The 52,105-nt window shown below is 30.4% G+C and overlaps 5 protein-coding genes, 2 long non-coding RNA genes and 1 pseudogene across 9 annotated transcripts in view; 4 read left to right on the forward strand and 4 right to left on the reverse strand.

The window, feature by feature from the left end:
* Positions 1 to 12,244: 12,244 nt before the first annotated feature.
* LOC149516639 (uncharacterized) lies at positions 12,245 to 14,321 on the reverse strand. The gene is made up of 2 exons (XR_016345925.1): positions 13,961 to 14,321; positions 12,245 to 13,209 (listed from the first exon to the last, which is right to left on the reverse strand). It is a non-coding gene; the product is annotated as an uncharacterized LOC149516639 (long non-coding RNA).
* Positions 14,322 to 15,570: 1,249 nt separating this feature from the next.
* On the forward strand, positions 15,571 to 17,770 carry LOC111293451 (uncharacterized; annotated as a pseudogene).
* Positions 17,771 to 26,803: 9,033 nt separating this feature from the next.
* Positions 26,804 to 31,175, forward strand: LOC111292337 (lysine histidine transporter 1). The gene is made up of 8 exons (XM_022884662.2): positions 26,804 to 27,099; positions 28,747 to 28,904; positions 29,070 to 29,453; positions 29,570 to 29,963; positions 30,065 to 30,170; positions 30,283 to 30,374; positions 30,484 to 30,552; positions 30,652 to 31,175. Exons 1-8 carry the CDS (start codon positions 27,052 to 27,054, stop codon positions 30,748 to 30,750), a joined length of 1,350 nt encoding a protein of 449 aa, XP_022740397.1. The 5' UTR covers positions 26,804 to 27,051; the 3' UTR covers positions 30,751 to 31,175.
* Positions 29,315 to 32,652, reverse strand: LOC149516640 (uncharacterized). The gene is made up of 2 exons (XR_016345926.1): positions 31,289 to 32,652; positions 29,315 to 29,498 (listed from the first exon to the last, which is right to left on the reverse strand). It is a non-coding gene; the product is annotated as an uncharacterized LOC149516640 (long non-coding RNA).
* A 209-nt stretch (positions 32,653 to 32,861) lies between these two features.
* On the forward strand, positions 32,862 to 35,585 carry LOC111292339 (lysine histidine transporter 1-like). Its single transcript, XM_022884665.2, has 8 exons — positions 32,862 to 33,218; positions 33,400 to 33,560; positions 33,805 to 34,191; positions 34,405 to 34,798; positions 34,891 to 34,996; positions 35,096 to 35,187; positions 35,287 to 35,355; positions 35,456 to 35,585. Exons 1-8 carry the CDS (start codon positions 33,165 to 33,167, stop codon positions 35,552 to 35,554), a joined length of 1,362 nt encoding a protein of 453 aa, XP_022740400.2. The 5' UTR covers positions 32,862 to 33,164; the 3' UTR covers positions 35,555 to 35,585.
* An 857-nt stretch (positions 35,586 to 36,442) lies between these two features.
* LOC111292338 (TLC domain-containing protein At5g14285-like) lies at positions 36,443 to 38,579 on the reverse strand. The gene has a single exon (XM_022884664.2). The coding sequence runs from the start codon at positions 38,134 to 38,136 to the stop codon at positions 37,393 to 37,395; it is 744 nt and encodes a 247-aa protein (XP_022740399.1). The 5' UTR covers positions 38,137 to 38,579; the 3' UTR covers positions 36,443 to 37,392.
* A 140-nt stretch (positions 38,580 to 38,719) lies between these two features.
* Positions 38,720 to 43,938, reverse strand: GTE8 (global transcription factor group E8). The gene is made up of 11 exons (XM_022884661.2): positions 43,652 to 43,938; positions 41,375 to 42,669; positions 41,186 to 41,234; positions 40,959 to 41,090; positions 40,386 to 40,456; positions 40,155 to 40,227; positions 39,928 to 40,008; positions 39,722 to 39,840; positions 39,580 to 39,646; positions 39,313 to 39,443; positions 38,720 to 39,223 (listed from the first exon to the last, which is right to left on the reverse strand). Exons 2-11 carry the CDS (start codon positions 42,596 to 42,598, stop codon positions 38,954 to 38,956), a joined length of 2,217 nt encoding a protein of 738 aa, XP_022740396.1. The 5' UTR covers positions 42,599 to 42,669; positions 43,652 to 43,938; the 3' UTR covers positions 38,720 to 38,953.
* Positions 43,939 to 46,626: 2,688 nt separating this feature from the next.
* The window catches only part of LOC111292758 (uncharacterized), an 11,863-nt gene continuing 6,384 nt past the window's right edge, over positions 46,627 to 52,105 (forward strand). For all 3 annotated transcript variants that reach the window (XR_016345927.1, XR_016345928.1, XM_022885305.2), the window contains exon 1: positions 46,627 to 48,147. Coding sequence is in view for 1 of the 3 variants with exons in the window: in XM_022885305.2 (XP_022741040.2) it covers positions 46,904 to 48,103 (1,200 nt within the window). In the remaining 2 variants the exon portion in view is untranslated. The remainder of the gene's footprint in view (positions 48,148 to 52,105) is intronic.

Consider the following 52,105-nt stretch of genomic DNA (forward strand, 5'->3'; position numbering starts at 1 on the left):
AGGAGAGACAAACAAAGCAAAAAAAGGTAAAACCCCAAAAAAAAAAGAATGAAGCTCAAGCAATAAACTATGTGGGAGAACAATTCAAAGGTTTCACTTCATACCCCAATCCAGTGTATTAAACCCATTATCCTTTCATAAACAATGTTACATCCATCCATCATCTTTGTCAACCATTTTAGCCATTACAGCAACCAGCTTATCCACCATATTTTTAGTCATTTTTTCGGATATCCAACTATTCATACAACCATTGTGTTACGCCTACCAGATCAGAACGAAGATCCAATCCAAGTAGTGGTCTGAAAGCCTTAAAAAAATACAAAAAAAAACCATTTTTTACCCTATTCTCACATTTTACATGGAATTATTATCCTAACTTATCTAGAATCAGCTTTTGAAACCTGTGCATCTAGAACCCCTTCAACTCTCTTACCTAAAATGGTATGATCCTAATGCAAAATACGATTACTATAATTGAAATTAGGGTCACTCAACAGAAAACTATCTTACACTGAAATACAAGGTTAGAGCTCTCATTAAAGCTAGAAAAATAAAATTTAAAACTAACAATGATCATCATATCTCTGGAAACTCTCTACATTGATACATTGGAAAAAAGGTGAGCTAAGGGTGTTAAAGTATTGATATGAATAATTTTGATGCAATGGATAAATGACAAATTAGAGAATGATTCTATGGCTTTGGGTACTTCATTTGGTGTTGCAAAAAGGTGGATTGATTCAAAATAAAAAGTGTGCCCCTTTTGTTTCCTTTGTCACTTCTGTATTAGACATGCATATGAATTTCATGACTTGTATGAAAGTGGAATTTGAATACTAAGAAATTTATTTTTTCATTTTTGTCTCAAGTTTTTTTTTAAAAAAATTTTTTTCCTCTTCATAAAAAAATGTCTCAAAAAAATTTAGAGGTCATTATTATGAACTTACCCAAATAAAATATTTTCATGCCCTTTTCATGTTCCAAAATCACTTGAAAAAACCTTAAGGCTCCAAATGATACAAGTTTGAACTTTATGATGTCCTCTCAAGGCAACAAACACTGAAATGATTAATCTGAAAAAAAAAACTTTTGAATTCATTGAAAATTAAGAAGATATGATGCTCTTTTATCTAAATGTTGGTGATTTGATGGGTGTCAAGACTATGCTTCAAACAAAAAGTCTTTTAAATAGCCATGAATACACAAACACACCATTTTTTTCGTCTAAGGGGAATACTAATTGAAATGCATAATTTTTAGTTGAATTTTTAGTTGCCTTAAGATTACCTAGTTTAGGGTACTAGGTAATTTCGTAATGATGTGAGCAATCAAGACCCAAATAAACCCTTTCAACATAACTTTCATTATCACATAAACCTTGTTGACTTATCAAAACAGGGTAAAGATTGGTTGTCATATGAGTTGTGAAAACAAAATAAAAAAGAAAAAATGTCATGGTTACATCGTGTGATCTAGATATTCAAACGATCCCAAAAAGAGAAAAAGCAAAAAAAAAGAGATAAAAAAAAAGATAGGTGATAAAAATAAAATTCTAAGTTTCTCAAGAAATTATTCTTCAGTATAAGTGATTAGGCTTGAAATGACAAATGGCCATATTTTTTTCATCCTTTCACAAATAAGAAATTATCCATTTGCTACCCCTTTGAGCCTAGTGAATTCTTTCTAAATGAACTTTGATCAAAGATCATCCCTTACATTAGGGAAAAAACATAAAAAAAGATCTGTTTGATGAAGTCATGCTTGACAACAAAGGAAAAATGCCTTAAGTTGTAGAAGAAAATGTCAAAGTTTTAAACATATTCTAGCAAATGTTAAAATGTGCAAGAAAAAGTAAAAGTGGAAGCAATATAAAAAAAAAAGAGAAAAAAGAAAAAGTGGGAAAAAATAAGAGATGATTGGATGTTACGACTGAAGAAATAAAAAGAATGAATGTACGAAAGAAAGTCCTTCACATGATATGAAATGATCTTTGGTCTAATCACCTTCAAACACATGTTTTGGGCCTATTTATCCATTCCTTCAGAACCTCGAACCATGGCCTATGTTACATACCTTAAAAAGTTCATTTTGATCAAGATAAACACTTAAATTAAAAAATTATTCCTTGCAGAATCCTCATGATCAACTTTGCTCTTGTCTATTTTCTTTGCAAGATTTTCAGTTTCATAATAGTACTTGAGTGCACGATGAAATCATAAAAACAAAAACAAAAAAATTGAAGAATAAAGCTCTAGGGTGAAAACCAAAAAAAAAAAAAGGGCAGTCTAAAGCAAGAATGAGATTGCAACATGAAAACTCATTGCAACCAATGATTGAGATAGAAAATATTGGCCTTTCCCAATATGATTTTGAATTTATTACAGCTAGTCTTGATATCTATTAAAATACCACATTGTGATACTAAAAAAAGTGTCAAATCTGATTTAACCGTAAAATTTAATTTTTCATACAGACTTTAAGCTATTTGAGAGTATGGAATTACCATTTTATTCAGACATGTCTGTACATATAATGATCACCATTTTTTTAGAGACTTAAGAGTCACATTGTTTTGTAAATGTTGACTAAGGTAAATTTTTTTTTTTGGTGAAAATTTTTTCATTATAATAAAATGTTTTTAGGGAAGGAAAATAAAATTTTAAAAAAAAAACTTTGATGAAAATAAAAGGCACTATAAGAAACAATTTTATGTTTAATCAATTAAGTTTTACCACAATTCGATGGTTCATTGTCTTCAATTCCTTTTCATCAAGTTTGAATTGGTTATATGCATATTTGATTTGAAGATAAAAAATGAAAAAAAAAAGTCAAGAAATCTAAATTATCAAGAAAAAAAGCAAAATTGGTGAAAAATGAGCAGCAAAGAAAGGATTTGAAATTGAGATGAAAGATTCGAGTTGAAAAAAAAGAACTTTGGAAAATTTAAGAAAAGAAGATTTTGGATAGTTGCATATCTTGAATTGGCTATTTTTTTTAAAGAAAATTTTGAGCATTTAAATCTTTTGACTTTGCATTTGCATTATTAGTATCATGCCCCGAGACCAAGACACAACATGATCGTATTACCTTGAAAAAAATCTCAAAGTAATACGAAACATTCTTTTTTAATCATTCTAAAATTTTTCAATAAAACAATCTACTAAGTAAAATTCATATTTTTAATCCAACTAATGATACATCTTTATATATCCAAATATAAACCATATAAAATATAAAACTGTCTCTTAAGATCTCATTGGCCAACATATTCTCCAACGACTATGTAATCTTTCCAATTGCATATTCTAGCTTCACACAAGACTAACCAAACTTATCACTTAGTCATCTGTAAAGAAAAAGTAAAAAAAAATAAGCAAATCACAGCTCAGTAAGTATAAGCTCATACACTTTACCAGATCAGGCATCATTTTCATACATATCATATAGATCATTCAAAAAATTTGTCAAATCATAATGTCAAAATATTTCAAAGATCATATTTCTGTCAAACATTTCGCACATTCATAAATCATTGTCAAAATATGTCAATTCATCAATTATAAATCACAAATCACTATCAAATATATATTTCATACAAATCATGGATCAATGTTTAAAATCATCATAAATAATCATTATCATTTGTTTATCGTTAGCTACGATCACTATTATAACCCGTGACATTGATCATATCGATAATTTCATCCTCATGATCATTGTTAACTATTATAACCCATTAGCCAAGGCCTTACACTAACTACTATAACCCGTTAGCAAAGTCGTATGATCATGTCTTTACTAACTACTATAACCCGTTAGCTAGGGTTGTAGAATTAGTTATGATATCGATGATCCCACTTTTCAGGGATATAAAAATGCAGCTATCATAAAATCATTCTTTAAACATAAATCATTTTCTCATTTCATTCATAAGCATGATCCATCATTTAAATAGAAAAACATAAAATAATCATATGATTGATTATATTTTCATACATAAAAAATAATGAAATAAAACATTTATTCATTTAGAAACACAGATATATAAACATAAATTTGAAGACAAGCAAAGTGTGTGAGATTTTACTTACCTCTTTTCGATTTCACCACTTAGTTTTTCCCAAAATAATTAATGGCCTATTCAAGATCATTTCAACACATCAGAATTTAATCAACCCTTTTTGAGACCATTTATATAAAAATCAACTAAGTTACATAAGGGTTAACTCAATTAATTAATACTGATAACCTGATCTCTTTTCATTAAAATAGTCATATCTCAATATATCAAAATCAGAATTAAGATCTCTTTAATGCGTTAATAACTAGACTTTATAATCTTTCTAACCATATCTAGCCCATCTCACAATTCTTTGTGAATTAATTATAACAATTTTTGCAATCCACATTAGATGCTGCTGCTAGATAGCCTCTATACCTTCTCATAAAAATTATGTATTTATTTATAGGAAACTCCAAATTCAATTTCCCTTATTTTGTTGAAAAGTAGACTTAATGAACTTTTCAAACATGTATGGCTCAGTACATAATTCCTTGTATAAAAATTAAGAAGAATTTTGTAATTTCTCACTGCTGCTAATACTAGGCAGCCTACACATCCTTAAGTAAATATTAAACTACTTTTCATAGAAAACTCAAAATAGACTCCCGTTTATTTCCTTGGAATGTAAATTCAGCAAGCTTTCCAACGATATATAATATCACAGTAAAAGCTATCCATTAATACCAAATTTTATTTTAATTTATTATTATAGACCACAATATCTCATCCAAAAATAGAATTTCTCTTTCAATCTTTAAAAAAACTCAAACCCCTACTTTCAACCTTTAAACTCTATTTAATAATCATTAATAAATCTTAAGTACATGAAATAAACAAAGCTCAATAATTTACCTAAATAGATCATGAAGATTAATGGAAGATTTCATAATTTTTCTTAATTTTGCTATCAAAACTTCAACTCCAAATAATAGCAATCAACTTGATTTTTTTTTCTTAAATAAAAAGAGCGCATATACTTACCTTTAGGGGATTAACTTGATTATAGGCTCTGATTTTAGATTGCTAACTTGATTTTTTATATTCTCTAACCCTAAAGAATATGAGAAAGAAGAACTCTAATTTTCTTTCAATTTTACGATTGCTAGGTTTTCTTTCATATAATACTTTAGCCCTTTTTTTTTTACTAATTAGTCTCTTAATAAATTGTTGGGCTTTGGTATTAGTCTAGCCCAATTATCATTTGGGTTGGGGTATTACAATTAGCTTGTCCAACATTGATAGGAAACTATGCATTATTATTTTTAAGAAAAGACATTTGCATTGCATGTACATCTTTTTAAGAAAAGACATTTGCATCTTATGATCATCATTGTAAGAAAAGACATTTGCATTTCATTTGCATCATCATTTTAAGAGAAAACATTTGCATCATAATGGTGTTCACCAATTTTGGAAGCATTAAGAAGAAAAAAGAAAAAAGAGGGCAAAAACATATTCAAAAGATTAAAAATTTGTAAGAATTTCAAATATAGCACAAGATGAAAGCTTTAAGCCCAATCTAGCTAGCAGAAAAGTTGTTGACCTAGTGAAATCGGCATCAATCAAGAAAAATTTTATGATAAATTATTTTCAAAGTTTTCGGTGGTGATATCCGAGTATTAAAGTATGAATTTTATTTTCTTGGTGGTGATATCCAAGGCATTTTCAAAATTACTTGGTGATGATATCCAAGTTTAAAGTTTGAATTTGCACTTGTATTTTTATGGTGGTGATATTCGAGCATTAAAAAATCATTTACATTTTCTCAATGGTGATATCCGAGTGTTAAGGCTTGAATTACACCATTTCGGTGGTGATATTCGAGTGTCAATGTTTGAATTGCATCTTCTTAGTGGTGATATATGGGTGTCAAAATCTGAATTACATTTTTTCTATGGTGATATCCAAGCATTTAAAAATCATTTACATTTTCTCGATGGTGATATTTGAGTTTTCTTTGATGGTGATATCCGAAATCATTTGCACCTTCTCGGTGGTGATATCCAATTGTTAAGATTTGACTTGCATCTTCTCGGTGGTGATATCTAAGTGTCGAGGTTTGAATTATATTTTTTCGACGGTCATATTCGAGCATTAAAAAATCATTTATATTTTCTCGATAGTGATATTCGAGTTTCCTTCAAAGATGATATCTGAAGTCATTTGCATATTCTCGATGGTGATATCCGAGTGTTAAAGGTAGATTTGCATTTTTTCAATGGTAATATTCAAGTTTCCTTCAGTGGTGATATCCGAAATCATTTGTATCTTCTCGGTGGTGATATCTAAGTGTCAATATTTGAATTGCATTTTTTCGGTGGTGATATTCGAGCATTAAAAAATTATTTGTATTTTTTCGATGGTGATATTCAAGTTTCTTTCGGTGGTGATATCCGAGTGTTAAGGTTTGAATTATATCTTTTTGGTGGTGATATCCGAGTGTCGACGTTTGAATTACATTTTCTCGGTGATGATATCTGAGCATTAAAAAATCATTTACATTTTCTCGATGGTGATATTCGAGTTTCCTTCGGTGGTGATATCCGAAGTCATTTGCATATTATCAATGGTGATATCCGAGTGTCAAAGGTTGATTTGCATTTTCTCAATGGTGATAATCGAGTTTCCTTCAGTGGCGATATCCAAAGTCATTTGCATATTCTCAGTGGTGATATCCGAGTATTAAAGCTTTAATTGTATTTTCTCGATAGTGATATTCGAGTTTCCTTTGATGGTGATATTTAAAGTTATTTTTTGATGGTTTAATTTATTTTCGTTGAACTTCTACCTAGATGAACCTTTTTCAAGACAGAATTTTAAAAGTTGTTGAACCTTTGCTAAGATGAGCCTTTTTCAAGATGAGAATTTCTTTAAAGTTATTGAACCTCTGTTGAAGGTAGCCTTTTTCAAGATAGAATTTTAAAAGTTGTTGAGCCTCTGCTAAGAGAAGCCTTTTTCAAGATTAGTATTTTAAAGTTGTTGAGCTTCTGCTTAGAGAAGCTTTTTTAAGATGAAAATTTCTTTAAAGTTATTGAACCTCTACCTAGAGAAGCCTTTTTCAAAATAAGAATTTTTAAAGTTGTTGAGTTTATGCTGAGAGGAGCCTTTTTCAGATTTTTAAGTTTCAAGTTGTCAAGCTTTAAGAAAGAGAAACATTTCAATTTGATCATTAAAGTTTTTGGATTAGTTTGTATCAATTAAAAAAAAAAAAACCTTTTAACTTAGGACAAATTTGATGTCTTTATTTTTGCATTATTCTTGATTCTCAGCAATGTGCAAAGAAGGATAATTGTAGACACAAAATTTGTTTGGGCTTTTGAATTGGATCTTAGTTTAAAATTTGTCGGATATATCAGATTCTAAGGCCTAAAGCCCAATTTCATTTCAATTGAACCCAAGACCCGATTTTGATTAGGCTCGAGGTCCAATTTCGTTTTTAAGCCCAAAGCCTATTTACCTTTTATTTTATTAATTTATTAATTAAACAAAAAAAACAAAACACAAAAAATACAAAAAAATAAAAATAAAAAACAAAAAGGGCTGATAACAATTGGTGCCATGCACGGCACCACTACCACTCCCTGTTCACCTTCTATTCACCAGAACTGTAACCCCATCACCACCATACCCTACCTTCTGATCCCCTGACTCCTGAAACCTACCCCAAACCAATCGCCACGTGCTTCCCCAACCAGTTTTATAAAATCCTTAATCCAAAAAGAGACCAAAGGGGATCCGTGCCTGAAACCAAGGTCTATACACTTAGTCACAACACTCCTTAACCTAGCCTACGCAAACAACTACACATCTATAACCCCAGATATCCCAGCGAAAACCCAACTACCCATCAAACCACAAGCACAAAAAAAGAGAAAATAAAAAATAAAATCACAGTCTTCGCCTAGGCAAAGAACCCAGCGCCAAAGCTTTCCTACAAAAAAAAAAATCAACTTAGCTTTAAAAAAAAAAGAGGGGTTGGAACAAACCTTCAAGGTCCAATCTAAGCCATTTCAGTGGGATTCAGGTGAAACTAGGCTTAGATTTGGGCTTAGGGGGCAAAGGGAAATTTTTTAGCAGTTTTGAAAATTTTTCAGTGATCAGTGACGGTGTCGACGATCGACAATAGGTGGTCGGAGCGACGGTTGGTGACCGATCGATCATCTTAGAGAGAAAGGCTTTGAGATAGGGAGAGCTGTAGAAAGAGAGAGGGATAAGAGAAAATAAGAGAAAAAAATTTTGGCTTTTATAAGAAGTTAAACGTCAAAACGACATCGTTTCATTAAAGGACTAAAACGACGTCGTTTTGCCTCAAAATCCCCGCATCAACCCACTGACCCAAAGACCCGACTCCCTTTTCTTTGGATCGGTCTAGTTGGACTGGTGCTGAACCAATCCGGACCGACCCCGAACCATTAAACGCAACCAGATTGCCAAACTGCTCGAACTGGTGTTGACCAGACCATTGACCGGTCCAATTCAAGTGTAAATTTTTTTTTATTTTTTTAAAATATTATTTTTGTTATTTTAAATTTTATTATTAATATTTATGCATGTTAAAATATTTAAATTTGTTAGAATAATTTTTTTATTTTATAATAATAATTAATAAAAATAAATAATGAAATATATAGTAAAATTTGTGATAATTGTGTTATTTTTAAAATAAACTTTATAATAATAATACAAAAATAATAAAAAAAAATATAAGAAAAAAAATTTTATTCGATGATGGGATTCATAGGTATTTCGAGTAATGATACCTACGAAATCTTTAGGTGAAAAAATTTTTTTAAAATACTACCAATGTATTGGAGTATTTATAAAAAATTTTGGTAGTATTTAAAAAAATTTTAATATAATAAATTTTTTTCCTTTTTTTGTTATAAAATAATAAACAAAAATTAACTAATAAATTAAGAATAGGTAATAAAAAAATAAGAAAAAAAATTTATCTGATGATGGGATTCTAAAAGTATTTCGAGTAGAGATGATTTGAGAAATTCCTATGTGAGAAGATTTTTTTAATATTACCAGTGTATTGAAATATTTGTAAAAATCTCCAATATAATAAAAATTTATTTTTTTCTTCAAAATTTTTCAAATGAAAATATTAATAAAAATTAATAAAATTTTAAAATAAAAAAATAAAATTTGTGCATTAACGTATCATCATAAAATGTGTGCATTAATGTATCATCACTTGCATTGCATGCATGGTATAGTTTTTTACAAAAAATAAATTTAAGCCTCCGAAGATGAGATCCTAAGGTATTTCAAGAAGCAATGCCTAAGAAATCTCTAGGTGAAAAAAATTCTTATAATGTTACCAACGTATTTGAACATTTTAAGAATTATTTCAATAAAAAATTTAATTTATTTTTCTCGAATAAAATTTGAGCACTAAATAAATTTTAAAAAATAATTTCCAATAAATGAAAAACTAAAAAAAAAAATATTTTTCAAACACTGAAAATGGGACTATTTTTTTATCAAAATTAAGAGATAACACGTAGTTAAGTGGTACCATTTTTAAACGGGCGTTGTGGGGGTGCTAATATTTTTTCACGCGTAAACGACTCTTAAACCCAGATTGTTTCACAGACCACAAAATTATTTTTTTAATAAATTTTAATTAATTTTAAAATCTTATTAGAATAATAAATTTTAATAAGTGACAAATCGTATCTAACCAAAAAAGATTTATGGCGACTCTGTTTTTCATTCTTTTATTTTCGTTTTCAAATTCGTCAGATAATCCCAAAACCGTTACAATAATCAGTATTAAAAATAAAATATTTTTTATTAAGTCAAAAATCTATTCAGGATTTTTTTTTTATTGAAACAACCATTTAAGTTCATGCAAAATCAGTTTCATTTTTCAGTTTTGGAGCAACAATTGAATCAAATTTGTTCCCTATTTAATGTAATTCAAGTAATGAAGCCAAATTATGCCTAATTTTTTTCGTTTAGCCATTTAAATAATATTTTAATAGATATTAAAAACCCACATTTATTTCTATAATTAACTAATTCCTGGTGGTCTTAAGGTTCGTGGAATTTTCTTCAAAGACCTTGCACCAGCTAATAATCCAATGAATAAAGATTGGTTAGTTGAATTTTCTAACATTTCTTTGTCGGCATAAAGACTTTTTGAATCAAACAAAACCACCGAAAACGTTAACTCTGGAAGCCACTTTTTTCTCCTTTTTTTTAAATATTGAACTGGGATTTTTCCTTTATAAATACTAACCAAACCAGTTGGAAATTTCCAAGTTTCAATTTCTTTTGGTTTTGATCTCCTTTCCCTCCTTGCTTTTTAGTTTTTGCTGTGTTTCAGACCTGGGAACTCAAGCTCCTTCTGACAAAAATTATGCCAAGAACAACAACAGTGTAAGTTAATTTCTCTAACTTCACTGGTTGTCACCGTTGTTTGTGATAAAAAATTTTAAAAGAAAATCAAAATTTTAAAAGCAAATTTGACTTGAAAGGTTCAATCCAAATTTTTTTGTGTTTATGTTTTTTTTTTTTTGTTTTTTTATTGACGCTAATATTCTCATTTTAAGAGGTTGAGTTTTTCTTGCTTAATTTATATTTGTTTAGTTTGTTTTGTCTTGAATTTTTTTGTTTGATAAAAAAAAAAATTTTTGAATCTGACTTTTTTTTAGCAAGATTTTTGAGTTTTTTTTTAGTTAATGGATCCCCTTTTTGTGTAGATAATGAACTCTGTTTATAGATTTTTTTGAGATTTAAATTTTAGATTTTTTAGGATTTAAATATCATATTATCAATCAATTTAAATTTTTAGTGACCGAAATTCATGTTGTGCAAAATATCGTACGACCGTCGTAGGTAGGGTCGATAATTCAATCCATCCCCGACTGGTTCTTACCCGACCCGATCTTATGGGATCAATTTTTTTTTTTTGAAATTCAAATTTCGAATCAGATCGAGTAAGATTAGAAAATAATTGAGGTTAAGTCGGATTCGAGTTTTAGGTAAACCCGACTCGATCCGACCCGATATTATATAAAAAATTATTTTTTAATTAATTATTTAATTTTTTATTTATATATATTTATATAATGATATTTTTAAATATTTATATTTAAAAAATAATATTTTATATTTTAAAAATAATATTTTATTAATTTCGAGTCGGATTGAATCAGGTACGATTTATATAATATCGGATTAAATTCAAGTATAAAAAAAAAAAAAATTTAGATAAGATCGAATTCAAATTTAATAACACATAAAATCGGATTAAGTTCGAAACGAATAAAATTCGTTATGAACCCGATCCAATGACAACTTTAGTAATAGATTACATGGTTGAAATTTTAGACTTTTAAAAAAATACATTTAATGTATCATATTTTTATCAAATTAAATCGAATAAAAAAATATAATAATAATAATAATAATAATTGTGTTTACACGGTACGGCAACGAGAAAATAAATCGGGTAACAATACTGTCAGGATCTTACATTCAAACGAATAAATAAATATATAAAACAGCCAAAAAATGAAAAAATCCATCGGACGTCATTTTATCGATCTATTTGTTTTTCTCATTCGTCTTACCGGAACCCTGGCCGCCACGGCACCGTTCGTTAGGGTGGCATCCTCTCTGGTAGGTGGAAGCAGGCGGTGGGCAGTTCTCGGGGTGACTAGGGCTGCATCCCGGAGCCATACTCTTTCCGATGGATCCATATCCGAGCGATGAAGCCTCTTGGGAACCCGCTGCAACGTGCGCCAAAAGCACCAAAAGCGCCAGGAGAGATATAAAGAAAAAAATTACTCCTTTAATCATAGACATTAAAGGCAGATCGTTCGTGAGAGGCAGGAGACGCTGGAGATAGATGAAATCAAATCAAATTAAGTATTTATAGATTGAAAATAATTAATCTAGAACAATATTACAATGATCTTAGCCTATCTAGAAGCATATGGTAGCCGTCTAAATTAGAGACTTCTATATAGATTTAGCTTTTTAAATATCATTTACTAAAAAAGATGGCATAAATTTATTTAATTAAATCTTAAATTTAAGTAACTAATCACTTTTTCCTCTATATAAAAAGTATTAAAATATCTTTAAAAAAAAGTATTAAACTAAAATATTTTTCTAGCTTGATGATATAATTTCCACATTTTTTCTTTAAATTTATTTTGATAAAAAAAAAAAAAAAAAAAAGGAATTTGATCACCACGCTTTCTATTGAGAGACTACAAAATAGCATTGGACTCTGATCACTATGATTACTCTATTTTTGGACTTTTATTTCAGGGATGAGATGACAGTATTGCTCTATCTTTTATTAATAAAATTTATTATTGGGTGAGAAAAAAAAATAAAGAGATTAAAAATTTTAAATTTTAAATTTATTAGATGTTATATTTTAAAAGTAATTGTATGTATTAATTAAATTAAATTATATATTTATTATGTTTTTTTTTTTTTTGCATTGATTAGATATTGCTTTGACAAAAATTTTCAACTATAATTGGTCCAACTTAACAGAATAATTTAAATAAATGAGAAATTAATAATAATGATTTGGGATCCGGTGGGTTGTGATTATTGATTCTTTGAGTTGTAAATCAATACTACATTTAATTTTCAAATACTTAATTATTTGCTTTTGAGTGATTTTTGGATCTTTAAGTTTAAACATACCATATGGCAGCCTGTCAAATTGTGAATAATGCACTTGCCTTTTCTTTTTAATTTTTTAAAAATTTCAAATATTTTAACATTTTTATTATTTATTTTTCAAAATAATATTTCAATTGGGGAACTTACATGTTTTATTTTATCTTGGAATACAGACAAAACCCTCTAATGTAAGAGTAATAAAAGTCAAATGCTTTTGGCTGGTCTGAAAGTATTAGTAACAACAAACCATGTGCTAACACGTGAATCCATTCCGTAAATCACTAAAGATTACTATAAACAGTAAACATGACTATACAGATAATTTTTTCTGAGATATTTGGTTACAGAATATATGTAAATGGTTTGATAATTACAAGGTTTGATTGTGACAAAAATTAAAGCACACGTTAAGCATTGACTTAAGACTTATTGACCAGCTGAAACCAATGGAAAAAGGTATCACTGTAAATTATCTGGAGTTCCTGAATAGAAAAATAATTTCAGTCAACAAAATTTAATATTCCTTCTTACAACTGGTTTCTTCAATAATCAAAGTTGAAAACATGGGATCATGAGAAGAAGGTTAAAAGATTAATAAATAAAATTTCTAAGGGAGGTGTTTCTTCAGCCAAGTATATGAAGTAAACTGTACAGTACTGGCTTGTGATGAAACCATAGCTATCAGGGACGTTGGAAAGAAGAACCCATTGAACCGGAATCAGGTCTTCAACTTAGGAAAAAGAACCCATTGAACCAGAATCATGTGTTCAACTTAGGAATCAGGAGGATTAAGTTAAACCTTCGTAAATCAAAGTTGCAGAGATGCAAAAATGGATGGAAATTCAAAATTATATATCACAGGTAGAGATTTGTGTTGAAAACTGGTTACATTTCCAAGTTCTTGTGATGAGTAAATGATTCAAGAGCTATCGTATGTTTTCATGAAAGTTAGAGGCTATTAAGCCATCAGGGTTGTTGAGGAAGCAGAATTACATAAAAGAAAAACAAAAACCTCACAGAAAACAATAAGAGCTAAAAACAAAAAATACATCATAGAGATACAAGAGAATAAAGCTGAAAGGACAAACTCCAATGAGTTTGGATAGCTTTTTATTAACTTTTTGTTTAACAAAAATTTTTTATTAACTTTTTGTTTTTTAAAAAGAAAAAGCAACACAAAACAAAAACACTGCAATTACATGCACAAAGGAGAGGTTAGAGAAATTAACTTACACTGTTGTTCTTGGCATAATCTTTGTGAGAAGGAGCTTGAGTTCCCATGTCTGAAACACAGCAAAAACTAAAAAGCAAGGAGGGAAAGGAGATCAAAACCAAAAGAAATTGAAACTTGGAAATTTCCAACTGGTTTGGTGTATTTATAAGGGAAAAATCCCAGTTCAATAGTTAAAAGAAGGAGAAAAAAGTGGCTTCAAGAGTTCTTGAAACTGACGTTTATGGCGGTTTTGTTTGATTCAAAAAGTCTTTATGCAGACAAAGAACTGTTAATAAGTTCAACTAACCAATCTTCATTCATTGGATTATTAACTGGTGCAAGGTCTTTGAAGAAAATTCCACGAACCTTGAGACCACCAGGAATTAGTTAATTATAGAAATAAATGTGGTTTTTTAATATGTATTAAAATATTATTTAAATGGCTAAACGAAAAAATTAGGCATAATTTGGCTTCATTACTTGAATTACTTTAAATAAGGAACAGATTTGATTCAATTGTTGCTCCAAAACTGAAAAATGAAACTGATTTTACACGAACTTAAATGGTTGTTTCAATAAAAAAAAAAAATCCTAGATAGATTTTTGACTTAATAAAAAATATTTCATTTTTAATACTAATAATAAAATTTTTTAATTTATTATCCAAATTAATTTCAAATATTTCTCGTATAAGAGTTGTTATTATTCTCTTTTTCTAAAATTTTTTTTTAAATCTTAAAACGTTGATTTTACGATATTGATATGATGATGATTGCATATTTAAAAAAAAAAAAATTCAACTAGTTTAAGTAATTTGCATTAAAAGAAATAATTCCATATTTAAGAGTTTTCATTCATTTAATTAATTGCTCGTATTCATTGAAACAAGCTTGGAATTCAACATTCTTATGGCTTTTCACATACCGTCGACATTACAGAAAAAAAATTTTGACTAGATTCTGTTGAATTCTCCACAAAATTGGCTACTTTTATAGCATGTTTTATATGTTACTGATGATTATTATTAGACTAATAAAAGGAGATCAGGGAAGGAAATTTGTTGAGTGGGTAGTTAAAACCCACTTAGAAAAAATCACATGTTCCACTTCACATTACACATAAAATCAAAATCTTTATTATTTTATATATATATATATATATATATTTTTGTGAATTAAGTTCCAATTTCTCTTACTATATCCAATTTGTTGAAAGCCCAAAAATATTGTAATTAGTAAGTTTAATTAATTCTTTATTTAAATTTGAGACTTAATTTGATTAATTTATGTAATCATTCTTAAAAAATATTATTTTTTAAATTTAAAATTTAAATCTAAAATATTTATAATCTTTTTATTATAATTTTTTTATAAAAAAATTAATTCTTTATTTAAAATATTAATTTGACAAAGATTGTTCTTAATTAGAAAATGGATATTATAGTGTAAAAATATGTATCTAATTTATAAAATATTATTTTTTTTAATTTAAAATTTTTATAATTTTATTTCATAAAAATATTAAATAAATTTATATTTATATATATACATATATATTATATCATATTTTTATATTTTTTTAATTGGGAGTGACGCATCAATCGTGGTTTCATGGAAGATTATAACGCTAAATGAGTTCCCCACTCCACTTTTTGAGAAAGTGAGAACATGGAAAGATTCAAGCAAATCTAAACACGACTTTGGCCATTTTGTGCCTCCATTGACCGCCCACATCAAAACCCTATCCTATCAATTAATTATTTAAAAAAAAATGAGATTCAAATTCTAGGAAGGAGGAAAGAATCTTAAAGTGTTTTCATATAAAGAAGGAAAAAAAAAAAGGAAGTCAACCTTCTCATCAAGTAGCTAGCTAGCTTTGTGGCTGTTATTGCTTTTTATGAAATAAATTTCGTACAGCTAGAGATTTAAAAATAAAAATGGCATCCTTTTTTCGTGATCAAATGTTCAAATTCTCCTTCCATGGAAATATTTTTTCTGCCTATGTTCTTGTTGCTTTGTTGGAAAAATTGCTTCTTTAATGTTTCTGTTCATGTATTCTTAACCATACACTGGCTCAGCACTGATCAATGCCTTGTGGTTAAGGTTGTCTGAGTGGCAAAATCCACTTCTTTAGCGTGACACATCTATATGTAATACCCATATATATATAGTTGATGGTTATGGAATTTTAGTAGGAAGATTTTAGCCGCATAAATCAGCACTCAGGGCAAATGGTTTGCCATCCTAGTAACTTGAAATAGAGGAATCTAATCTTTTCGGGTGACAGATTCTTTTACCTTACTAATACAAGCATTATTTCATTTCCATAGGTGGTCAAAAACCTTGTTGCATCTTTCGATATCATCGATTCCGTAGATGATCAAGGCAACACTGCGTTGCATATTGCAGCTTACAGGGGTCAAGCAAAAGTTGTTGAGGCCTTGATTCTTGCATCTTCCTCGCTGATCTCTATAAGAAACAAGGCTGGAGAAACATTTCTCCGTCTTGCGGTGTCTGGTTTCCAAACACCTGCTTTTCGGAGAGTGTATCGACAGATTAATCTTATGAAGCAAATAGTACATGCAAAAAACTTCAACATGGAAGACATTGTTAATGCTAAAAACAATGATGGAAGGACTGCACTTCACATGGCCATCATTGGGAATGTTCACACTGACCTAGTTGAACTCCTGATGTCTGCACAAGCAATTGATGTGAACATCCGTGATGCAAATGGAAGGACTCCTCTTGATCTTCTTAGACAAAGGCCTCGTTCTGCTTCATCAGATATACTTATTAGACATTTGATTTCAGCTGGGGGGATGTTTGGTTGTCAGGATTACACTGCAAGAAGAGCAATTGCCTCTCACATAAAAGATGCAAGGCCATGGAAGCAGTCCTGGAACTTCTTTCAGAATATCCGACACTGAAATCTTCTTGTATACAGGTGTTGAGACTACATCGGATGCCAGTGATATCGGTAGCGGAGGAAGGAGTCGTTCATCCTCAACAGATTTTGACTCAGCTGATGAAAAGAGAAAGTCATCAACTGATAAAAAACCAGGTTCTATGAATAATGCAGCGCAGAGATTGAAAAGTGTTCTCCATTGGCCTCGGCTGAGGGAGAAAAAGCCTAAAAGATTGAAGAAAACGACAAATGAGGACTGCTCAGAGGAGACTCCAATCCCACTTAGACAGAGATTTTCAAAGCCTTCATCACTTCCTAACAACAAGAGGACACTTTCAGTGAGGAGTAATCAATCCAGTCCAATTGCAAAGATAAAACTTGCTTCAGGGATAATGCATGGTGTTATGCAGGCCATGCCACAGTTAACTATCCCTCCAAGATCTCGTTCGAGTTCATTCTCAAAATCATCCATTTCTTCTCCTAGCTCATTGGATAAACAAAAGGGAGTTTTCATTCAGAGTGACATTGCTGGACCATCTTGTTCCAATCCAACTCTTGATGATGAAAATCCAAATACAGTTGAGAAGCAAGGGTCTACCAAAAAAGGGTTAAGAAGTCAGTATTTCTGTTTTGGAGGTTCAGGCCTGGCTGTGAAAATCCCAGTCAGCAGGCAGAGGCAGAACCAGAACCAGACTACTGTCAACGCTGCCATGGTCTCAATGGCTTGATTGTCTTTGACAGGAAGAGTTGGGTCCTGAAATAAGCTGAAGACCAACCACCTGAATCTATGTAAAAGGCAACTTACTGACATAGAAGAACCATTATCAAGATCTGTAACTTGCTGCCTGTTTTATATATATCTAGCTTCTGTACTTGGATAAAAACTGCATGTTTCGAAATAAACTTTTCATGTTTCACTGTAACAGTGTGCTTTATTTGTATCTACTGCCCTCTTATTTCTCTCAAGTCCGGGAGATATTGATGTGATGAATCCTGAACTTGTAGTGAAAGAAAAGTTCATTTTACATTGCAGATAAAAGCATATCTAACAAAGGTATAGAATTATCAATATGGATTATGGATAATCAAACCATTGGTCTATAATTAAACCAATTTTTTTGCATTTAAGGGTATAGTTTTTCGCATTTTGCCTGAAGAGACTAAAGAAGGTGAACGAAGCATAGTTGAAATGCTTCCATTTAATTGAAAGTATATGTTAGAAAATAACCATCCTTTCTGTGACACCTTCATGCCACTTCAAGATAGTTCAAAGATCCGATACTTTAAAAAGTTTTTTATGAGATAAAATCGTAAAATTTATCGACAATATTTAGATATGGGTCTTCACAATTTCACTAAAAAACCACGTCTAATCTTTTGGGACATACAAAAAGGATTCAGCCATCAAACAAAACCACCCAAAGGCCAATGGGAATGTGATCTCAGCCCATATATAATAGTTCATCACCCAAAGGGCCAAAACCCAACTTGGCAGAACCATACTCAGACCCTTTTTTTTTTTAATTTGGAAAATAATTTAACATGTTTCAAATATAAAAAATTCGTAGGTGATGACATACTTAATAGGTTGATTAGAGAGGAAAAAGAAATCCAAATATTTTCTTTTATAGTTAGGAAATATTCTCTTACATTAGATAGATATGACATCATTTTGACTGTCGCAGTTCAGTTTTTTTCTGCTCCTGATGCCATTAGATTTGAAACAATTTGGAAAAAAAAAATTATATAGTAAAGGAGACTTATTAACTGAGAAAATAATTTCTTAGGAAATGGAATTCCTGGCTGTTACATCACAGGGAAAATCCAAACACAATCTTCCAACACCCATGAGCCTGTTCTTTGCCCCAACAATTGACATTTCAATAACTTATCTGACAAAATTTTCCTGGATTTCTGATTACTTTGTTTGAAAATTATTTGTACCGGACGTTTGAAGGTACAAATGATACTGACAATACTATATATTTAAAATTCAAAGAAAAATTTTTCAGTAAAGTAAACAAGAGCTGACTAAGATTACTTAGATTCAAATACTTGAATTTTATCCCTGATTAAAATCGATCGAGAGGATATTAAGAGTTTTATTTTAAATCAGATTTTTTTTTCTTTGCTTATACTAGGATTTTACTATTTTGATATAACCAAAACAATAATTAAATTTTTAATATAAATTAGAACTTTCAAAGATTTTCAAGTGAAGCTCGTAAGTTTTTTTATTAAAATTAATTAAATAAAAATTAAATTTGAATATTTAAATCATTAATGCATAAGTAAAAAAATTAAGATATTTTATTTTTTAAAATAAAAATGATAATAATAAATGGAGTATTAATGTTAATTATTTGTCAATTAAGAATTATTTTTAGCTGATTAATATTAGAAATATTAATGGGTAAGATATAGGATGGATAAAGTATTTTTCATTCCTATCTTCATATTTTTATGTTAGATCTATCTTTATGTACATATTTAACGAGCATTTCAAATCCATCTTTATATTTTTTTCTCGTGATATTTAATATAAGTACGTTTAATTATTTTATTATAACTTTTATAAAAAAAAAAACTAAAATTTTTATTTTTATTTTTTTGTAATTTTATCTTTCATGTTTATATATATTTTAAATATATTTAAATAAAAATATATTAGTTTTAATTAATCTAAACTATTAATTTATATTATTTAATAAAAAATTATTTATTTAATATATATATAAATATATATAAAAAGTATGAATATGGATATAAAATAAATATTATATTATTTGTTCTCGTTTTAATATTTGATAAAAATTTTAAAATTATACATAGCTTTATTTATATAATATTTATTTATCTTTGTTTGAATAAAAAATTAAAAAAAACTTTTATTAAATATGAACAAAATTCTAATCCCTGTTCAAGTTGATGGATAGTGATTTCCTTATATAAGCATAAAAGCAACAAGCGAAGGCGTCCATGTGGGGGCAAAGGACCATGGGACCTCAAAAAAAAAAAACCACACACACAGGGAAAAGAAGGTCAACTTCGGCGAACGACGGCAATCACACACGTTGCTTTACAACTTGTGCTCCGATTCTATCCAAGAGCAAAGTGCCCCGTCGACATTACAGAAAAAAAATTTTGACTAGATTCTGTTGAATTTTCCACAAAATTGGCTACTTTTATAGCATGTTTTTTATCTTACTGATTATTATTATTAGACTAATAAAAGGAGATCAGGGAAAGAAAATTGTTCAGTGGGTAGTTAAAACCCACTTAGAAAAAATCACATGTTCCACTTCATATTACACATAAAATCAAAATCTTTATTTAATTAGTAATTAGTATATAAATATTGTAATTAGTAAGTTTAATTAATTCTTTATTTAAATTCGAAACTTAATCCGATTAATTTATGTAATCATTCTTAAAAAATATTATTTTTTAAATTTAACATTTAAATCTCAATATTTATAATTTATTATTATTTTTTAATAAAAAATTAATTCTTTATTTAAAATATTAATTTGATAAAGATTATCTTTAATTAGAAAATAAATATTATAATGTGAAAATTCATATCTAATTTATGAAATATTATTTTTTTTAATTTAAAAATTTTATGATTTTATTTAACAAAAATTTTATATAATTTAAATTTAAATTTATATATATCATATCATATTTTTATATTTTTTTAATGTAAAAATGACACATCAATAGTTGTCTCATGGAAACGCTAAATGAGTGCCCCACTCCACTTTTTGAGAGAGTGAGACCATGGAAAGATTCAAGCAAATCTAAACACAACTTTGGCCATTTTGTGCCTCCGTTGACCGCCCACATCAAACCATATCCTATCAATTAAATATTTAAAAACAAAATGAGATTCAAATTCTAGCAAGGAAGAAAGGAATTTTTTATATAAAGAAGGAAAAAAGAAAAGGAAGCCAACCTTCTCATCAATTAGCTAGCTAGCTTTGTGGCTGTTATTGCTTTCTCTGAAATCAAATTTGTACAGCTAGTGATTCAAAAAAAAAAAAAAAAAGTGGCATCCCTTTTTCATGATCAAATGTTCAAATTCTCCTTCCATGGGATAATCCACTTAGTTTGAATATATTAATTAAGTCGACATGGAAAATATTTCTTTAAGATCACTAAAAAATATAAAAAAGGTAAAGTTAATTAAAAATAATACTCAAATTTTTTAATTTCTTAAAAAGTGTAATATGATGATAAGGGAAAAAATTACAAATATCGTAATTTAAAATTTAAATTTATTAAATGTTATAATTTAAAAGTGATTGTATGAATCGATTAAATTATACTATATGTTCATTATGTTTTTTTTTTATTGCATTGATTAGATATTGTTTTGAGAAAAATTTTCAACTATAATTGGTCCAACCCAGCAGAATAATTTAAATAAATGAGAAATTAATAATCATGATTTGGGATCCGGTGGGTTGTGGTTATTGATTCTTTGAGTTGTAAATCAATACTACATTTAATTTTCAAATGCTTAATTATTTGCTTTTGAGTGATTTTTGGATCTTTAAGTTTAAACATACCATATGGCAACCTGTATGTGAATAATGCACTTGCCTTTTTTTTTTAATTTTTTAAAAATTTCAAATATTTTAATATTTTTATTATTTATTTTTTAAATTTTATATATTTTTTGGAACTCAAAACGATTACGAATAACTCTTAAAAATCTTAAATTCCACGATTAAATAGCAAAAAGTCTTTTACAAAACTCTAAACTCGATGATTGAAAGAGAAAATGAATTTAGAGTTGAATAAGGAACCCTAAATCCCAAATATTCTCCTCTTTGCTATTAAGCTAAAATCGCATTAACAAAATTTTTTTGTTATTTGATTTTTATTTTGTACGTCATTCTATACACCAAATATACTCTTAATTCATTAATCAAAATTTAGAAGCTTAGTATTGTTTTAAAACAATTACTATCATAGAAGTACAATGTGAGTCATTGCTGTGGAAATTTTTATGCTCTACAAAATAAATTTGAACCTCTCTTTTTTGTTAATCAGATGATTTTAGTCACCCTTTATTTATATATATATATATATATATATATTTGATAAAAGGCATCTTTTATATGGTCAAATGATATATTAATATTTTTAAGTTATATTCGAATAAAATTTTAAATTTTATTTGATTATTATTGAGTTTAAATAATTTGAATTATCGATCGAATTGAATTAGATAATTTTTATATCTAATTCAAATAACTTGCGAACTTAATTAAATTTTTATATTTTAATTAATAAAATATTTCAAATTTAAACTCAAATTCAAATATAAATAATTAAATTTTTATTAAATATAAAAATAGAATTGAATCGAATAAATATAAGTAACTCATTTTTTATTTCAAATCAAACTCAATTTTAAAAAATCAAATTTAATCAAATTTAAATTAAAATTTGAATTTCAAATTAAACTTGAACTTAAATTAATTACATCTTTAATTAAGAGTATTTGACAAGTAGATAAAAAAAGAGAAAAAAAAAAAAATAGAGCAAGCAAATGCCACAGATTCACGGCTTATTTTGCGCCACTTATTTCTCTTTCACACTAAAAATTGTCTTTTTCTTTTCCTCGAACCACGATAGGGTGTAAAATTAACCCCAAAAAATCAAATAGTCCGATCATCAGCCACTTGTATCTTATATTATTGGCGACGACTTCAAATCAAGTACCTCATGGTTGGAACACGCTTATTTGTCGCTTTTATCTTATATTATTGGTTACGATTTTTTTATAAAAAAAAAAATCATCTTCATTAAAAATTTATATTAATTTATTTAAAAATTAATAATGCACGTTTAAATCTATAATGATATTTAGGTAAGTGAACATGCATTATTAATCATTAAATAAATTAATAAAAATTACTATTATTTTTTAAGTAGTGGAGAGAATGTTAATCATAGTACAGATTTTATTTTTTATGAATCAAATGCAATCTTTACTTTTTAACTGAATTTGACTATTAAAGGTTGCAATGTTTCTACGTTAATACCTTTATTTTTAACTTAAAATTTCAAATTCTATCTTAATTACAATAATAATTAACATTTATTTTTAACTAATTCAATTTTCGAAATGTATAATTTACGTGAATAAAATATAAAATATAATGATTAAATTAAATAAATATAAATTATATAAAATAATTAATTTTACATTAATGTAAGTAAATTTTTTGTACAGCATTTGTTGGGATGTTTTGTTAAGAAGGAGAAAAGTGAAATTCACCTTTTACAGACGCAACCAAAAAGATTTTTAATTAATTTTGAATTTTTTTAGTCAGGAAAAGAAATGGATAAACGAATAAAATTAATTCAGATTTAGAATTTTTTTTATGACAACTTCAGCATATTTATCTTATACTGTTTGATGAACACCTCTTTGATTCTATCCAAATAATATTCATTTGTATAAATTTCCGAATATTTCACATATGAAAACAAAAATTGCCTAAGTACTAAAAAATAATATATTTTTATTTTTTAATATATATAAATAAGAGACATGTATTATCTCATTAATTTTACTTGAGAAATCTAATTTTAAAAAAAAATCGATGAAATGTATTGAATACGAAAAATATATATAAATAAATTTCTTAATAATTACTTTTAAAAAAATTATTATAGATTCTTAATGAAATTGCTTAATTTCTACTGCATGAGGTTGATTCCTTGTCATTGCATGTATCGTACAAGCTAAATCTATGTGTTGAAATTTCCTACTGAAAACAATTAAAATTGCTTTTTAAGTACGGCAGATTAAAGGTCGCTATAACCCTAGCTTTTAGAATACGGCAAATTAAAGCATTGCTGCGTGTGACCACTTTGACATACAATATAAGAAATAAACAAATTTGATAAGTTCATATATTTAATAGCGTTTGACAACATTAATTAAGCTTATTAAAAAAAAAAAACCAACAGATCGATTAAGATACATAAAAACCAGATTTTAATTATTCACTGAATTTTAAAAAAAAAAATCCATAGATTTTTAAAAAGGTCACCATAAATTTTGATTTGTTTGTTGCACCCTAAATTTTTTATAGGGAAACACTTTTCACTCAAACTTAAATCCCTTTTTATTTCACATATAATTCAAGAAAAATTTTTGGGTAAAAAATTTAAGAATAAATAAATTATTTAGTCTCTAAATTATGACAAAATATGTTATATTTAATAATTTAAAAATAATAGTTGAAAATCATGATTCAAAATAATTATTTGTTGAACTCGAACCAAAAACTTTTATGTGAAGGTGAACAATCTTTGCACTAAAAATAAAGTCACAATTTAAAATTTTAAAAAATATTGTAAATGTTAAGGTTTAAATTTCAAAATTATTAAATATTATATTTTAAAAATATAATTATAAAAATTAACTGAATTAAATGTTCTGATCCTTGGATTCTCAAGACTGTTTTTTTTTTTTTTAATTATTACTAGTAAAATCTAATTAAGTACTCCATGGATTGAGCTATGGTGTCTAATATTTCAGATAAATATTAGCACATTCAAAAATTGACAGACATATATTGATAAGGCTGTTATCAGTTGGAGATAAGCATATCAATGGATAATAAATAAATAGATAATTGTTATTATTCGATTTGTTTATATTAGATTTGGATAATTAAAAATAAATAATTAATAGATTCGGATAAGAGATTTACTATCTGTGATAGATTTAAAGTGGATACAGATAATATCTTCTGAATATGTAATATCTGAATTTATTTAAGTTTTAATGAATAGTAATATATATTCAAATTCATATTCAAATCCATATTCGAATTCATTACATGTTTATATATGTAAAATATATAAAATTTTATACTTATGAAAGGTTTTAGACATTAAAAGATAACTTTTATTTATTATTAATTAATAGTGAATTTAAAATTTAAATTAAATTTTTATTTTTTATGTTCTGATGAAAATTTTAAATAAACAAATATTTTAACAGATTCAAATTTGAATGATAATATTCAACTTAAATAAATATTTAAACAGATTCGAATATTATAAATATTAAATAAATTCTAATATCTAAAAAATATGATACCCACTCCATTGTCATTCCTAATTAGAGACCGTCCCATCCTTCCATTCAGTCGACTACACGTACCAAACCATTTGCCATCAACTTGATTTAGAAGAGGAGATAAAAGATTAGTTCAAACATGTGATGCATAATCAATGAAGGAACCAATGTTTTTGCCCAACAAATTGGACTCGCTTTTCCTAAGTTCTAGCAGGTTTCCTTTATCATCATTTCCCTTTTGGTGGGAGTTACAGAAATTCCATTGAAGAAAGCAATCATCACATACTTTAGCACTAGCAGCAGAAGCCAGATTTTTTTTTCTTTCAAGGCTGCTACCAATGAATTAAGAACATAATTTTGGTTTATAGATACTTTGAGATTCTACTTTGTCATTCCATCACATGCCAAATTAAATCAAAGAAATTGGAAGAAAAAGGTGACAAAATATCTTCATATTTTGAATATATGAAATGGATGTAATCAATAAATGCACTGAAATCTATCATAGTGGATTAATGCTTGAATTTTCAAAAATTCTGGTAATACAACATAATAAAAAAGTACGTGGTGCTTTTATGATTACCCTTGGTGAAGACTTTGCAAGAGTTGTAGCACTTCAAATTTACAGGAAAAGTAAAAAATATCTCATAAATTAGTATGAACTTTTATAAATGATATTAAAATAATCATTAATTAGATGAAAGTTACGTATTATGTCATTGAAATTATTTTTAAAATTTTATAAGAGTTATGTATAAATTATTTTTAAAATTTTAACGTATGGTATGATTCTGATTATGTAATTTTATATATGTGTTATATTAAATTTGATGAAAATATCAAATTTTAACAAAAAAAATTATGGTACTCTCAATCTCAAATTAAAAAAATATAAATTTATACTTATAAAATATTTTTTATAAAATAAAAATATAAAATTTTTAAATCAAAATAAATATTATTGAGCATAGATCTTGACACATTCCCCACAATGGCTGCTTACAAAATGAAGAGAAAACCTACCTAGCTGCTGGAGGCGTTGAATACATGGTATTTTGAAATGAAAACAAAAGCACTGGTCCTAGACCCAGAGCTAACAGTACGATACAGCTTAACCATTTTTGTGTGATGGGGATTTGTGCATTTGGCAAAATATCTTATATTGGCAAATTAAGTATGAAAATCCATGTGAGATGCAAGCTAAATGGGAGAGAAGAATTGGAGTAATTGTAAACATATAGAGATGGTGAAATGAATGTATGTGAAAAGCCATAAGAATGTTGAATTCCAAGCTTGTTTCAATGTATATGAGTAATTAATTAAATGAATGAAAACTCTTAAATTTGGAATTATTTTTTTTAATGCAAATTACTAAATATACAATCATCATCGTATCATATTGATATCGTAAAATCAATGTTTTAAGATTTAAAAAAAAAAAATTAGAGAAAGAGAATAATAACAACTTTTATACGAGAAATATTTGAAATTAATTTTGATAATAAATTAAAAAATTTTATTATTAGTATTAAAAATGAAATATTTTTTATTAAGTCAAAAATCTATCTAGGATTATTTTTATTGAAACAACCATTTAAGTTCATGTAAAATCAGTTTCATTTTTCAGTTTTGGAGCAACAATTGAATCAAATCTGTTCCTTATTTAAAGTAATTCAAGTAATGAAGCCAAATTATGCCTAATTTTTTCGTTTAGCCATTTAAATAATATTTTAATACATATTAAATACCCACATTTATTTCTATAATTAACTAATTCCTGGTGGTCTCAAGGTTCGTGGAATTTTCTTCAAAGACCTTGCACCAGCTAATAATCCAATGAATAAAAATTGGTTAGTTGAATTTATTAACAGTTCTTTGTCTGCATAAAGACTTTTTGAATCAAACAAAACCACCAAAAACGTCAGTTTCCAGAACTCTTGTAGCCACTTTTTTCTCCTTTTTTTAACTATTGGACTGGGATTTCTCCTTTATAAATACTAACCAAACCAGTTGGAAATTTCCAAGTTTCAATTTCTTTTGGTTTTGATCTCCTTTCCCTCCTTGCTTTGTCGTTTTTGCTGTGTTTCAGACATGGGAACTCAAGCTCCTTCTCACAAAGATTATGCCAGGAACAACAGTGTAAGTTAATTTCTCTAACCTCTCCTTTGTGCATGTAATTGCAGTGTTGTTTGTTTCGTCTTGCTTTTTCTTTTTAAAAAACAAAAAGTTAATAAAAAATTTTTGTTAAACAAAAAGTTAATAAAAAGCTATCCAAACTCATTGGAGTTTTGTCCTTTCAGCTTTATTCTCTTGTATCTCTATGATGTATTTTTTGTTTTTAGCTCTTATTGCTTTCTGTGAGGTCATGATTTTTGTTTTTCTTTTATGTAATTCTGCTTCCTCAAGAACCCTGATGGCTTAAAAGCCTCTAACGTTCATGAAAATATCCGATAGCTCTTAAATCATTTACTCATCACAAGAACTTGGAAATGTAACCAGTTTTCAACACAAATCTCTACCTGTGATATATAATTTTGAATTTCCATCCATTTTTGCATCTCTGCAACTTTGATTTACTAAGGTTTAACTTAATCCTGATTCCTAAGTTGAACACATGATTCTGGTTCAATGGGTTCTTTTTTCCAACATCCCCGATATCTATGGTTTCATCACAAGCCAGTACTGTATAGTTTACTTCATATACTTGGCTGAAGAAACACCACCCTTAGAAATTTTATTTATTAATCTTTTAACCTTCTTCTCATGATACCATGCTTTCAACTTTGATTATTGAAGAAACCAGTTGTAAGAAGGAATATTAAATTTTGTTGACTGAAATTATTTGTTTATTTAGGAGCTCCAGATAATTTACAGTGATACCTTTTTTCATTGGTTACAGCTGGTCAATAAGTCTTAAGTCAATGCTTAACGTGTGGTTTAATTTTTGTCACAATCAAACCTTGTAATTATCAAACCATTTACATATATTCGTAACCAAATATCTCAGAAAAAATGTTCTGTATAGTCATGTTTACTGTTTATAGTTATCTTTAGTGATTTACAGAATGGATTCACATGTAAGCACATGGTTTATTGTTACTAATACTTTCAGACCAGCCAAAAGCATTTGACTTTTATTACTCTTACATTAGAGGGTTTTGTCTGTTTTCCAAGATAAAATAAAACATGTAAGTTCCCCCAATTAAATCAGTTTCAAGCTTTGCTTTGCCTTGATCACATGGATAGTTTTTTATATCAATGAAAATAGAAAAAGAGTTAATTCCTCCTAATCCTTGATGTTCAGACAATTACACAAATAAATGAAATAAGAAATATGTAGACTATTAGGAGTCGTCTTTCATGTTGGACCCCCCTTTCCTTTAGAATTGAATGGAGATAAACGTGCGAAGTGGGAACCAAGTTAGTGGCCGACATGTTCAAAATACATAGGTCAAGACAAAAGCAACTACCTATCTTCTACTAACTGAATCATTAACAAATGACAATTGATAACTGATATAGGCACTTTTTGCCTCTCCAAGAATTAGGGGATTCCAATCCATGTTGTTCACTTTTAACAATTATCAGAAGCACTAGGGGATTTTCGTTAAATGGTAAAGGGAAAGAAAAGGCATGTTTTGGTGGCTTTCACTAACATTAACTTTATCTAGTTGTCTGATTTGCTTTACTTTTTCAGTTTTTGTGTATACATATAGTTCTTTAGCATTCTTATGAATTTGTTGCTGTCAAAATTAATTGAGAGAACTGTAACATTGTCAATCACAGTTTGAAGAAAAATTAGCAAAGCAGAAAGCAATTGATGATTGGCTGCCCATTACGTCATCAAGAAATGCAAAATGGTGGTATTCAGCTTTCCACAATGTCACTGCTATGGTTGGAGCTGGTGTCCTCAGTCTCCCCTATGCCATGTCAGAGCTTGGATGGTATGCTCTCAGAGTTAACTGCAAACAATCTAATGAACAAGGAAATATTTCATATAATTATTTAATTACATAATGAAGTTAATTTGGGACACTGATATTTTAGCCAAGCAAGGCATATAGAAATCAAATTTGATAGTTTAATCTAACATGTTCATTTGGTTTCAGGGGTCCTGGTGTGGTTGTTCTGGTCCTATCATGGATTATTACCCTCTATACTCTATGGCAAATGGTTGAGATGCATGAGATGGTTCCAGGAAAACGTTTTGATAGATACCATGAACTGGGTCAATATGCCTTTGGTGAAAAACTTGGTCTCTATATTGTGGTGCCACAGCAAGTTGTTGTTGAAGTTGGTGTGTGCATAGTGTACATGGTTACCGGAGGCAAATCATTGAAGAAGTTCCATGACACTGTCTGCAGTACCTGCAAACAGATAAAACTAACCTATTTCATCATGATTTTTGCCTCTGTTCACTTTGTGCTATCTCACCTTCCCAACTTCAACTCCATTTCTGGTGTCTCCTTGGCAGCAGCAGTCATGTCCTTGAGGTATCACATCCTTTCATGTGCCATATCAGATAGATTAAACAAAATCTGAAAAATAAAGTAACAATGTTAATATTTGATATGCTAATGCAAGATTTGGTGATTGTCTTGTCATACAGTTACTCTACTATTGCTTGGGGAGCTTCAATATCTAAGGGTGTTCAGGACGATGTGCAATATGGCTACAAAGCTAAGACTGCAGCAGGAACAGTGTTCAACTTCTTCAGTGCCTTGGGTGATGTAGCTTTTGCCTATGCTGGGCACAATGTGGTCTTGGAGATCCAAGCTACAATCCCTTCTACACCTGAGAAGCCATCAAAAGTACCCATGTGGAGAGGTGTTATCGTTGCCTATATAGTTGTGGCCTTGTGCTACTTCCCGGTTGCCTTAATTGGTTACTGGGTGTTTGGCAATTCTGTTCAAGACAACATCCTCATCTCATTGGAGAAACCTGCATGGCTTATTGCAATGGCTAACATGTTTGTTGTTGTTCATGTTATTGGCAGCTACCAGGTTTGTATCAATCAATTTAATCTTCTTCAGATTTTATCATAATTTATATATCCATATTACAGATAACTGATTAGATTTTGGTTCAACTTTTGTCTATGTAGATCTACGCAATGCCAGTGTTTGACATGATAGAAACTGTACTAGTAAAGAAACTAAATTTCAAGCCCTCTAGAACACTTCGATTCTTTGTTCGCAATTTTTATGTCGGTAAGTAAAACTCTTCACTTATTTCAACTTACTTGCATTCAAATGAAGGCCATTATATCAACAAAAAAGGGGATTACAGGATTTTAATTTATGTGTCATATCTTTGTTGCAGCGTTGACAATGTTCATTGCCATTACCTTCCCTTTCTTCGGTGGCCTTCTTGGATTTTTCGGAGGATTTGCTTTTGCACCAACAACATACTTTGTAAGCCACAGTCTCCCTTCATGCCATATTTCTTCTTATTAGAAAAGTACCATTCTCTTTGAAGAATTTTTACATCATTACTCATGTTTACTTGCTTTTTATTCTTTAGCTTCCTTGCATCATGTGGCTTGCCGTCTATAAACCAAGAAGATTCGGTTTATCTTGGTGGACTAACTGGGTAAGAAAACTTGATTTAAATTCTATTAACCTCATTGTTTCAATGTGCTTCGAATCGGTGTTTAGTTGGTCTTACTTGGGTTTCCTTTTGTTTTCCCAGATCTGTATTGTATTTGGTGTTTTCTTGATGGTCCTATCACCAATTGGAGGGTTGAGGCAAATCATCCTTCAAGCCAAGCACTATCAATTTTACTCTTAAATAGTTGTCTTCCCACAGTAGGAGGAAGTGCGGTGCCACAAATTGAAGAGCAGGAACAAATGAAGAACATGATAGTTAAGTCAGTCTGATGGGGCATAAGGCCATCGTCAATAGTTCATCGGATAACTGAACCTTCAATCAACGGGTGTCCATAGTATCGAATCATTGCTTTTTGTGAACAAGTGAACTCCAGTCATTGAGACCAAACCACAGGAGCATTAGTCTTCACTGTTTCTTCATTATTACTGGTGTATGAATATAAAATATACAGTTGTGAAATGGTTGCCATTTAATGTGTTTGCTTTCCAGGAGAGTTCTGAGTCTTAAGGTTTGTTTCAGGAGATTTACTGTATTACTAGTGTAACATTAATACAACTTACTAAGGATTGATGCTTTCTACAGAATGGTTCAATCTTTTTTTGTTACTCAATATTTTGTTGATTTAGTTTCTCCCTTAAAAGTATATATTTCTTGTTGGATCTTGCCACAGACACTATAAAGAAAATTATGTCAAAACTCCAAAGATTAACAGACGAACCTCAAACTGATATGCAAATCCAGGAGAATGAGATTCGAATCACAGCACCTGCAATCCCTTCTCTTATATTTTCATAAGAGGCAGGTGTGTTGGAAAAACAAAATTAAGTTAATAACCGTCTATGCCGAAAACAACATTTTAGACATGTAAATATGTAGCAATAGATACTCGAGTAATAAACTGTGTCTACCAAGTGGATTTGAGGCTTATACTGAGAAAACATTCATATGCTAAATGGAACCAACTGTTTACTCTTTTGCGGATTGCCAAAGCAGAACTTACCATAAAATATACATTGACTGGTGTGCTTGGATATTGCAGAAGGAGCAGAAACTTCTGAAACAAAATCCTAAATTTATGTTCCATTGCTTGGAAATGAAGATGAGAGAAGTCAGAGCTCAGGAATGATGAAACAGTGAATCGAATTGGAATTGGATACCTCTCAAATAATGGATATGGTTTGTAAGTTACCAGAATACAAACCAACTGTTCTGGTCACTGACTCCCTGGAGCCACCAGGTCTTAAGGGTAATGATCAGCTTCAAGGGGCCTGCAGTAGAAAAGGATGCTTTATGTCATAAAATCTGTATAACTTAGACAAATGATTCAGTCTAAGTACTTATTTGAAAGCATAATGTGAACAAAATCTTATCAAATGGAAAAGAATATGAAGAATAAACTAATCAGTTAACACTTGGTAACACCAATAAAATTACAAATGCAAGGTTTATCCTGTTCAATGCCGGCCATATTCACCATTTCCATATGGTTTAACTATGATGTGACAAGCCTGCAATCAAATAAGGAGAACCAACTTTCTATTCCCTTTCATAGCAAGTATTTATCAGAAAACAAATGGATTATGCAATATGCAAAGCATATGAAAAATATCTATACATTCCACAGAATATCAATGGTATCAAATCAAAGAAAGGATTTGCGGAACTTAAATGTTCCATTCTATGGAACTGATTTCAATTACCAAATATATTTGTACTATCATATATGTACCATATGCTCTATCCGGCAATGATTCCACATCTTATACCCTTAACATTATTCTAGAGTAGGTGGAAAATATGTAAAGAAAAGATACGAATTTGAAGCAGTGCAGCTAATATCCTTCATATTGGCCATACTCAAATCTGGAAAGGTAAATCTTCATAATAAGTGGGAAAACAAGGAAGGAAATAAAACAGGTTACAGCCTGTAACACATCATATACCAAATTACCATATGGTTGTGGCTATATATCACCAAGAAAGCATTAAAAAGTTTTTCAAATAAATGAAAATTCAAAATCATTAGCCTTTTGCAATTCAAACTATGTTTGGTAGGAGGGAATATGGGAAGGAAAGATTTTAAATTATGCATTTTTTTCATACTTATGATATTCAAGACCCTTTGATATTTGTCTCCCTAAAAGGAATAACAGCTGTCTCACTAAAAAGAATCTTTTACTAATTTTCAAATTTTCACTAATTTTTTTCCATTTTTGTAATTTCCTTCCTGTCATTTTCCTTTTCTGCTTCCCTCTGCATATCCCTGAATATACCATGGTCATGAATGTTAATGAAGAATGCCTTGACATGAACCAGGATTTTCTACCATTTTAAGACAATAACATTTGAAAATGGACCCTTTTTTCCCTTAAAAAACATTTTAATGAGAACAAAACAGTCATGGTCAAAAGTTGTCTTTCCTAATATATTCAGAATTTGTCTAGGCGAAGTTTGTTTTAAATATGTAGTCATTTTCAAGATTGCCTTCTTTGAAACTGTCAATCAATATATATTTCTTTGCTTCCTTGTTCTTGATTGCTTCATATCTTCTCCTCTTCCTACATAGTTTTTGCAGTGTGTAAACTTTGGTAACTATGGGGACTCAAGCTCCTTCTCATGAAAAGCTCGAAAGCAATACCCCAAGCACTGTAATTAGCCTTTGCTAGACCTCATGCATTTTTTTTTTATTATGCAACTACTATTTCATTATGAACAATTTTTGTTTTCCCGTTTTTTATTCACCTTTTGAGGAGGGGTTACTTGAAAATTGAAACCATGTTTTGCTACTTGACTTGACAGACTGATCAATGATTTATTATGAAATTTCAGGTAGATGAAACAAGGCTCAAGAAGCAGAAGGAGATTAATGATTGGCTTCCAATTACTTCTTCAAGAAATGCCAAATGGTGGTATGCAGCATTCCACAATGTTACTGCTATGGTTGGCGCTGGAGTCCTCAGTCTTCCTTCCGCCATGGCACATCTGGGATGGTACGTCAAATATAATACAATTAAAGCTTTTTTTCTCCCTCAAAAGTCATGTAGGCCTCTGATCCCATCCCTTTTTCCACCATCCCAAAACTCGACCTCAAGGCCTTTAGTTTATTAAGAAAGAAATTTTCACCAGGCTACATGATCATCGGCCACAGTATTCATAATTGGAAACTATTTGGTTTTTATGCATATACTTCAAAGAAAGACTAATATTTGAATAAGCTTTCGTTCTCTAATTCAGGGGTCCCGGAGTTGTAATTCTGATCCTGTCATGGGTCATCACTCTGTACACTCTCTGGCAAATGGTTGAGATGCATGAGATGGTTCCTGGGAAAAGGTTTGATCGATACCATGAGCTGGGGCAGCATGCCTTTGGGGAGAAGCTCGGTCTTTATATAGTGGTGCCTCAGCAACTGATCTGTGAAGTTGGTGTTGACATAGTCTACATGGTTACTGGTGGAAAATCACTGCAGAAAATCCATAATCTAGTCCGCAACAAACCCTACAAAGATATCAAAACGTCATATTTTATCATGATGTTTGCCTCCGTTCATTTTGTACTTGCCCACCTCCCCAACTTTAACTCCATCTCAGCGGTCTCTTTGGCTGCAGCAATCATGTCTCTGACGTATGTTCCTTGTATTCATCAGCTTACATGCTCTTCTAAGTCTGAATCTGAAACTTTAGGGGATATACTACAAATTCGAGCTATATGATGGTCATTACCGAATTATAATCCTCTATAACTATATCTTAATAAGCAGTGATGTAAAATGTTAAGTTGTTTATATTTCTCAAGTCCCAAAAAGAAATCATGTCTGATGTTTATTTTGTTATGCAGTTACTCTACCATAGCCTGGACTGCTTCTGTCCACAAGGGTGTCCAGCCAGATGTGCAACATGGCTACAAAGCCAGCACAGCATCAGGAACAGTCTTTGGTTTTTTTACTGCATTAGGAGATGTGGCTTTTGCCTATGCTGGACACAACGTGGTCTTGGAGATACAAGCAACAGTCCGTTCTACACCAGAGAAGCCTTCCAAGGGTCCAATGTGGAGAGGAGTGCTCATTGCCTACTTCGTTGTGGCCTTCTGCTACTTCCCTGTTGCTCTCATTGGATACTATATATTTGGCAACAATGTTGAGGACAATATCCTCATCTCATTGGAGAAACCAACATGGCTTATTGTTGCAGCTAACGTGTTTGTTGTGATCCATGTGATTGGAAGCTATCAGGTTTGAATTTTTGGTCTGTTTCAGCTTGTGTTCATCCGGATCAACTAGAATAGACTTTGTATACTGTTGTTTCTTTGTTTCTGTAAATGCAGCTATATGCCATGCCTGTTTTTGACATGATAGAAACTGTGATGGTAAAAAAATTGCGTTTTAGACCCACTAGAAAGCTTCGATTTATCGTACGCAATTTTTATGTTGGTAAGTAAAGTAATTTCCGTTTTCAAGTTTAAATAAACAAAGCAAATCTTGTCCGGGGTGTATATTCTGAAATGAAAAACTATATGTTCTTTGTTTCAGCTGCAACTATGTTTGTAGCCATTACTTTTCCTTTCTTTGGTGGTCTTCTTGGATTCTTTGGAGGATTTGCTTTTGCACCAACAACCTATTTTGTAAGTTCCCATCCATTCTTCATTCATTTGGATTGCTACTGGCAAATTCTGACAGAGATTTCAAGCTGATATATATTAATTTTTGCTGCCATTCTTCAGCTTCCTTGCATCATATGGCTTGCTCTATACAAACCGAAGAGGTTCAGCTTATCTTGGTGTATCAACTGGGTATATTTTCAACTTAAATCATGCCCAAGTTTCTTCTTCATATTCTCATCTGCCTGTTGACACTAAATCTGATTTTTGGCCTGTTTTTTTTTAATTTCAGATCTGTATCATACTCGGCCTTCTGCTAATGACTCTATCACCCATTGGAGGTTTGAGGAACATCATTCTTAGTGCCAAACGTTACCATTTCTACTCTTGAATGTTTCTGGAAATGGCAAGCAAGTAATTAGAGAGATAATATATGTTTATGTAAAATAAGACGGTATGGTCGAAATCAGCTCTTATAGAGAACTGGTAGGTAATAGGTTTATCTATTCAATGGGAAAGAGGCCGATGGAACCATCAATGTATTTATCCCATGCACCTGTTCTGCAGCTCTCTTTGTGTTGGTTATTGAATTGTAAGCCACATGTGTGAACTGTTCTTGCAGTTTAATTTATCAACATTTAGCCATTTGAGTTTTTGAATGCTAGTTTTATAGCAGAAGCATGTGACGGACAATTTGCAGTTGCCTTTTAAGGTTGTCCAATGTTGGTATGAAAAGATTCTATTTTAAGAACAAATTTTCCCAGCAGGAGACTTGCTTCTGGACAACAGTTTTCAGATAACTGTAAAAACGTTCATAAGTAATGGTGTCATTGACATTGGCTACATCTGGGAACTGAAAATTTATTCTGAAACTGGTATGCTCACTTTTTGGTATCATCATTCACACAATCTCTTGTACATTCCAGCAAAACCATCTTTGAATCCAATGGCAAACCAATTACAGTGTGACAATTTTATTCACCAGGGATCCACTGCTATATCCTTGTATTTATCAGAGAAACAGATGTCAAAGTAACAATAATATCAACATATCACTAGCTGTCATTGCTATGTTTCCAGATGCAAGTCAATGTCTACATTCTAGAGGAAATGGTGGCTAAACCGGAGTTTTGGACATTGGAAACTACCTACAAGAATAGGCTGTCTGTCAACCGGCAGTGCCGAATCTTATTACATCATAGCCATCATTCTCACCTAAAACTTGTTCCATTGAATTTAATTCTTAGTAACTATTTAAGGGATCAAGCCAAAGCTATAGATATTTGGTTGAGTTCCTTCAAATTGGTTATGAATTGCAAAAGTTCTTAACCATAATAGGAGCAAAGATAGAACATGTTGGAAATTAAAGCAATGTTAACCAGCCAGCAAAGAAATGACAAAACTGAAAGAAGACATTTGAGACTTATGCACCATTTATGTCATTTAAACAAACATAAGAAATTGACAGACAGACACATTTAATTAGTATAAATTGGGGAAACATTTCCTGTGAATTGTATGAGCTAACTCAACCAAACAGACAATAGTAGACTAATGAGCATAAATTAAGAGCAGATTCCACTTGTACAGAAAAATATATCTTCTGGTTGGACTATTCCAACAAGACAGGAGACCACAAACAGTTTATCCTTTAGTTGGTTGAGATCAGAGGTTTTTGTTTGCTCTTCAGATAGCCAAAACAAACCAGAACCTTGAAAACATCAAAGACAAACAACAACGGTAATTAAAACTAAACAATAAACTTTAGGTGGTGATCTACTATGCCCAAGTAGTAGCCTAATGCTCAAACAGATACAATGAGAGGACATCTCCAACTAGATGTTTATGGTGCAATTTTGCAGAAGAAACTACAAAAGCATGCATTTAAATGCAAAAGAATCAATCAAAGAGAACCAATATAACTCCTAAAGCACTCATTTCCTTCATAATAGAGTTGCATTTTCAAATAATTTGTGGCATTGACAAACTATAAAAGCATGCATTCAAGTGCAAAAGTATTCAATGAGGAAAACCAAAAAAATTGTTCTAAAAGTAGTCATTTCATCTCAAGAGTTCATCAAAGACACAAACTTTAAGCGTATGTTACACATCATCATATTCCTCATCCCGTCTGTTATTCTAATTCTTGACCTTGATTGTTATACAGAACAAGAAATATAAAATTAAATCCCCCCCTCCCCCTTTACCTCTCTCAAAAGATCACCATTATCATAATATCTTCTCCAATTTAGACTTTTTCTCTTTAAACAACTCAATCCACAAATTAGAAATCCACAGCATACTAACACCAATAGCTGTAACAACAACAAACATCCAAGAAATCCAAATCCATCTGGGAATCACTTTATCAGCTCTCCCACTTATATAAAACACTCCCATCTGGTACACGAAAAAAACACCAAAAATCCCTCTAGCAACACTATAAAAGGCATAAAAATAGGGAGACAAAGAGGCATAGACCTTTGCAGCCAACTCATCATCGTTCCTCCTAACAGTTGCCAAAGTCCAAACATTCTGGCAAAAGCTGGTAATTTCAGCTAAAATCAAAAGAGAGAGTATAGCATACGCGCCATGGAAGACAACGTAGCGGCAGGTGATGAAAACAAAGAGAGTAGCCAAATGATGGCCAATGAAAAGGATGTCTGAAGGGATGAAAATAATGTAGTGAAGGAGATCTGCAAGAAAATAAGCAATGCTATAATCCAAAACTAAATTCTGGGTTTTTGTGTTTGATGAAGAAAAGCCACGGTTTTGGTCTGAAAAGATTGCAAAAGTGGCTAAGAAAACAGCTGGGGTACCATGGAAAAGAGACATTAAGCAAGAAGAAGCCTCAGGGCGGATCTTGGAACTCCAGCTACGGAAAACAATGAAGTAAGCAATTAAATATGTGGTAAAAAACACAGAGAAAAACAAAGGGAGATTTGGGATTGGGAAGAAAAGGGTAGTTTCCATTGATTTTTTTTTTCTTTTTCTTAGGCGTTGACTGGAGAAAAAAGTATGAGAATTCTGGAGTTGGGTTGGGTTAGACTTTGTGATGTTGGTTTGCTTGAAGAGTTTCTGGAAAAAGGAGATGGGCTGTCAGAAGACAAACAGGCGACACGTTTTTAAGGAATCAATGTTTCATCTTTCATGATTTAGCGCTTACAAAGGACGCTTTTGGCTGCGTTTATATTACGAGCTTATTATAGATTTACCGTACCAGGTCTGGTTCCCATTCATTTCTGTTTGTCTTAGTGACGCAGGGAATGAAAGCATGGTTGGAAGGGAAATCTAGTTTATCAGAAAATCTGTTATCTGTCCTTTGAGTGTTTGATTTTCAATGTGATTTTATAAATGCTTGTGAATTAATAACAATGGAATTATTAATCCAATTATAACCAAGTCTCAATTAATTTTTACATCCAAAAATATAAAGAAGATGGTTGACGTTCATAAGGAAAATCAGCTTCTCTTGGTTTATTTCTAGATCATTTTGTGATGGCTTTCAAGCCAAGTTTGAGCTAACTTGGCATAAGATGTGCAAATCCTTGATTAATGGAGGTTCAAATTTATCATTCTATTTAAATCCATGAATTAAATTTTCCCAAACATTTTTTAGTAAATACTACAAATAGATTTAAAATTTCAGCGAGGGGTTGACCCCGTTGCCCCATTGTGAATCCAAGATAGGAAGTTTAATCCCCAAAAACCGAGGCAAAATTTTTATAGCATCAATGTATTCTCTTTTCTATTCTTTTCCCTAAAGTAGTTTCACATAGACTGGCAGAGTTCAATCTATTTCTCCCTCCTCGGCATCATTTACAGGATTTGGAACACTAGGCGGCTCACCTTCTTCTTCTTCCTCATCATCCTTCATGTACAAACCCAGTTGTTCCAAAGGGTTGCTGCTTCCAAACTTGAAACTACCCAGGCCATCCTGAGAATGATCTGGGCTTGTTTCATCCACCGAGCTTGGCAAATGCTCGGCAGGGGCAGCTCTAAGCATTTCCAAGTCCTCAAGAAATCTAGAATTCTCATTGATTTCAACAGTCTTTTCCATCTACAAAACACCAGAAAAAGTAGATATTAAGTCCAGAACAAGACAACAGAGCCAAATTATGAAAATGTCAATGCAATGCATTCCTCTACCTTCAGCAATGCCTGCCGTGCCTTATCCCTCTCAAGCTCCCTCTTCCGTCTAGCCTCAGCTGCAGCTTCTGCTTCAGCTCGTCTTCGAGCATCTTCGGCAGCCTTGGCTTCTGCTTGCAACCGTGCCTTTTCTGGCCGACATCAACAAAATCGTTGCTTAGACATGCAAGATATTAATACACGAACTTCTCCATCTTGAAAACATATATATTAACTTGGGCATAACTGCGTTTTGAAAACCCAGAAACACTAGATTAAAGTTCAAACCTTTCTTCCTTTGCTGTTCAAGTTCCTCTCTCTCCCGGCGCAATTTCTCAGGATCCCCCTTTTCACCCTGATCCAGAATCAAAAACGCTCAAATAAGGTATAGGCATTAGGTACGCTTCAGGAACCCAAGTTTACAACTAACCTGTGTAGTAAGTGTCTTCTCTCGAGCCTTTAGTATGGTATCAGCAAATCGATTCTTCAATAAAGCAGCCCTGTAGAGTTTCTCAGGAGAAATCTGTCTCTCAGTTGGAGCACTGTCCCCTATATTTTAAATTCGATAAACAGTGAGATACAACTTTACATAAAAAAACAAAAAAAAATTCCTTCCATAATCTTCATTGATCTTACCGTCTTGGTGACTATCTGACTCAACAGAACTAAGCTTTGGCTGAGAAGTCTGCTCAAGCTGATCGAACCCACTAACAAATTCTGCAAGAGACCATGGATTAACAACCTCACATGTAAAGAAGAATTGACCATTTCAAGGCTTTGCCATTCAAGTAAGAACAAAAGTACAAGAACATTTCTCTCCTGACACTTGTGAAAATTCAAATATTATAAATTTAGACACTCACGATTCCTATCAATAGAATCATCAACACTTGTCTTTTCATCTAATTGAGCCCCGGAATCTACAACTTCCAGTACCTGAAGGATAATGCAAAGTAAGATGCTGGTTAAAAAGCAATCCAGCCCATTTGAAACCCCTTGGGGATAGAATAAAACTTTAAAGTGGATCAAACATACAATTATGGGGTCAAAGAACTCAGTATTATTATTTAAAACCAAATAGAACCAGCACACACCTTCAGTGCATCCACGGGACTTGATGCTTTAGCACCACCAGATTCACTGTCAGAACTGCCAGAGTCTGAATCTGTAAAGAAAACAAAAGAAAGCAGTCAAAAGACATGCTTGCACCAAACAAAATTTGGGAAAAATAACTAGTAAACAGCAGGAGAAAGTAAAGAAATCAACTTGAGTAATACTAGCAGTATCCAAAGAAAAGAGAAGTGAATAAACAGACGCACTTAATTTATGATGTCGGGGTCAAAAAAGAGTTATTATCCTAAACAAGTTTTTGTATCCCTTAACCAGTTTAAAACACATAGCCAAAAGTAACTGGATTAACAGGTATGGTATGGAAGCATAAATGTGAACAACCCCGTTCTTGGCCGTACAGTTTCCAAAAGTCTAATTATAGTGAAAAATTAAGTAAGCATGCTTACCAAATGTGGGCTGGTAGGTAAATGAGTAGCATAGAAAACTGATAAATTGAATCCAAAAGAAAATAGGCAACTGCAGATTCATCATTTAAGAAAAACAGAATGAAGGATGCATACAAAAAAAAAAAAAAAGAGCAAGGAAAATGCAATTACCTCTAGAGCTGCCTGAACTGACAGACTTTATGCTTCTATAGCCTGCATCCTTCTCTATCTCCATAGGTGGATTACTTGACACAGGAGGCTCATTTCCCCCAATGTCAACATCCTCATCAGCCAGGTCATTCCCTGCAAATGCAAAACACAAACGGAGAAAGTCAGAAGGAATTCTTCGAATGTAGCTCAGAAGGTAGGATATTAAGCACAAGGATTTGAAAGACTACCTTTGGCTTGTTGCATGGATGAATAACTCAGTCCAGATTTATTCAATAACTGTATCAGAAAAAATTTTCCCAAAAGAAAAAAAATAGGTTTAGAAGTAGGTAACCACTTTGCATCTATATATTACTTTGAAGCATCAAAAGCAAGCAATTATACTGATTTTTCAGCCATTACATGGTGTAGATAAGTACCTGAATTTCACAAGGTTCAGCTCTTGATTGGTTATTATGTTTCTCTTGCAAATACTCATCTAAAAGCTTCCGCAATGTGAACAAGGTATCATCACTGAGGTCGTCAATATCAATCTCAATTTCTTCCTCTCCAGATTCCCTTCCATTTGAACTGTGCTCCCTCAAGAAATCAATGATATGCATGGGAATTTCCGCAAGTAAAGATTCCAGTTCTCTGCCAAGATTGTGCTTTTCCTCATCCGTCATTCTCCTTACAGGCTCCGGTATAACCTGTTGGGTCACTGAGGTTGTCTTTCTCTTTTTTGCAGGAGGCATTACCTTAGAAATTTCTATGTTCTCGGGAGGAGCTTTACTTTGTACCAACTGGGCACCGATAACAGGTAACTTCTTCTCAATATTTTTCCACCTCACTTCAAAAAACTTGTTAAGTGTATCAGCCATAACATGGACATCATTTCCAGGGGGATTATAGGTCATTGCATTGCTGAAAGTAAGCCTCACATCAGCACAAAACTCCAAGGGGCTTGCATATCCACCTGAAGCTATCTTCCTTTTAATTGTTCCTAGATCCATCGGGTGCTTTATAACAGTAAAGTAATCTGGAATATTCAACTTCACTACATCTACAGGTTGGTTGAAGACCCACCCATACTGATGCCCCATCAATCGCTTTAGCAGGCCCTCACACTGCTTCATCAAGATAATATTTGTGGTGTTTGCTTCTGAAGCATGTTTTGCAGACTTAAATTTTCCTGAAGAACTCCGAATCCACCCACACGCCTTGCCACTCAGAGGATTTCCTTTCTTCCCTGGACCAGAAGCCATCACAGACTTCTGAATATCCTGTACATGAGGTAAAACCTGCCCATTGCTACAACTAAGAATATCACTGGAAGATGATACGGTAACCCCATTTGTCCTTGGCAACTCAACTTTCTTCTGAAGCATCCGTATCTGCTCCAGTTCATGTCTCAAACTATGTATCAAATCGTTTCTTTTAGACTGTGACATGTTTGACAGGGAAAGCACTTGTATAGGGACACCAAAAGTGTCACGTTTATCAGGGTTCAAACTGATACATTTCCTTGTTGGGGCACTTGAATCTTCTGAAGCAGTAATCTCAGTATCAACTCGTCCCGAGCTACCAGAGCCCTCTGATTCACCAGGAGGCTCATATGGTCCACAATAATACCCTCCTGCAAACCTATCAGTCTTTGCCAACATCTTAGCCAAAACACCCTTTTTCTTACTTCCCTTTTTCAATGTAAAGCAGTTATTTGTTTAATCACCATACTCTGCATATATCAACCATGGGAGCAAAATTATCCCATTGGATTTCTAAAGTAACTTTATACACCACCCTTAAACACAACTCTTAAAGTAAACTTTGATATTTGTTTTAAGCTAATATAGTTTCTATCTATTGTAGAGTCATAAAGGAGCGAGAAAATGGGTGAATAAAGAGTTCAACTACTTTAAAAGGTTAGGCCTTTTATTTGGAAAGGTCCGTGCTACTGGAAAAGGAGTGGAAGCATTGGCAGAAGCTGTAAAAAAGCTTGATTGTGAAGGAAATGGCGAAGGAAATGATGAAAGTGATGGTGGAGACCTAAAAACAAATTCTGTGAATCAAAATGCTTATGTTGAGAAGAATGTTGAAAGCTCTGATAAAAAGTATTCTGAAGGTGGTGAAGCATTAGCTGATTGCTTGGTAGAGGCGGTTCACATCTTTAGCTCCTACTTTTGGAACTACCCCATCTTTTGAAATACACCAGATTAAACCCAACAGAACATTAATAAGAATCCAGTCTCCCTTTCCACATTGAATATACCCAGATTTAAATCTTTTCCAACGATGCAAAAGAAATTAAATTGCATGACAATTAATTGAACTTATTTATTGTTAAATTAAATCCTTTAACATGCATTTACCAGGATCCTGAAATTTTTAACCTTTTTTTTTTTTACTTCTTTTAAACAACCCATCTTTAAAAACCTCATTCACCAGATTAAACCCTATAAAACACTAAAAATAACCCAAAATTCACATTTAATCATTTTAAGGCATGCATGGGAAATTAAAATTACAAGATAAAGAGAAGCTAGATGAACTGATTTGTATTTGAAAATTCATAGTAACATTTACTAGTTCAAAGCTCAAATCTTTACACCAGAAGAGGTTTGATACAACAAAACCCTAACCCAATACCAAACTCCAAACTCCCAAAAAACCCAAACCCGGATTCAAAAGAATAAACTCTAAAACCTAATAGAACTTACCAGTCCGCCACTTCTCCTTCGCTGTTCCTCGAATCTCGAAAACCCTTTCTTCAATTCCCTAATCTTTTCAGCGACGAATTAGAGGATATAAACAAAAATAAACTAGATAAACCCTAGATCAAGAAACCCTAGAGCAATTAATGATTAATTTTTTTAATAATAAAAATTGATTAATCTTTTTATTGGAATTTTTGTAAATTTGGATCGCTAAAAATTATTAGCGAAAAGCTTAAAAAACCTAAAAAAAAAAAAAAAGGAGAGAGAAAATACGAAAAGAGTTGGCCTTCGAAAGATTTAAAAAAAAAGGGCTTTTGCTTACTTTCGAGGAACTATGACCATTGGATTCAAGATGAAGAGTGATCGGACGGTTACAGTTATCTACGATCTCAGCCGTCGGATTTTGACATGTTGATTTAGAAAAATCGATCTGTCAAACTTTTTGTCTTTGTGGAGTTGATTAAGTAAATTAATAACGCGGGTTTTCGGTGACCGATGATAAAGGGACAGCCAAGGGAGGAAAGTACGGTCACAGTTCGATCTTATTGGATGAAGTTTTTATGGAGAGTTAAATTTATGACGTGGTGGAATGGGATTGGATGAGATAAGCTGAGTTCAGTGAACATGGGTTTGACTTTGGTTTGTTCCGGAAGGTACTAGAGAAATCCATCAATCATATGTAGATTTTAAGGCATTCTTTAAAATTAGTATAAATAGTAATATTTTCATTTAATGCATTAAAAATCACGAATAAAATTATCAATTATTATATTAACACAAAATTATTACTATAAATTGTATATTCATGAACTTTAAACAGTATTTAAAGATACTCGTCGACAAAATCTTATATGTAAATAAGTTTAAATTAAATTTGATAATTTAAAATACAAATATGATAAAAATAAAAATATTAAAATAATATAATTTAAAATTTTAATAATTATTATATATTAATTAATTAAAATTAAAAATATATTTTTTATATTTTTATATTTATATAAATTATGATATATAAATTTTATGTAAAATATAATTTGAATATATAAATTATAATTTTTAATCCGATGTATAATTCAAGATTTTATAAGATCTTAGCCCGTTTCCATTAAAGCCACTTGCCCATTTATATTCGAGCCCAAATATAAAAAAACTGGGCTTTGGGGCCCTTTTGAGTTCTAAACCTGTCAGATCTACGCCCAGTGCCCATGTCTAAGTTGTAGTTGTCAACCATTTTCCCATATGCTCGACCTCATTTTCAACTTTAAAAAATGTCATGGTCTCACTTAAACAATGAAATCTCATGAAAGTTAGGTCACTGTTGAAGTGATTAGTAGTTCTGAATTATTGGTATTGAATGCTTATCCATCCTTATTGGAATAATAGTTTCATATAATGACGTAAAGGTAAATGAAGTGAAACCCAATCCATTTGTTGGTATCAAGTCACTTTGATTGCCAATAATAATAATAATATTTAATAATATATAATGCTTGAAAATGTAATTTTCACTTTTAAACTAAAAAAATTATATGAAGATAGAAAAAAATATATATAGCCAAGGTATTTTTAAAAGTAATTTCAAATCAATTACCCAAAAAAATTTTCTCCATGCTCCAACTTTTGTCATTTAGCTGTTTAATTTTGGTACTAACGAAATTTTGGCAGCAAGCCAGAATAATATCCACCAATAATAAGGCGGTTCAATTGATAAAAATTATTTGTTTTAATGTAAATATTTTGGATTTAAATCTAATAATTTATTATTAAAATTATTTTAAATATATGATTTTTAATTATTATTTTTAAATTATTAAATATAATAAATTTTATGAAAGATTGAAGAATTTATCAATCTTTAAATTTTCGTAAAATATATATATTTTAGAATAATATCCATCGATGATGCCATGTTTGACCTGAAAAAGATTAAGACTGACACAGACACTCCCAATCTCTCGACCCTCATTGGACGACACCGCAGCTGAGTAACAGGAGGCGGGGACCCTTCGAACCCCTTATTTTCATCCAATGGGATTCGTCCGCGTCACTTCAGAAATCTATCCCAAGATCCGCCACCCTCTCACACCAGCCACGCGTCCTCCGTTGTACAATTATCACTTCCAGCAGTTGTCACCTTTCCCCACTCTCAACCCCAAGCGTGCTAGCACTCTAATCACATAATAATTCAGTAATTCATGCATATGGTATTTGATTCATTAGCGGTGCATGTCACTCTAAATTTTTTTGTTATAATTTTGCAATTCTCTAATTTTATAAATAAAAAATATATAAGTGTTTATCAGTTATAAATATTGATAAATCTTATATAATTATAAATTATATTTAATTATAATATAATAACTATAAATTATATTCTTCCATTAATTAAAGGTCCGGCATTGATTTTTTTTTCAAATATTAATATAATTTTTAAATTGACGATAAAAAAATCGTGTAAGATAAGATCGAAAGCATCATAGAGAAAAGAATATGATATATGTCTAGTTTAATTTTCATTTTATATTTCAATAATGATAACGTAATTAATTAAATTATTATTAATAAGTTTTGATGACTTAATAATCAGAATATTGCTGATGCGTCATTAAAATATAACAAATATTAATATATTTATTATCTCTATTTTTATATGTAAGATTTACTCACAGTGAAAGCCATACTTTTAAATAATTATTAAAATTCTGTTTGTTTTGTAAAGAAAATTAAAATAATTTGTGTATTTTTATATTTATTGGATAAAAAATTAATTTATCATTCGAAAATAATTTATTAATCAATAAAAAATAATATTTTTAAAATTATTTTCCTCTTTTCATAAAATTATTTTTTAAAAATATTTTTTAAATCAAATAAGCACATTAACCAAAATTTTTTAAAATAAATTAAGCACTTGTTTTTATTAACTCGGAAGGAATTGAGTCAGCTATGCAGCGAACATCGATTCAGTTGAAGAAGATATCAACGTTTGCCCTCACGCGCTTCAGTGCAGGAAATGTCGATTTGACCTTCAACCCAACATGCTCGTTCATAACAAATGACAAAGCACCACGTGTTACGGTAATCTGGAACCAACCCATAAACTTTCTCCAAATAACCCAAAAAAAAAATCAAAAGCCGAAAAAAAGCCACTCCACTTCAAGACAGAATATTTATGCCAACTCCCGAGGTACGGCCACGTGTTGCCTACTTTTACGTTATTTGAGACACGTAATCCATTTTCATTTGCAGTAAATGGGCCAATCAGAAGCTTCGAACAGCCCAAAACAGGGAACTTTTTTAATGGGACCCATTGGGTTTCAACCAATTAAGTATAGTCACTGTTTTAAGTGTCTCCTTCAGACACGTGGCTTCCTCATATCTTGGCCACGATTGCTGCCCTATGATTATCGCTCAGCTCCCGTAAAGCCTTATTGGAAAAAAAAAAAAGACAAAACAAAAAAAGAAAGAGAAAATAAAACGATAAACGAAAGAGAGAGAAAGAGAGAGGGATTGTTGGGTTTCTTTTTGGAAGGAGAAATGAAGGGTGGTGATCCATGGAGCAGGCTAAAATGCGCCGGGGGTGTACAAGATAAGACGATAATCAACCGGATAATGCTCAGATTCCGGCCGATTGCTCCCAAACCGGTGACCGGATGCTCAGTTTCCGGCGACTATATGTTTAGTAACAAGAACTTGTTTGTTAGTAGCAAGAGAGCAAAGAAAAAATACGTTAGGGTTTGTAAGAAAAATAATAGGAAAAGAACAATCTTGGGTGAAGCTAAAGAAGATAAGGATGAGAAGAAGAGTTTTGTTACTCTACAGCTCATGCCAGAGAAAGCTGATCTAGAGAAATCAATGGTTATTGAAAGGTCATGGGGTGGTGTTGATGATGATCCAGATCGAACGGTAGGTAATAACTATCATTTTCATGAGGACCCACCATCGCTGTGCTTGATGTTGAAGAAAATGGTAGAAGCAGATAACGTGGCGAAGATTGGGTTCTCGGATCAGACGGCGTTGATAACCTCCTCCAAGAGGAGGGTGACGGTGGTGGAGTCGTGTGTGACGGTAGAGAGCGTGACGGACACTTGCATGGATGAAGGAGAGATGGGGAAATGTACGGACGTCGAGAAAATGAAGAATCTTGAGAAGGACACGTGTCCTGGTTTTGTATCAGATAGGTTGAATCGGGTTTTCTGGGTTAACCAAGCTTATAAAAACATGGTAGGCTTGGACGGCGGGCAACAGGCTGAAATCGCCGTGGGGTTGCTAGTAAAAGACGGGTTCATGCTTCCGAACGGTGGTGCATTTTCATGCCGTGTAGGGTTGCAGTACGGCGATGGAAAGGGTAAGAAGTACTCGAAAGTGGTTCCATGCGATGTGTGGAAGATGAGCTACGGTGGATTTGCGTGGAGGCTCGATGTTAAGGCTGCTCTCAGCTTGGGACTCTAACAAAAGGAAAAATCAAAGAAATGATTATTTCCATGGTTTTGCAGGTAATTTAAAGTTTTTTGTTTGCTTAAAAATTTGTGAAGAAAACAAGAAAAATAGTATATACAAAACAATGGTTAAAAAAATAAATATGTAGGTTTGTGTTTGTATGTGTTGGATTATGAGATTTATAGTGTATTGGGAAAGGAAGATTATATTTAGAGGAAAAAATAAAGAGAAAAAAATAATTTGAAATAGTGTTTAAATTAAAACAAGTATATAGAATAACTGAAATAAAAAGGCCATCACAAAAAAAATTAATAAATAAATTAAATTAATAAAAACTAAAAGCCAAACATGATTTTGTGCTATTAATGTTAATTAACATTCATGTATAAAGTTTTTAAATTAATATTTTAGCTATATATGCTAATTTTACTCATATTTAATGAGAAACTAAATTTTTTATTTGATCGAAGATAAAAACAAATATTAAATTTTAAGAATAAGGATGGATATGATTTTAAATTTTTTATCAAATATAAAGATGAGCAATAGAGTCCTCACCTGGGTTTTGTACACGTATCTTATATATATTTATGTATATTTAATAAATAGTTTTTTATTAAATAATGTAAAATTTTATTTTAGATTAATTAAAATAAATATATTTCTATTAAAAATATATTAAAACATATTTATAAAAAAGTATATAAATATGAAAAATAAAAATAAATAAAAAATTTTGGTTTTTATTTTTTATTTTTAATTAAGGATATAAGAATTATCTATATCTATTAAATATTAGCAAGAATGGGAATGAGGACATATTTGAAATACACATCAGGCATGAGTATAAGGATGTGTATAATATAAAAATCTAAGAATACAGATGAAAAATGTTTTATATGCTTAATACCATACTTATTAATATCTCTAATGTTAACTATCATTAATCGGTTATTGTATATATCCATTCATTAGGTCCTTTTAAAATTAACAATAGTGAGAGGACTTAGATATGTAATACTGTCATATATCTTCAGTAAATAAGTATTGAAAAGCTAAGTGTAGAGTAAGAATTAAAATCGATTATCTTTATAAGAAATTATCAAATATAAACAATCATAACTCATTAATAAACTATGATATTTTAGTCGGTGCTCCAAACTCAAGCTCTTTATTGGCATAAACATCGAGTAAGTGATTTGACTTTTATGAAACTATGCATCTTGCTACACTTGCTTGTTTCAACAAACCTTATTATAGCAACTTTTTCTTTGTGAATCAATGATATGTTTAACAATTTAATAAGATGTCTGATGCAGAAGATCCATTACTTTGAAAATTGCAAAGCATACTGCTTATGTCACTGCAAATCTAATATACATATTATATAACAACATACATAAACAAAGTTTACCACATAAGTACTTATGTGAACAATTCTCTTAAATGACACATAAGATAGTTTTTTAAAAGAATAAGATAATTTCTTTTAATTACAAATCAAATAATTTTAAATTTATTCAAATATCAAAATTATTCAAATTATAATTAAAAATCAAATTAATTTAGAGATACATATTCTAAAATTAAAAATATAAAATATGAAATTTATTTTTTTAATAAATAATTTTAGTTGTTTATCAAATAACTTTATTTAAAAAATTATTTAATTATAAAAAAATTTCAAACATGTTTAAAAATTACAAATATTAAATTTATACAAATATTTGAACAATTCTTTTTATCTTGATTAAAAAATTTTGATTTAAAAAATTATCTTTCAAAAAAAATTTTCAATTTATTTTTTCTTTTTTCGCATATTTTCTAACATTTTTCATATTTTATATAATAATTTAGTCAAGATTACTAAAGTGAAAATGTGTCAATATATATTTTATTTAAGATTACAAATGTAATGTGTTATACAATAATTTTTTTACTTTTTCAGTAATTTTTTTAAGGTCTATTCTATTACTATTGTAATTTTTTTTGTTTATAAATTTTTTCTAAGATATATTTTATTGCTATTATAGTTTCATTCTTATGAAAAATAAGTTTTTTTAATTTATTTTTTCACATATTTTTCATATTTTGTATAATAATTTAGTCAAAATTACTAAAGTGAAAGTATGCTAATACTTCTTTTATTATTTAATTTGTCATTCAATAATATATTTTTTTATTTTTTTAAAAAAGATATAATTTATTTTTATTTGATATAATTTTACAGGTATATAAATATTATTGTAAATAAAAATATGCAAAAAAAATACATAATTTTTTTGTTGTTTTCAAAATGTTTATTTTTTAATGATAAGTCAATATATATGAATTATATATATATATATATATATTACGAGTTAAAAATATTTGAATATAATTTTAATAAGAAACTAATTTATATATATATATTCATATTAAATAAATAAAATTCGTGCATCACACGAGTTATAATTTAGTTATAATAATAAAATAATAGATTGATTAACTATTAGACTGAGAGAAATAAGATGGCCAAAATGAGAGAATTTATAAACTTTTAACTTATATTTCACACAATATTTTACAAGGGAAATTGGAAATAAGATAGGATAGGATGTGATGCCTTTATAGTGAAATAGTTATACATATTTATATTCCAAAAAAGCTACATAGCACTATTACACAACATTATAATGACAATAACTATTGATGAATAATATGTAAAATGAATCATAGAGTCATTTTCCAATGAATCATAGAGTCATTTTCCTAGTTTTGTCATTCTATAGACCAAAATATTATTAGGTCAAATTATCTGTTGGAATACACAGCTCAGTTATATATAAACAGAAAAAGTTTATGAGACTATTTTTAGATCTGTTGTCCAAGCCTTTTACATTAGAGAATGAGTTTTATCTCAAAACTGTAATTGCTAAATCACTATATTGCTAAAACCTTTAATGAATGAGTTTCCACCCTATTAGCAAAATTCCCAAGATTTTATTTGACATTGATGATCTTGATTTTAATTTAGATCAATGACTAAACAACTAATGTTATGAGCCCACTTCAAGAGTAGATAACTCTCACTTAAACCTGTCATCAAATTATAATCCAATTCATAAGTGAAAAACTTTGATGCCTTATTCCTATCCAAGTTTCAACATATATAATTTAATATGCATGTTTAATTAGCTATGTTAGATAATTAACTTATTAGACTTGCATTTTTTTTATAAACGTGAAGCCTTATTAGCTCGATAAAAGTAAAAGTTATGTTATCATATCAACTTTATTAAAGTTATCTACTTTTATTAAAATTATTTATTTATTTTATAAAATTATTTGTCGTGTTATATAAAGTACTTAAAAAGATGTGTTAGTCTAATCATGTCCATTTATTAAGTCATTTTCACTATAATGTTGGGTAATATTGATGTCTAGCTTTTTAGGACTATAAATATGTGTAACTCTTTCACTATAAAGGCATCACTTCATATCCTATCTTATCTTCTTCCCAATTTCCTATGTGAAATATAAGTTTTAAGTTTCTAAAATTTTTTTTGGGCATCATTTTCTTTTTTAAATTAAACATCGGCTTAAAAGTTAATATGTTTAATTCCATAGGAATATGATAGCTAATGAGATTAAACTCAAATCTTTGAATTCCATATTTTACTACAAGTATTTCTTCCAGAGTATAATGTAGTGGATCTAAAAATCTTTTAACTTTTTGCATTTGTATCCACGTATATGTTGTTTTTCATTTTTTTCTGTTATTAGTTTAAAAATTCTTTTACCGTCATAGGGAATTTGAAGAGTTGGAAGTGACTTTGATTTTTGTTTGAGAATTTATACAAATTGTTTTTACTTTTAGGATTGTTGAAGGAGTTCTTTCTTCAACATTAGTAGATTGATGAATATAATGAGCTTTAAGTGTTTAAAACATAGTCATATACATAAAAAAAAAATTTAGAAGAAAGTATTTATAAACATACAAATATTTATGTTGGTTAAAACTCTTAAAGATTG

The sequence above is a fragment of the Durio zibethinus genome, chromosome 10 (assembly GCF_047325235.1).
Source record: "Durio zibethinus cultivar Kanyao isolate XHJ-2024 chromosome 10, ASM4732523v1, whole genome shotgun sequence".
In the NCBI taxonomy this organism is placed as follows: Eukaryota; Viridiplantae; Streptophyta; class Magnoliopsida; order Malvales; family Malvaceae; genus Durio; species Durio zibethinus.

Excerpts from the sequence above, each read along its gene's own strand:
- LOC111292337 (XM_022884662.2), top strand. The coding sequence starts at position 27,052 with ATGGGAACTCAAGCTCCTTCTCACAAAGATTATGCCAGGAACAACAGT. Across the intron at positions 29,454-29,569 it reads GCAGCAGTCATGTCCTTGAG|TTACTCTACTATTGCTTGGG; the intron begins GTATCACATCCT and ends CTTGTCATACAG. Across the intron at positions 29,964-30,064 it reads ATGTTATTGGCAGCTACCAG|ATCTACGCAATGCCAGTGTT; the intron begins GTTTGTATCAAT and ends TTGTCTATGTAG.
- LOC111292339 (XM_022884665.2), top strand. The coding sequence starts at position 33,165 with ATGGGGACTCAAGCTCCTTCTCATGAAAAGCTCGAAAGCAATACCCCA. Across the intron at positions 33,219-33,399 it reads AAAGCAATACCCCAAGCACT|GTAGATGAAACAAGGCTCAA; the intron begins GTAATTAGCCTT and ends ATGAAATTTCAG. Across the intron at positions 33,561-33,804 it reads GCCATGGCACATCTGGGATG|GGGTCCCGGAGTTGTAATTC; the intron begins GTACGTCAAATA and ends TCTCTAATTCAG.
- LOC111292338 (XM_022884664.2), bottom strand. The coding sequence starts at position 38,136 with ATGGAAACTACCCTTTTCTTCCCAATCCCAAATCTCCCTTTGTTTTTC.
- GTE8 (XM_022884661.2), bottom strand. The coding sequence starts at position 42,598 with ATGTTGGCAAAGACTGATAGGTTTGCAGGAGGGTATTATTGTGGACCA. Across the intron at positions 41,091-41,185 it reads ATCCATGCAACAAGCCAAAG|GGAATGACCTGGCTGATGAG; the intron begins GTAGTCTTTCAA and ends TTGCATTTGCAG. Across the intron at positions 40,228-40,385 it reads GTCCCGTGGATGCACTGAAG|GTACTGGAAGTTGTAGATTC; the intron begins GTGTGTGCTGGT and ends ATTATCCTTCAG.